Source organism: Aythya ferina (assembly GCF_964211825.1).
Source record: "Aythya ferina genome assembly, contig: HAP1_SCAFFOLD_376, whole genome shotgun sequence".
NCBI lineage: Eukaryota > Metazoa > Chordata > Aves > Anseriformes > Anatidae > Aythya > Aythya ferina.
Window position 1 is genome coordinate 1 of NW_028181191.1, and position 67,276 is coordinate 67,276.

The window sequence follows — 67,276 nt, forward strand, 5'->3', positions numbered from 1 at the left end:
CCAGCCTACACCTCCACTGGTGCAACTTTAGCCCATTCCCCCTCGTCCGATCACCAGGCACATGTGAGAACAGACCAACCCCCACCTCGCTACAGCCTCCTTTAAGGTATCTGTAGAGTGCGATAAGGTCGCCCCTGAGCCTCCCCTTCTCCAGAGCGAACAATCCCAGCTCCCTCAGCCGCTCCTCATAAGACTTGTTCTCCAGATCCCTCACCAGCTTTGTTGCCCTTCCCTGGACTCACTGGAGCCTCTCAATATCCTTCTTGTAGCGAGGGGCCCAAAACTGAACATAGTACTTGGGGTGCGGCCTCACCAGAGCCAAGTACAGGGGCACAATGGCTTCCTTAGTCCTGCTGGCCACGCCGTTTCTTGTACGAGCCAGGATGCTGTTGGCCTTCTTGGCCACCTGAGCACGCTGCTGGCTCATATTCAGTCGACTATCCACCATCACTCCCAGGTCCTTCTCTGCCAGGCAGCTTTCTAACCACTCGGATGGCTTTTCCAACCATCTTCAAACTTCCAGATCTAGAGGAACGCTTTGGCTGCAGCCTAAAAGCCACGTGCACGTAAGCTGCCGCAAGCCAGCCGACCTTCTTCCCATGACCTGCCAGGAAACAGCAATGTAGGCACGTAACCAAATTAAAGCCAAAACTTGCAGCCCAGTCCTTGACCTGAATAGTGAGTGAGGATCCGGAGCCTGGCATTTATGCGTGATAGCTTCTACGCAGCCGAAGTAAATACACCCCGGGTGCCCTGAGCTGGAGGACCACGATGGTGGGAATGATCAACTCCCAACCGACCCTGAACGTGTGCGCGATTTGCTGCTCCACCTGGACCTATACAAGTCCGTGGGACCAGGTGGGATTCATCCCAGGGTGCTTAAGGAGCTGGCTGACGCCATCGCGGGACCTCTCTCAATTATTTTTCAATGATCTTGTGAATCTGGAGAGGTCCCAGTGGACTGGAAGCTGGCAAATGTCGTACCAATTTTCAAGAAGGGCAAGAAAGTGGACCGTGGCAACTACAGGCCTGTCAGGCTCACATCAGCGCCTGGTAAAATTCTGGAGAAGATGATCCTTGAAGTTCTTGAAGCGCACCTGGGGGACAACGCAGTCATTGGTCCCAGCCAACATGGGTTCATGAGGGGTAGGTCCTGCCTAACAAATCTGAATTCCTTTTATGATAAGATCACCCATCTAGTTGATCAAGGGAAACCAGCTGACGTGATCTTTTTGGACTTGAGCAAAGCTTTTGACACGGTTTCCCGTGCGATCCTACTGGACAAAATGTCCAGCATACAACTCAACAAACACGTCATACGGTGGGTGAGCAATTGGCTGACAGGCAGGGCTCAAGGGCTTGTGGTAAACGGGGCCACATCAGGCTGGCGCATGGTCACTAGTGGGGTCCCTCAAGGCTCCACTTTAGGGCCGGTCCTCTTCACGGATTTTATAAACAATTTAGATGTAGGACTAGAAGGTGTTTTGAGCAAATTTGCTGATGGCACCAAACTTGGAGGCGTTGTAGACTCAGATGAGGGTGGAAAGGCCTCGCAGAGAGATCTGGGCAGATTGGAGAGCTGGGTGATCACCAACCGCATGACGATTAACAAGAGCATGTGCCGGGTCCTGCACCTGGGACAGGGCAACCCTGGCTATACGTACCGAGTGCGAGGCGCAGAGTGCGAGGCGCAGAGTGCGAGGCGCAGAGTGCGAGGCGCAGAGTGCGAGGCGCAGAGTGCGAGGCGCTTCCTAGCAAGATGTCTTCTGCAGAGGTTTGCAAAGGAGTTTCTGTGCTTGCAGGGGTACGTTACTTTAGTTTTGTGGCAATGCAATTGAGTTTTGGAAGTTGTCTTGCCCTTTTCTACATCCTTCCTGCATCCAGAGGAGGAGCTGTGAAGCTTAACGTCACAAATCTCTAATGCAGATCATAAACCCCACAAAGTTAAGGTAGTTGTTCATCTTGGACAGGGTACGTTTGAATCCAAAACTCATCTTTAGGATGGAAGCAAGCTCTTTATTAAGCTCTTTCTGTTAATAGGAACGTGAGTCTTTCTGCCTGGAGCACAATTCAACAGAGCAGTCAACCAGTTCTTTAGCTTTGAAGGTGCTGAAGTGGACCCTGGGTTAAAAAGAACCGGTTCCCAGCCTGCCTCGAAAGGCTTACGCTTAGTGCTAAAATGTGAGTTTCCTTTCTGGTACGTGAACATCCTAGCCTTAAGATTTTCAGTACTCAGTCGCGGTCCCCAGACTCTCGTGTTTTGAGAGGGATCGTACTCCCCTTACCTAATGTGGGAATCCCGTTTTTGTGCCTCAAGGGTCAATGGTGTAAGGCACTTAGAAATCATTGCGGATTGTGGTTGTTGTCAATTGCCACGGAAATTAAGGCCGTGCAAGTACCTTCTACCCCTTCTTCTTCCCTTTCATTTGTTGTCCGGTTACTACACAATATTACCCATTTGGTGAGGTGTCCTAAAAAAAAAAAAAAAAAGCATTACGTCCTAATGTTAACAACTCTTCTTTTTTCTTTCTCTAGGTCTGCCAGTAGCTGACAAGGTAGAAAGATGACCTCTTCTCTTTCATTCTTGTGAAGTTAGAGGCAGTGCCCATTTAAACTGTGGCTGAGGCTCTGCGATGGTGCAAGTCTATCTTACTCCTTCAAATTCAGTGATGCTGCCGGAGTTTTCAGTAATGAACTTTGAAGGATTCAACCACTCTAAAGCTTTTGGACAGTGGCAATTATCTGAAAACATTGCTACAGGTTTATCTTCTTCGTCTACGTTTGTTTGCTCTCTCCATCTCATTCAAAGCAGTCAGGACTGGTTTGCTTCCCCCTTCTCTGGAAATTTGCACTAGGAACCATTGTTAGAATCAGAATCCTGATCTGAGAGCACGATGAAAAATGTTGCACTCCAACTTGGACATTGGAGAGGAAAATGTTCATGTATACGTCAGTATGGTACTCAGACAGCTGCTTACACCTTTTAGCTTTTAAACCTGAGAAGCAACAGGTAGTTTCTACGTTGCCCTCGGGGATAGTGTACTCTTTTGTACTTTGCTTCTATACAAACAGCTCAGAATTTTAAAGTCATGTTGTCGCTCATACCACCAAACAACCTTGCACGGCATTACGCGTTCCCCCCCAGATAGATCTTGCCCTGAATGCGTGACCAGACAAGGAAATAATGCCGGCACGTGAAACGAACTCGTAAATACATCTCTTTTTGGCTCGTTTTGTTTTGTTTTGATGCTTTGTGGGGCTTAGCTGTACTTCAGTGAGAAGAATGTCTTCTGGTGTGAACTGAAATTATACCTCTATGCCACAATGTCCCTCTCTTTTTTTTTTATTTTTTTTTTTGGGGGGGGGTTGGGGGGGGGGTGGGGAGGGGAGAGGAGGGTGTTGATAATTCCTTGTGGCCACCTGAAGGAGTTGCAAAATAATAAAATTTAGGTGAAGGAAAAGTTCCTTCTCTTAATTTTTGTCGTCGTTGTTTTTCTTTTCCATCTGGTCATAAAATGAAGGTCCCATTCTCTGGCTTGTGGCAGAGTGCAAGCGTGCTGAAACCGTTCACGTTACGTAGACTGTATTTGTCTGAAATGATAATATCATACCTATAGTCTGCTGCAGGCTCAAAAGCAGCCTATGCCTCCTGGACCGTTTTATGCCTTTGCTTTTGTTACTACGCCCTTGTAAGTCTTCAACAGGGAAATGAAATTACCCTATAGAGAAGAAACACCATCCAGAAGAAACTTCAGGTGCTAGGGCCTGAATCTTCACTGAAACCAAAGGCAGGTATCTTACTGACGTGAAGAAAGGGGCTTCAATCTATCCTGGTTTGTTTACTAATGAAGGAGCGTGAAAAAGATGCATGTCCTTGTCTCTGCAGAGGAGGTGAAGGAACAGCTAGTGCAAGGAACACAAAATTCAGTTATGCCGAACTAACAGGCGGTTGTATCCCAGCTTGGAGACTGCAACACAGAATCACCTAGGTTGGAAGAGACCTCCAAGATCATGTAGTCCAAGCTCTGACATAACACTAACCAGTCCTCCACTAAGCCGTATCCCTAAGCTCCACACCTAAACATCTTTTAAAGACCTCCAGGGATGGTGACTCGACCACTCCCCTGGGCAGCCCGGTCCAATGCCTAACGACCCGTTTGGTGAAGAAGTTTTTCCTAACATCCAGCCTACACCTCCACTGGTGCAACTTTAGCCCATTCCCCCTCGTCCGATCACCAGGCACATGTGAGAACAGACCAACCCCCACCTCGCTACAGCCTCCTTTAAGGTATCTGTAGAGTGCGATAAGGTCGCCCCTGAGCCTCCCCTTCTCCAGAGCGAACAATCCCAGCTCCCTCAGCCGCTCCTCATAAGACTTGTTCTCCAGATCCCTCACCAGCTTTGTTGCCCTTCCCTGGACTCACTGGAGCCTCTCAATATCCTTCTTGTAGCGAGGGGCCCAAAACTGAACATAGTACTTGGGGTGCGGCCTCACCAGAGCCAAGTACAGGGGCACAATGGCTTCCTTAGTCCTGCTGGCCACGCCGTTTCTTGTACGAGCCAGGATGCTGTTGGCCTTCTTGGCCACCTGAGCACGCTGCTGGCTCATATTCAGTCGACTATCCACCATCACTCCCAGGTCCTTCTCTGCCAGGCAGCTTTCTAACCACTCGGATGGCTTTTCCAACCATCTTCAAACTTCCAGATCTAGAGGAACGCTTTGGCTGCAGCCTAAAAGCCACGTGCACGTAAGCTGCCGCAAGCCAGCCGACCTTCTTCCCATGACCTGCCAGGAAACAGCAATGTAGGCACGTAACCAAATTAAAGCCAAAACTTGCAGCCCAGTCCTTGACCTGAATAGTGAGTGAGGATCCGGAGCCTGGCATTTATGCGTGATAGCTTCTACGCAGCCGAAGTAAATACACCCCGGGTGCCCTGAGCTGGAGGACCACGATGGTGGGAATGATCAACTCCCAACCGACCCTGAACGTGTGCGCGATTTGCTGCTCCACCTGGACCTATACAAGTCCGTGGGACCAGGTGGGATTCATCCCAGGGTGCTTAAGGAGCTGGCTGACGCCATCGCGGGACCTCTCTCAATTATTTTTCAATGATCTTGTGAATCTGGAGAGGTCCCAGTGGACTGGAAGCTGGCAAATGTCGTACCAATTTTCAAGAAGGGCAAGAAAGTGGACCGTGGCAACTACAGGCCTGTCAGGCTCACATCAGCGCCTGGTAAAATTCTGGAGAAGATGATCCTTGAAGTTCTTGAAGCGCACCTGGGGGACAACGCAGTCATTGGTCCCAGCCAACATGGGTTCATGAGGGGTAGGTCCTGCCTAACAAATCTGAATTCCTTTTATGATAAGATCACCCATCTAGTTGATCAAGGGAAACCAGCTGACGTGATCTTTTTGGACTTGAGCAAAGCTTTTGACACGGTTTCCCGTGCGATCCTACTGGACAAAATGTCCAGCATACAACTCAACAAACACGTCATACGGTGGGTGAGCAATTGGCTGACAGGCAGGGCTCAAGGGCTTGTGGTAAACGGGGCCACATCAGGCTGGCGCATGGTCACTAGTGGGGTCCCTCAAGGCTCCACTTTAGGGCCGGTCCTCTTCACGGATTTTATAAACAATTTAGATGTAGGACTAGAAGGTGTTTTGAGCAAATTTGCTGATGGCACCAAACTTGGAGGCGTTGTAGACTCAGATGAGGGTGGAAAGGCCTCGCAGAGAGATCTGGGCAGATTGGAGAGCTGGGTGATCACCAACCGCATGACGATTAACAAGAGCATGTGCCGGGTCCTGCACCTGGGACAGGGCAACCCTGGCTATACGTACCGACTGGGTGACGAGATGCTGGAGAGCAGCCCCGCAGAGAGGGATCCGGGGGCGGTGGTTGACAGCAAGTTGAACATGAGCCAGCAGTGTGCCCTGGCAGCCAGGGGGGCCAACCATATCCTGGGGTGCATCAAGCACGGCATTGCTGGTCGATCGAGGGAAGTGATTGTCCCGCTCTACTCTGCGCTGGTGCGGCCTCACTTCGAGTACTGCATGAAGTTCTGGGCAGCACAGTACAAGAAGGACATTAAACTGCTGGAGAGTGTCGAGAGGAGGGCGACGAAGATGGTGAAGGGCCTAGAGGGGAAGCCGGATGAGGAGCGGCTGAGGTCACTGGGCCTCTTCAGCCTGGGGAAGGGGAGGCTGAGGGGGGACCTCATTGCAGCGTACAACTTCCTCGCGTGGGGGAGTGCAGAGGCAGGTGCTGACCTATTCTCCGTAATCACCAGTGATAGGACCCACGGGAACGGTGTTAAGCTGAGGCAGGGAAGGTTTAGGCTGGACGTCAGCAAGAGGTTCTTCACCGAGAGGAGGGTGGTCGCACACCGGAACAGGCTCCCCAGGGAACTAGTCACTGCACCAAGCCTGTCTGAATTTAAGAAGCAATTGGACCGTGCACTTAGTCACGTGGTCTAAACTTTTGGGTAGACCTGTGCGGTGCCAGGAGTTGGACTTGATGATCCTTATGGGTCCCTTCCAGCTCAGGATATTCTATGATTCTATAAATAGTGTAGTCAGAGGTCACGGGGCTAGATTTAGAAAAGTCCTGCATAAAGAAGGGATCTCAGAGAAGAAAATGTAAATAACATTAATATCAAGAAAAGGAATTCTGATTGCTAAATTCTTTATCTGTCATGACTAGACAGACGAAAATCTACGATGGCAAGTTTGCCTTTAAGGTCATTTTCTTTTTTTATTCATTTCTTTTATTTATTTGTATTGATTTTTTTAACAGGCTCTGTACTAATTTTGCTCACAGAATGACTAACAGAAATATGACCCTTGTGCACCTTTTGTAGTTAATTCATTAGGTCAGCTGTAACCACTAAGCCCCTTGTCAGGTTATTTCTACTAGCAATAAGGAGCAATAGACCTTAAAACTTTGAAGCCAGGTAGACGAGCTTATTCCACAAGGTCTCTTGGCTCCACCCTTGTTAAGTGAAACCTGCCAGGTGTGGGTCATTTGACCTTTGCTATATTAGGAAGCCTGAGGACTTGTGGGGGAATTGCCTCCCCAGGGGAGACTGAGGCTTGGGTAGCCTGGGGTGTTTTTCTCTCGTGGTGAATTGGTCTCCGTGTTCCCTACTAGGCTGCTTTTCCTTCATGTTTTCTGCCCTCTCTGTGAAATAGTTTTAGAGACTCTATGAGCTAGTTACGTTGGTGGTGCCTTCTTCAGAAAAGCCCTGGTGGCACTCTTTCACTGCGAAGCAACTTTGGAAGTGACTGGAGTTCAGGAGACAGCAGGTAAGTGTTCCTGGGTTCTGTGGTTGTTACTGCTGAGGAGTTTGAGTACTTCCTTCACCTTGTCTGTTTTCTGTGAAATTACTTAGGTGGATTCTAAGCTCCCTTCCGAGCACTGGAAGAAAAAAACAAACAAAAAAAAGGCCTCACAAGCCCAAGTGCACACAGGTCAGCCTGACGTTGAAGAAGGTTCTTAAGTATTTGGAAGATTGACAAACGGGCTGTGTGAACAAGGTGCCTTAATGTGAATGCAGATTGTGGTAAGTAGAAAGAGGTTGGCCTTGTGGTAAGTAGAAAGAGGTTGGGATGGATACTGGTGGAAAGATTGCTACTTTGACTAAGTGGAAATCGTGAGAATGTGCTGTTGTTCATAAAAAAAAAATACAGTTTTCAAAAGATGCAGGCCAAAAGCAGCATGAGGAAAGTCTGTCATCTTCTCTTCAGGCCTGGGTCTCAGCTGGGGACTGCTTCCTGAACAGGTCCAGCACCTTAAAGAGAACTGCACTTCGTCCCAAGCCCTATGAACCCGAGTCTCAGCTATCACGGGTAAGTGTCTGGCGCAGAGTGCGAGGCGCAGAGTGCGAGGCGCAGAGTGCGAGGCGCAGAGTGCGAGGCGCAGAGTGCGAGGCGCAGAGTGCGAGGCGCAGAGTGCGAGGCGCAGAGTGCGAGGCGCAGAGTGCGAGGCGCAGAGTGCGAGGCGCAGAGTGCGAGGCGCAGAGTGCGAGGCGCAGAGTGCGAGGCGCAGAGTGCGAGGCGCAGAGTGCGAGGCGCAGAGTGCGAGGCGCAGAGTGCGAGGCGCAGAGTGCGAGGCGCAGAGTGCGAGGCGCAGAGTGCGAGGCGCAGAGTGCGAGGCGCAGAGTGCGAGGCGCAGAGTGCGAGGCGCAGAGTGCGAGGCGCAGAGTGCGAGGCGCAGAGTGCGAGGCGCAGAGTGCGAGGCGCAGAGTGCGAGGCGCAGAGTGCGAGGCGCAGAGTGCGAGGCGCAGAGTGCGAGGCGCAGAGTGCGAGGCGCAGAGTGCGAGGCGCAGAGTGCGAGGCGCAGAGTGCGAGGCGCAGAGTGCGAGGCGCAGAGTGCGAGGCGCAGAGTGCGAGGCGCAGAGTGCGAGGCGCAGAGTGCGAGGCGCAGAGTGCGAGGCGCAGAGTGCGAGGCGCAGAGTGCGAGGCGCAGAGTGCGAGGCGCAGAGTGCGAGGCGCAGAGTGCGAGGCGCAGAGTGCGAGGCGCAGAGTGCGAGGCGCAGAGTGCGAGGCGCAGAGTGCGAGGCGCAGAGTGCGAGGCGCAGAGTGCGAGGCGCAGAGTGCGAGGCGCAGAGTGCGAGGCGCAGAGTGCGAGGCGCAGAGTGCGAGGCGCAGAGTGCGAGGCGCAGAGTGCGAGGCGCAGAGTGCGAGGCGCAGAGTGCGAGGCGCAGAGTGCGAGGCGCAGAGTGCGAGGCGCAGAGTGCGAGGCGCAGAGTGCGAGGCGCAGAGTGCGAGGCGCAGAGTGCGAGGCGCAGAGTGCGAGGCGCAGAGTGCGAGGCGCAGAGTGCGAGGCGCAGAGTGCGAGGCGCAGAGTGCGAGGCGCAGAGTGCGAGGCGCAGAGTGCGAGGCGCAGAGTGCGAGGCGCAGAGTGCGAGGCGCAGAGTGCGAGGCGCAGAGTGCGAGGCGCAGAGTGCGAGGCGCAGAGTGCGAGGCGCAGAGTGCGAGGCGCAGAGTGCGAGGCGCAGAGTGCGAGGCGCAGAGTGCGAGGCGCAGAGTGCGAGGCGCAGAGTGCGAGGCGCAGAGTGCGAGGCGCAGAGTGCGAGGCGCAGAGTGCGAGGCGCAGAGTGCGAGGCGCAGAGTGCGAGGCGCAGAGTGCGAGGCGCAGAGTGCGAGGCGCAGAGTGCGAGGCGCAGAGTGCGAGGCGCAGAGTGCGAGGCGCAGAGTGCGAGGCGCAGAGTGCGAGGCGCAGAGTGCGAGGCGCAGAGTGCGAGGCGCAGAGTGCGAGGCGCAGAGTGCGAGGCGCAGAGTGCGAGGCGCAGAGTGCGAGGCGCAGAGTGCGAGGCGCAGAGTGCGAGGCGCAGAGTGCGAGGCGCAGAGTGCGAGGCGCAGAGTGCGAGGCGCAGAGTGCGAGGCGCAGAGTGCGAGGCGCAGAGTGCGAGGCGCAGAGTGCGAGGCGCAGAGTGCGAGGCGCAGAGTGCGAGGCGCAGAGTGCGAGGCGCAGAGTGCGAGGCGCAGAGTGCGAGGCGCAGAGTGCGAGGCGCAGAGTGCGAGGCGCAGAGTGCGAGGCGCAGAGTGCGAGGCGCAGAGTGCGAGGCGCAGAGTGCGAGGCGCAGAGTGCGAGGCGCAGAGTGCGAGGCGCAGAGTGCGAGGCGCAGAGTGCGAGGCGCAGAGTGCGAGGCGCAGAGTGCGAGGCGCAGAGTGCGAGGCGCAGAGTGCGAGGCGCAGAGTGCGAGGCGCAGAGTGCGAGGCGCAGAGTGCGAGGCGCAGAGTGCGAGGCGCAGAGTGCGAGGCGCAGAGTGCGAGGCGCAGAGTGCGAGGCGCAGAGTGCGAGGCGCAGAGTGCGAGGCGCAGAGTGCGAGGCGCAGAGTGCGAGGCGCAGAGTGCGAGGCGCAGAGTGCGAGGCGCAGAGTGCGAGGCGCAGAGTGCGAGGCGCAGAGTGCGAGGCGCAGAGTGCGAGGCGCAGAGTGCGAGGCGCAGAGTGCGAGGCGCAGAGTGCGAGGCGCAGAGTGCGAGGCGCAGAGTGCGAGGCGCAGAGTGCGAGGCGCAGAGTGCGAGGCGCAGAGTGCGAGGCGCAGAGTGCGAGGCGCAGAGTGCGAGGCGCAGAGTGCGAGGCGCAGAGTGCGAGGCGCAGAGTGCGAGGCGCAGAGTGCGAGGCGCAGAGTGCGAGGCGCAGAGTGCGAGGCGCAGAGTGCGAGGCGCAGAGTGCGAGGCGCAGAGTGCGAGGCGCAGAGTGCGAGGCGCAGAGTGCGAGGCGCAGAGTGCGAGGCGCAGAGTGCGAGGCGCAGAGTGCGAGGCGCAGAGTGCGAGGCGCAGAGTGCGAGGCGCAGAGTGCGAGGCGCAGAGTGCGAGGCGCAGAGTGCGAGGCGCAGAGTGCGAGGCGCAGAGTGCGAGGCGCAGAGTGCGAGGCGCAGAGTGCGAGGCGCAGAGTGCGAGGCGCAGAGTGCGAGGCGCAGAGTGCGAGGCGCAGAGTGCGAGGCGCAGAGTGCGAGGCGCAGAGTGCGAGGCGCAGAGTGCGAGGCGCAGAGTGCGAGGCGCAGAGTGCGAGGCGCAGAGTGCGAGGCGCAGAGTGCGAGGCGCAGAGTGCGAGGCGCAGAGTGCGAGGCGCAGAGTGCGAGGCGCAGAGTGCGAGGCGCAGAGTGCGAGGCGCAGAGTGCGAGGCGCAGAGTGCGAGGCGCAGAGTGCGAGGCGCAGAGTGCGAGGCGCAGAGTGCGAGGCGCAGAGTGCGAGGCGCAGAGTGCGAGGCGCAGAGTGCGAGGCGCAGAGTGCGAGGCGCAGAGTGCGAGGCGCAGAGTGCGAGGCGCAGAGTGCGAGGCGCAGAGTGCGAGGCGCAGAGTGCGAGGCGCAGAGTGCGAGGCGCAGAGTGCGAGGCGCAGAGTGCGAGGCGCAGAGTGCGAGGCGCAGAGTGCGAGGCGCAGAGTGCGAGGCGCAGAGTGCGAGGCGCAGAGTGCGAGGCGCAGAGTGCGAGGCGCAGAGTGCGAGGCGCAGAGTGCGAGGCGCAGAGTGCGAGGCGCAGAGTGCGAGGCGCAGAGTGCGAGGCGCAGAGTGCGAGGCGCAGAGTGCGAGGCGCAGAGTGCGAGGCGCAGAGTGCGAGGCGCAGAGTGCGAGGCGCAGAGTGCGAGGCGCAGAGTGCGAGGCGCAGAGTGCGAGGCGCAGAGTGCGAGGCGCAGAGTGCGAGGCGCAGAGTGCGAGGCGCAGAGTGCGAGGCGCAGAGTGCGAGGCGCAGAGTGCGAGGCGCAGAGTGCGAGGCGCAGAGTGCGAGGCGCAGAGTGCGAGGCGCAGAGTGCGAGGCGCAGAGTGCGAGGCGCAGAGTGCGAGGCGCAGAGTGCGAGGCGCAGAGTGCGAGGCGCAGAGTGCGAGGCGCAGAGTGCGAGGCGCAGAGTGCGAGGCGCAGAGTGCGAGGCGCAGAGTGCGAGGCGCAGAGTGCGAGGCGCAGAGTGCGAGGCGCAGAGTGCGAGGCGCAGAGTGCGAGGCGCAGAGTGCGAGGCGCAGAGTGCGAGGCGCAGAGTGCGAGGCGCAGAGTGCGAGGCGCAGAGTGCGAGGCGCAGAGTGCGAGGCGCAGAGTGCGAGGCGCAGAGTGCGAGGCGCAGAGTGCGAGGCGCAGAGTGCGAGGCGCAGAGTGCGAGGCGCAGAGTGCGAGGCGCAGAGTGCGAGGCGCAGAGTGCGAGGCGCAGAGTGCGAGGCGCAGAGTGCGAGGCGCAGAGTGCGAGGCGCAGAGTGCGAGGCGCAGAGTGCGAGGCGCAGAGTGCGAGGCGCAGAGTGCGAGGCGCAGAGTGCGAGGCGCAGAGTGCGAGGCGCAGAGTGCGAGGCGCAGAGTGCGAGGCGCAGAGTGCGAGGCGCAGAGTGCGAGGCGCAGAGTGCGAGGCGCAGAGTGCGAGGCGCAGAGTGCGAGGCGCAGAGTGCGAGGCGCAGAGTGCGAGGCGCAGAGTGCGAGGCGCAGAGTGCGAGGCGCAGAGTGCGAGGCGCAGAGTGCGAGGCGCAGAGTGCGAGGCGCAGAGTGCGAGGCGCAGAGTGCGAGGCGCAGAGTGCGAGGCGCAGAGTGCGAGGCGCAGAGTGCGAGGCGCAGAGTGCGAGGCGCAGAGTGCGAGGCGCAGAGTGCGAGGCGCAGAGTGCGAGGCGCAGAGTGCGAGGCGCAGAGTGCGAGGCGCAGAGTGCGAGGCGCAGAGTGCGAGGCGCAGAGTGCGAGGCGCAGAGTGCGAGGCGCAGAGTGCGAGGCGCAGAGTGCGAGGCGCAGAGTGCGAGGCGCAGAGTGCGAGGCGCAGAGTGCGAGGCGCAGAGTGCGAGGCGCAGAGTGCGAGGCGCAGAGTGCGAGGCGCAGAGTGCGAGGCGCAGAGTGCGAGGCGCAGAGTGCGAGGCGCAGAGTGCGAGGCGCAGAGTGCGAGGCGCAGAGTGCGAGGCGCAGAGTGCGAGGCGCAGAGTGCGAGGCGCAGAGTGCGAGGCGCAGAGTGCGAGGCGCAGAGTGCGAGGCGCAGAGTGCGAGGCGCAGAGTGCGAGGCGCAGAGTGCGAGGCGCAGAGTGCGAGGCGCAGAGTGCGAGGCGCAGAGTGCGAGGCGCAGAGTGCGAGGCGCAGAGTGCGAGGCGCAGAGTGCGAGGCGCAGAGTGCGAGGCGCAGAGTGCGAGGCGCAGAGTGCGAGGCGCAGAGTGCGAGGCGCAGAGTGCGAGGCGCAGAGTGCGAGGCGCAGAGTGCGAGGCGCAGAGTGCGAGGCGCAGAGTGCGAGGCGCAGAGTGCGAGGCGCAGAGTGCGAGGCGCAGAGTGCGAGGCGCAGAGTGCGAGGCGCAGAGTGCGAGGCGCAGAGTGCGAGGCGCAGAGTGCGAGGCGCAGAGTGCGAGGCGCAGAGTGCGAGGCGCAGAGTGCGAGGCGCAGAGTGCGAGGCGCAGAGTGCGAGGCGCAGAGTGCGAGGCGCAGAGTGCGAGGCGCAGAGTGCGAGGCGCAGAGTGCGAGGCGCAGAGTGCGAGGCGCAGAGTGCGAGGCGCAGAGTGCGAGGCGCAGAGTGCGAGGCGCAGAGTGCGAGGCGCAGAGTGCGAGGCGCAGAGTGCGAGGCGCAGAGTGCGAGGCGCAGAGTGCGAGGCGCAGAGTGCGAGGCGCAGAGTGCGAGGCGCAGAGTGCGAGGCGCAGAGTGCGAGGCGCAGAGTGCGAGGCGCAGAGTGCGAGGCGCAGAGTGCGAGGCGCAGAGTGCGAGGCGCAGAGTGCGAGGCGCAGAGTGCGAGGCGCAGAGTGCGAGGCGCAGAGTGCGAGGCGCAGAGTGCGAGGCGCAGAGTGCGAGGCGCAGAGTGCGAGGCGCAGAGTGCGAGGCGCAGAGTGCGAGGCGCAGAGTGCGAGGCGCAGAGTGCGAGGCGCAGAGTGCGAGGCGCAGAGTGCGAGGCGCAGAGTGCGAGGCGCAGAGTGCGAGGCGCAGAGTGCGAGGCGCAGAGTGCGAGGCGCAGAGTGCGAGGCGCAGAGTGCGAGGCGCAGAGTGCGAGGCGCAGAGTGCGAGGCGCAGAGTGCGAGGCGCAGAGTGCGAGGCGCAGAGTGCGAGGCGCAGAGTGCGAGGCGCAGAGTGCGAGGCGCAGAGTGCGAGGCGCAGAGTGCGAGGCGCAGAGTGCGAGGCGCAGAGTGCGAGGCGCAGAGTGCGAGGCGCAGAGTGCGAGGCGCAGAGTGCGAGGCGCAGAGTGCGAGGCGCAGAGTGCGAGGCGCAGAGTGCGAGGCGCAGAGTGCGAGGCGCAGAGTGCGAGGCGCAGAGTGCGAGGCGCAGAGTGCGAGGCGCAGAGTGCGAGGCGCAGAGTGCGAGGCGCAGAGTGCGAGGCGCAGAGTGCGAGGCGCAGAGTGCGAGGCGCAGAGTGCGAGGCGCAGAGTGCGAGGCGCAGAGTGCGAGGCGCAGAGTGCGAGGCGCAGAGTGCGAGGCGCAGAGTGCGAGGCGCAGAGTGCGAGGCGCAGAGTGCGAGGCGCAGAGTGCGAGGCGCAGAGTGCGAGGCGCAGAGTGCGAGGCGCAGAGTGCGAGGCGCAGAGTGCGAGGCGCAGAGTGCGAGGCGCAGAGTGCGAGGCGCAGAGTGCGAGGCGCAGAGTGCGAGGCGCAGAGTGCGAGGCGCAGAGTGCGAGGCGCAGAGTGCGAGGCGCAGAGTGCGAGGCGCAGAGTGCGAGGCGCAGAGTGCGAGGCGCAGAGTGCGAGGCGCAGAGTGCGAGGCGCAGAGTGCGAGGCGCAGAGTGCGAGGCGCAGAGTGCGAGGCGCAGAGTGCGAGGCGCAGAGTGCGAGGCGCAGAGTGCGAGGCGCAGAGTGCGAGGCGCAGAGTGCGAGGCGCAGAGTGCGAGGCGCAGAGTGCGAGGCGCAGAGTGCGAGGCGCAGAGTGCGAGGCGCAGAGTGCGAGGCGCAGAGTGCGAGGCGCAGAGTGCGAGGCGCAGAGTGCGAGGCGCAGAGTGCGAGGCGCAGAGTGCGAGGCGCAGAGTGCGAGGCGCAGAGTGCGAGGCGCAGAGTGCGAGGCGCAGAGTGCGAGGCGCAGAGTGCGAGGCGCAGAGTGCGAGGCGCAGAGTGCGAGGCGCAGAGTGCGAGGCGCAGAGTGCGAGGCGCAGAGTGCGAGGCGCAGAGTGCGAGGCGCAGAGTGCGAGGCGCAGAGTGCGAGGCGCAGAGTGCGAGGCGCAGAGTGCGAGGCGCAGAGTGCGAGGCGCAGAGTGCGAGGCGCAGAGTGCGAGGCGCAGAGTGCGAGGCGCAGAGTGCGAGGCGCAGAGTGCGAGGCGCAGAGTGCGAGGCGCAGAGTGCGAGGCGCAGAGTGCGAGGCGCAGAGTGCGAGGCGCAGAGTGCGAGGCGCAGAGTGCGAGGCGCAGAGTGCGAGGCGCAGAGTGCGAGGCGCAGAGTGCGAGGCGCAGAGTGCGAGGCGCAGAGTGCGAGGCGCAGAGTGCGAGGCGCAGAGTGCGAGGCGCAGAGTGCGAGGCGCAGAGTGCGAGGCGCAGAGTGCGAGGCGCAGAGTGCGAGGCGCAGAGTGCGAGGCGCAGAGTGCGAGGCGCAGAGTGCGAGGCGCAGAGTGCGAGGCGCAGAGTGCGAGGCGCAGAGTGCGAGGCGCAGAGTGCGAGGCGCAGAGTGCGAGGCGCAGAGTGCGAGGCGCAGAGTGCGAGGCGCAGAGTGCGAGGCGCAGAGTGCGAGGCGCAGAGTGCGAGGCGCAGAGTGCGAGGCGCAGAGTGCGAGGCGCAGAGTGCGAGGCGCAGAGTGCGAGGCGCAGAGTGCGAGGCGCAGAGTGCGAGGCGCAGAGTGCGAGGCGCAGAGTGCGAGGCGCAGAGTGCGAGGCGCAGAGTGCGAGGCGCAGAGTGCGAGGCGCAGAGTGCGAGGCGCAGAGTGCGAGGCGCAGAGTGCGAGGCGCAGAGTGCGAGGCGCAGAGTGCGAGGCGCAGAGTGCGAGGCGCAGAGTGCGAGGCGCAGAGTGCGAGGCGCAGAGTGCGAGGCGCAGAGTGCGAGGCGCAGAGTGCGAGGCGCAGAGTGCGAGGCGCAGAGTGCGAGGCGCAGAGTGCGAGGCGCAGAGTGCGAGGCGCAGAGTGCGAGGCGCAGAGTGCGAGGCGCAGAGTGCGAGGCGCAGAGTGCGAGGCGCAGAGTGCGAGGCGCAGAGTGCGAGGCGCAGAGTGCGAGGCGCAGAGTGCGAGGCGCAGAGTGCGAGGCGCAGAGTGCGAGGCGCAGAGTGCGAGGCGCAGAGTGCGAGGCGCAGAGTGCGAGGCGCAGAGTGCGAGGCGCAGAGTGCGAGGCGCAGAGTGCGAGGCGCAGAGTGCGAGGCGCAGAGTGCGAGGCGCAGAGTGCGAGGCGCAGAGTGCGAGGCGCAGAGTGCGAGGCGCAGAGTGCGAGGCGCAGAGTGCGAGGCGCAGAGTGCGAGGCGCAGAGTGCGAGGCGCAGAGTGCGAGGCGCAGAGTGCGAGGCGCAGAGTGCGAGGCGCAGAGTGCGAGGCGCAGAGTGCGAGGCGCAGAGTGCGAGGCGCAGAGTGCGAGGCGCAGAGTGCGAGGCGCAGAGTGCGAGGCGCAGAGTGCGAGGCGCAGAGTGCGAGGCGCAGAGTGCGAGGCGCAGAGTGCGAGGCGCAGAGTGCGAGGCGCAGAGTGCGAGGCGCAGAGTGCGAGGCGCAGAGTGCGAGGCGCAGAGTGCGAGGCGCAGAGTGCGAGGCGCAGAGTGCGAGGCGCAGAGTGCGAGGCGCAGAGTGCGAGGCGCAGAGTGCGAGGCGCAGAGTGCGAGGCGCAGAGTGCGAGGCGCAGAGTGCGAGGCGCAGAGTGCGAGGCGCAGAGTGCGAGGCGCAGAGTGCGAGGCGCAGAGTGCGAGGCGCAGAGTGCGAGGCGCAGAGTGCGAGGCGCAGAGTGCGAGGCGCAGAGTGCGAGGCGCAGAGTGCGAGGCGCAGAGTGCGAGGCGCAGAGTGCGAGGCGCAGAGTGCGAGGCGCAGAGTGCGAGGCGCAGAGTGCGAGGCGCAGAGTGCGAGGCGCAGAGTGCGAGGCGCAGAGTGCGAGGCGCAGAGTGCGAGGCGCAGAGTGCGAGGCGCAGAGTGCGAGGCGCAGAGTGCGAGGCGCAGAGTGCGAGGCGCAGAGTGCGAGGCGCAGAGTGCGAGGCGCAGAGTGCGAGGCGCAGAGTGCGAGGCGCAGAGTGCGAGGCGCAGAGTGCGAGGCGCAGAGTGCGAGGCGCAGAGTGCGAGGCGCAGAGTGCGAGGCGCAGAGTGCGAGGCGCAGAGTGCGAGGCGCAGAGTGCGAGGCGCAGAGTGCGAGGCGCAGAGTGCGAGGCGCAGAGTGCGAGGCGCAGAGTGCGAGGCGCAGAGTGCGAGGCGCAGAGTGCGAGGCGCAGAGTGCGAGGCGCAGAGTGCGAGGCGCAGAGTGCGAGGCGCAGAGTGCGAGGCGCAGAGTGCGAGGCGCAGAGTGCGAGGCGCAGAGTGCGAGGCGCAGAGTGCGAGGCGCAGAGTGCGAGGCGCAGAGTGCGAGGCGCAGAGTGCGAGGCGCAGAGTGCGAGGCGCAGAGTGCGAGGCGCAGAGTGCGAGGCGCAGAGTGCGAGGCGCAGAGTGCGAGGCGCAGAGTGCGAGGCGCAGAGTGCGAGGCGCAGAGTGCGAGGCGCAGAGTGCGAGGCGCAGAGTGCGAGGCGCAGAGTGCGAGGCGCAGAGTGCGAGGCGCAGAGTGCGAGGCGCAGAGTGCGAGGCGCAGAGTGCGAGGCGCAGAGTGCGAGGCGCAGAGTGCGAGGCGCAGAGTGCGAGGCGCAGAGTGCGAGGCGCAGAGTGCGAGGCGCAGAGTGCGAGGCGCAGAGTGCGAGGCGCAGAGTGCGAGGCGCAGAGTGCGAGGCGCAGAGTGCGAGGCGCAGAGTGCGAGGCGCAGAGTGCGAGGCGCAGAGTGCGAGGCGCAGAGTGCGAGGCGCAGAGTGCGAGGCGCAGAGTGCGAGGCGCAGAGTGCGAGGCGCAGAGTGCGAGGCGCAGAGTGCGAGGCGCAGAGTGCGAGGCGCAGAGTGCGAGGCGCAGAGTGCGAGGCGCAGAGTGCGAGGCGCAGAGTGCGAGGCGCAGAGTGCGAGGCGCAGAGTGCGAGGCGCAGAGTGCGAGGCGCAGAGTGCGAGGCGCAGAGTGCGAGGCGCAGAGTGCGAGGCGCAGAGTGCGAGGCGCAGAGTGCGAGGCGCAGAGTGCGAGGCGCAGAGTGCGAGGCGCAGAGTGCGAGGCGCAGAGTGCGAGGCGCAGAGTGCGAGGCGCAGAGTGCGAGGCGCAGAGTGCGAGGCGCAGAGTGCGAGGCGCAGAGTGCGAGGCGCAGAGTGCGAGGCGCAGAGTGCGAGGCGCAGAGTGCGAGGCGCAGAGTGCGAGGCGCAGAGTGCGAGGCGCAGAGTGCGAGGCGCAGAGTGCGAGGCGCAGAGTGCGAGGCGCAGAGTGCGAGGCGCAGAGTGCGAGGCGCAGAGTGCGAGGCGCAGAGTGCGAGGCGCAGAGTGCGAGGCGCAGAGTGCGAGGCGCAGAGTGCGAGGCGCAGAGTGCGAGGCGCAGAGTGCGAGGCGCAGAGTGCGAGGCGCAGAGTGCGAGGCGCAGAGTGCGAGGCGCAGAGTGCGAGGCGCAGAGTGCGAGGCGCAGAGTGCGAGGCGCAGAGTGCGAGGCGCAGAGTGCGAGGCGCAGAGTGCGAGGCGCAGAGTGCGAGGCGCAGAGTGCGAGGCGCAGAGTGCGAGGCGCAGAGTGCGAGGCGCAGAGTGCGAGGCGCAGAGTGCGAGGCGCAGAGTGCGAGGCGCAGAGTGCGAGGCGCAGAGTGCGAGGCGCAGAGTGCGAGGCGCAGAGTGCGAGGCGCAGAGTGCGAGGCGCAGAGTGCGAGGCGCAGAGTGCGAGGCGCAGAGTGCGAGGCGCAGAGTGCGAGGCGCAGAGTGCGAGGCGCAGAGTGCGAGGCGCAGAGTGCGAGGCGCAGAGTGCGAGGCGCTTCCTAGCAAGATGTCTTCTGCAGAGGTTTGCAAAGGAGTTTCTGTGCTTGCAGGGGTACGTTACTTTAGTTTTGTGGCAATGCAATTGAGTTTTGGAAGTTGTCTTGCCCTTTTCTACATCCTTCCTGCATCCAGAGGAGGAGCTGTGAAGCTTAACGTCACAAATCTCTAATGCAGATCATAAACCCCACAAAGTTAAGGTAGTTGTTCATCTTGGACAGGGTACGTTTGAATCCAAAACTCATCTTTAGGATGGAAGCAAGCTCTTTATTAAGCTCTTTCTGTTAATAGGAACGTGAGTCTTTCTGCCTGGAGCACAATTCAACAGAGCAGTCAACCAGTTCTTTAGCTTTGAAGGTGCTGAAGTGGACCCTGGGTTAAAAAGAACCGGTTCCCAGCCTGCCTCGAAAGGCTTACGCTTAGTGCTAAAATGTGAGTTTCCTTTCTGGTACGTGAACATCCTAGCCTTAAGATTTTCAGTACTCAGTCGCGGTCCCCAGACTCTCGTGTTTTGAGAGGGATCGTACTCCCCTTACCTAATGTGGGAATCCCGTTTTTGTGCCTCAAGGGTCAATGGTGTAAGGCACTTAGAAATCATTGCGGATTGTGGTTGTTGTCAATTGCCACGGAAATTAAGGCCGTGCAAGTACCTTCTACCCCTTCTTCTTCCCTTTCATTTGTTGTCCGGTTACTACACAATATTACCCATTTGGTGAGGTGTCCTAAAAAAAAAAAAAAAAAGCATTACGTCCTAATGTTAACAACTCTTCTTTTTTCTTTCTCTAGGTCTGCCAGTAGCTGACAAGGTAGAAAGATGACCTCTTCTCTTTCATTCTTGTGAAGTTAGAGGCAGTGCCCATTTAAACTGTGGCTGAGGCTCTGCGATGGTGCAAGTCTATCTTACTCCTTCAAATTCAGTGATGCTGCCGGAGTTTTCAGTAATGAACTTTGAAGGATTCAACCACTCTAAAGCTTTTGGACAGTGGCAATTATCTGAAAACATTGCTACAGGTTTATCTTCTTCGTCTACGTTTGTTTGCTCTCTCCATCTCATTCAAAGCAGTCAGGACTGGTTTGCTTCCCCCTTCTCTGGAAATTTGCACTAGGAACCATTGTTAGAATCAGAATCCTGATCTGAGAGCACGATGAAAAATGTTGCACTCCAACTTGGACATTGGAGAGGAAAATGTTCATGTATACGTCAGTATGGTACTCAGACAGCTGCTTACACCTTTTAGCTTTTAAACCTGAGAAGCAACAGGTAGTTTCTACGTTGCCCTCGGGGATAGTGTACTCTTTTGTACTTTGCTTCTATACAAACAGCTCAGAATTTTAAAGTCATGTTGTCGCTCATACCACCAAACAACCTTGCACGGCATTACGCGTTCCCCCCCAGATAGATCTTGCCCTGAATGCGTGACCAGACAAGGAAATAATGCCGGCACGTGAAACGAACTCGTAAATACATCTCTTTTTGGCTCGTTTTGTTTTGTTTTGATGCTTTGTGGGGCTTAGCTGTACTTCAGTGAGAAGAATGTCTTCTGGTGTGAACTGAAATTATACCTCTATGCCACAATGTCCCTCTCTTTTTTTTTTATTTTTTTTTTGGGGGGGGGTTGGGGGGGGGGTGGGGAGGGGAGAGGAGGGTGTTGATAATTCCTTGTGGCCACCTGAAGGAGTTGCAAAATAATAAAATTTAGGTGAAGGAAAAGTTCCTTCTCTTAATTTTTGTCGTCGTTGTTTTTCTTTTCCATCTGGTCATAAAATGAAGGTCCCATTCTCTGGCTTGTGGCAGAGTGCAAGCGTGCTGAAACCGTTCACGTTACGTAGACTGTATTTGTCTGAAATGATAATATCATACCTATAGTCTGCTGCAGGCTCAAAAGCAGCCTATGCCTCCTGGACCGTTTTATGCCTTTGCTTTTGTTACTACGCCCTTGTAAGTCTTCAACAGGGAAATGAAATTACCCTATAGAGAAGAAACACCATCCAGAAGAAACTTCAGGTGCTAGGGCCTGAATCTTCACTGAAACCAAAGGCAGGTATCTTACTGACGTGAAGAAAGGGGCTTCAATCTATCCTGGTTTGTTTACTAATGAAGGAGCGTGAAAAAGATGCATGTCCTTGTCTCTGCAGAGGAGGTGAAGGAACAGCTAGTGCAAGGAACACAAAATTCAGTTATGCCGAACTAACAGGTGGTTGTATCCCAGCTTGGAGACTGCAACACAGAATCACCTAGGTTGGAAGAGACCTCCAAGATCATGTAGTCCAAGCTCTGACATAACACTAACCAGTCCTCCACTAAGCCGTATCCCTAAGCTCCACACCTAAACATCTTTTAAAGACCTCCAGGGATGGTGACTCGACCACTCCCCTGGGCAGCCCGGTCCAATGCCTAACGACCCGTTTGGTGAAGAAGTTTTTCCTAACATCCAGCCTACACCTCCACTGGTGCAACTTTAGCCCATTCCCCCTCGTCCGATCACCAGGCACATGTGAGAACAGACCAACCCCCACCTCGCTACAGCCTCCTTTAAGGTATCTGTAGAGTGCGATAAGGTCGCCCCTGAGCCTCCCCTTCTCCAGAGCGAACAATCCCAGCTCCCTCAGCCGCTCCTCATAAGACTTGTTCTCCAGATCCCTCACCAGCTTTGTTGCCCTTCCCTGGACTCACTGGAGCCTCTCAATATCCTTCTTGTAGCGAGGGGCCCAAAACTGAACATAGTACTTGGGGTGCGGCCTCACCAGAGCCAAGTACAGGGGCACAATGGCTTCCTTAGTCCTGCTGGCCACGCCGTTTCTTGTACGAGCCAGGATGCTGTTGGCCTTCTTGGCCACCTGAGCACGCTGCTGGCTCATATTCAGTCGACTATCCACCATCACTCCCAGGTCCTTCTCTGCCAGGCAGCTTTCTAACCACTCGGATGGCTTTTCCAACCATCTTCAAACTTCCAGATCTAGAGGAACGCTTTGGCTGCAGCCTAAAAGCCACGTGCACGTAAGCTGCCGCAAGCCAGCCGACCTTCTTCCCATGACCTGCCAGGAAACAGCAATGTAGGCACGTAACCAAATTAAAGCCAAAACTTGCAGCCCAGTCCTTGACCTGAATAGTGAGTGAGGATCCGGAGCCTGGCATTTATGCGTGATAGCTTCTACGCAGCCGAAGTAAATACACCCCGGGTGCCCTGAGCTGGAGGACCACGATGGTGGGAATGATCAACTCCCAACCGACCCTGAACGTGTGCGCGATTTGCTGCTCCACCTGGACCTATACAAGTCCGTGGGACCAGGTGGGATTCATCCCAGGGTGCTTAAGGAGCTGGCTGACGCCATCGCGGGACCTCTCTCAATTATTTTTCAATGATCTTGTGAATCTGGAGAGGTCCCAGTGGACTGGAAGCTGGCAAATGTCGTACCAATTTTCAAGAAGGGCAAGAAAGTGGACCGTGGCAACTACAGGCCTGTCAGGCTCACATCAGCGCCTGGTAAAATTCTGGAGAAGATGATCCTTGAAGTTCTTGAAGCGCACCTGGGGGACAACGCAGTCATTGGTCCCAGCCAACATGGGTTCATGAGGGGTAGGTCCTGCCTAACAAATCTGAATTCCTTTTATGATAAGATCACCCATCTAGTTGATCAAGGGAAACCAGCTGACGTGATCTTTTTGGACTTGAGCAAAGCTTTTGACACGGTTTCCCGTGCGATCCTACTGGACAAAATGTCCAGCATACAACTCAACAAACACGTCATACGGTGGGTGAGCAATTGGCTGACAGGCAGGGCTCAAGGGCTTGTGGTAAACGGGGCCACATCAGGCTGGCGCATGGTCACTAGTGGGGTCCCTCAAGGCTCCACTTTAGGGCCGGTCCTCTTCACGGATTTTATAAACAATTTAGATGTAGGACTAGAAGGTGTTTTGAGCAAATTTGCTGATGGCACCAAACTTGGAGGCGTTGTAGACTCAGATGAGGGTGGAAAGGCCTCGCAGAGAGATCTGGGCAGATTGGAGAGCTGGGTGATCACCAACCGCATGACGATTAACAAGAGCATGTGCCGGGTCCTGCACCTGGGACAGGGCAACCCTGGCTATACGTACCGAGTGCGAGGCGCAGAGTGCGAGGCGCAGAGTGCGAGGCGCAGAGTGCGAGGCGCAGAGTGCGAGGCGCAGAGTGCGAGGCGCTTCCTAGCAAGATGTCTTCTGCAGAGGTTTGCAAAGGAGTTTCTGTGCTTGCAGGGGTACGTTACTTTAGTTTTGTGGCAATGCAATTGAGTTTTGGAAGTTGTCTTGCCCTTTTCTACATCCTTCCTGCATCCAGAGGAGGAGCTGTGAAGCTTAACGTCACAAATCTCTAATGCAGATCATAAACCCCACAAAGTTAAGGTAGTTGTTCATCTTGGACAGGGTACGTTTGAATCCAAAACTCATCTTTAGGATGGAAGCAAGCTCTTTATTAAGCTCTTTCTGTTAATAGGAACGTGAGTCTTTCTGCCTGGAGCACAATTCAACAGAGCAGTCAACCAGTTCTTTAGCTTTGAAGGTGCTGAAGTGGACCCTGGGTTAAAAAGAACCGGTTCCCAGCCTGCCTCGAAAGGCTTACGCTTAGTGCTAAAATGTGAGTTTCCTTTCTGGTACGTGAACATCCTAGCCTTAAGATTTTCAGTACTCAGTCGCGGTCCCCAGACTCTCGTGTTTTGAGAGGGATCGTACTCCCCTTACCTAATGTGGGAATCCCGTTTTTGTGCCTCAAGGGTCAATGGTGTAAGGCACTTAGAAATCATTGCGGATTGTGGTTGTTGTCAATTGCCACGGAAATTAAGGCCGTGCAAGTACCTTCTACCCCTTCTTCTTCCCTTTCATTTGTTGTCCGGTTACTACACAATATTACCCATTTGGTGAGGTGTCCTAAAAAAAAAAAAAAAAAGCATTACGTCCTAATGTTAACAACTCTTCTTTTTTCTTTCTCTAGGTCTGCCAGTAGCTGACAAGGTAGAAAGATGACCTCTTCTCTTTCATTCTTGTGAAGTTAGAGGCAGTGCCCATTTAAACTGTGGCTGAGGCTCTGCGATGGTGCAAGTCTATCTTACTCCTTCAAATTCAGTGATGCTGCCGGAGTTTTCAGTAATGAACTTTGAAGGATTCAACCACTCTAAAGCTTTTGGACAGTGGCAATTATCTGAAAACATTGCTACAGGTTTATCTTCTTCGTCTACGTTTGTTTGCTCTCTCCATCTCATTCAAAGCAGTCAGGACTGGTTTGCTTCCCCCTTCTCTGGAAATTTGCACTAGGAACCATTGTTAGAATCAGAATCCTGATCTGAGAGCACGATGAAAAATGTTGCACTCCAACTTGGACATTGGAGAGGAAAATGTTCATGTATACGTCAGTATGGTACTCAGACAGCTGCTTACACCTTTTAGCTTTTAAACCTGAGAAGCAACAGGTAGTTTCTACGTTGCCCTCGGGGATAGTGTACTCTTTTGTACTTTGCTTCTATACAAACAGCTCAGAATTTTAAAGTCATGTTGTCGCTCATACCACCAAACAACCTTGCACGGCATTACGCGTTCCCCCCCAGATAGATCTTGCCCTGAATGCGTGACCAGACAAGGAAATAATGCCGGCACGTGAAACGAACTCGTAAATACATCTCTTTTTGGCTCGTTTTGTTTTGTTTTGATGCTTTGTGGGGCTTAGCTGTACTTCAGTGAGAAGAATGTCTTCTGGTGTGAACTGAAATTATACCTCTATGCCACAATGTCCCTCTCTTTTTTTTTTATTTTTTTTTTTGGGGGGGGGTTGGGGGGGGGGTGGGGAGGGGAGAGGAGGGTGTTGATAATTCCTTGTGGCCACCTGAAGGAGTTGCAAAATAATAAAATTTAGGTGAAGGAAAAGTTCCTTCTCTTAATTTTTGTCGTCGTTGTTTTTCTTTTCCATCTGGTCATAAAATGAAGGTCCCATTCTCTGGCTTGTGGCAGAGTGCAAGCGTGCTGAAACCGTTCACGTTACGTAGACTGTATTTGTCTGAAATGATAATATCATACCTATAGTCTGCTGCAGGCTCAAAAGCAGCCTATGCCTCCTGGACCGTTTTATGCCTTTGCTTTTGTTACTACGCCCTTGTAAGTCTTCAACAGGGAAATGAAATTACCCTATAGAGAAGAAACACCATCCAGAAGAAACTTCAGGTGCTAGGGCCTGAATCTTCACTGAAACCAAAGGCAGGTATCTTACTGACGTGAAGAAAGGGGCTTCAATCTATCCTGGTTTGTTTACTAATGAAGGAGCGTGAAAAAGATGCATGTCCTTGTCTCTGCAGAGGAGGTGAAGGAACAGCTAGTGCAAGGAACACAAAATTCAGTTATGCCGAACTAACAGGCGGTTGTATCCCAGCTTGGAGACTGCAACACAGAATCACCTAGGTTGGAAGAGACCTCCAAGATCATGTAGTCCAAGCTCTGACATAACACTAACCAGTCCTCCACTAAGCCGTATCCCTAAGCTCCACACCTAAACATCTTTTAAAGACCTCCAGGGATGGTGACTCGACCACTCCCCTGGGCAGCCCGGTCCAATGCCTAACGACCCGTTTGGTGAAGAAGTTTTTCCTAACATCCAGCCTACACCTCCACTGGTGCAACTTTAGCCCATTCCCCCTCGTCCGATCACCAGGCACATGTGAGAACAGACCAACCCCCACCTCGCTACAGCCTCCTTTAAGGTATCTGTAGAGTGCGATAAGGTCGCCCCTGAGCCTCCCCTTCTCCAGAGCGAACAATCCCAGCTCCCTCAGCCGCTCCTCATAAGACTTGTTCTCCAGATCCCTCACCAGCTTTGTTGCCCTTCCCTGGACTCACTGGAGCCTCTCAATATCCTTCTTGTAGCGAGGGGCCCAAAACTGAACATAGTACTTGGGGTGCGGCCTCACCAGAGCCAAGTACAGGGGCACAATGGCTTCCTTAGTCCTGCTGGCCACGCCGTTTCTTGTACGAGCCAGGATGCTGTTGGCCTTCTTGGCCACCTGAGCACGCTGCTGGCTCATATTCAGTCGACTATCCACCATCACTCCCAGGTCCTTCTCTGCCAGGCAGCTTTCTAACCACTCGGATGGCTTTTCCAACCATCTTCAAACTTCCAGATCTAGAGGAACGCTTTGGCTGCAGCCTAAAAGCCACGTGCACGTAAGCTGCCGCAAGCCAGCCGACCTTCTTCCCATGACCTGCCAGGAAACAGCAATGTAGGCACGTAACCAAATTAAAGCCAAAACTTGCAGCCCAGTCCTTGACCTGAATAGTGAGTGAGGATCCGGAGCCTGGCATTTATGCGTGATAGCTTCTACGCAGCCGAAGTAAATACACCCCGGGTGCCCTGAGCTGGAGGACCACGATGGTGGGAATGATCAACTCCCAACCGACCCTGAACGTGTGCGCGATTTGCTGCTCCACCTGGACCTATACAAGTCCGTGGGACCAGGTGGGATTCATCCCAGGGTGCTTAAGGAGCTGGCTGACGCCATCGCGGGACCTCTCTCAATTATTTTTCAATGATCTTGTGAATCTGGAGAGGTCCCAGTGGACTGGAAGCTGGCAAATGTCGTACCAATTTTCAAGAAGGGCAAGAAAGTGGACCGTGGCAACTACAGGCCTGTCAGGCTCACATCAGCGCCTGGTAAAATTCTGGAGAAGATGATCCTTGAAGTTCTTGAAGCGCACCTGGGGGACAACGCAGTCATTGGTCCCAGCCAACATGGGTTCATGAGGGGTAGGTCCTGCCTAACAAATCTGAATTCCTTTTATGATAAGATCACCCATCTAGTTGATCAAGGGAAACCAGCTGACGTGATCTTTTTGGACTTGAGCAAAGCTTTTGACACGGTTTCCCGTGCGATCCTACTGGACAAAATGTCCAGCATACAACTCAACAAACACGTCATACGGTGGGTGAGCAATTGGCTGACAGGCAGGGCTCAAGGGCTTGTGGTAAACGGGGCCACATCAGGCTGGCGCATGGTCACTAGTGGGGTCCCTCAAGGCTCCACTTTAGGGCCGGTCCTCTTCACGGATTTTATAAACAATTTAGATGTAGGACTAGAAGGTGTTTTGAGCAAATTTGCTGATGGCACCAAACTTGGAGGCGTTGTAGACTCAGATGAGGGTGGAAAGGCCTCGCAGAGAGATCTGGGCAGATTGGAGAGCTGGGTGATCACCAACCGCATGACGATTAACAAGAGCATGTGCCGGGTCCTGCACCTGGGACAGGGCAACCCTGGCTATACGTACCGAGTGCGAGGCGCAGAGTGCGAGGCGCAGAGTGCGAGGCGCAGAGTGCGAGGCGCAGAGTGCGAGGCGCAGAGTGCGAGGCGCTTCCTAGCAAGATGTCTTCTGCAGAGGTTTGCAAAGGAGTTTCTGTGCTTGCAGGGGTACGTTACTTTAGTTTTGTGGCAATGCAATTGAGTTTTGGAAGTTGTCTTGCCCTTTTCTACATCCTTCCTGCATCCAGAGGAGGAGCTGTGAAGCTTAACGTCACAAATCTCTAATGCAGATCATAAACCCCACAAAGTTAAGGTAGTTGTTCATCTTGGACAGGGTACGTTTGAATCCAAAACTCATCTTTAGGATGGAAGCAAGCTCTTTATTAAGCTCTTTCTGTTAATAGGAACGTGAGTCTTTCTGCCTGGAGCACAATTCAACAGAGCAGTCAACCAGTTCTTTAGCTTTGAAGGTGCTGAAGTGGACCCTGGGTTAAAAAGAACCGGTTCCCAGCCTGCCTCGAAAGGCTTACGCTTAGTGCTAAAATGTGAGTTTCCTTTCTGGTACGTGAACATCCTAGCCTTAAGATTTTCAGTACTCAGTCGCGGTCCCCAGACTCTCGTGTTTTGAGAGGGATCGTACTCCCCTTACCTAATGTGGGAATCCCGTTTTTGTGCCTCAAGGGTCAATGGTGTAAGGCACTTAGAAATCATTGCGGATTGTGGTTGTTGTCAATTGCCACGGAAATTAAGGCCGTGCAAGTACCTTCTACCCCTTCTTCTTCCCTTTCATTTGTTGTCCGGTTACTACACAATATTACCCATTTGGTGAGGTGTCCTAAAAAAAAAAAAAAAAAGCATTACGTCCTAATGTTAACAACTCTTCTTTTTTCTTTCTCTAGGTCTGCCAGTAGCTGACAAGGTAGAAAGATGACCTCTTCTCTTTCATTCTTGTGAAGTTAGAGGCAGTGCCCATTTAAACTGTGGCTGAGGCTCTGCGATGGTGCAAGTCTATCTTACTCCTTCAAATTCAGTGATGCTGCCGGAGTTTTCAGTAATGAACTTTGAAGGATTCAACCACTCTAAAGCTTTTGGACAGTGGCAATTATCTGAAAACATTGCTACAGGTTTATCTTCTTCGTCTACGTTTGTTTGCTCTCTCCATCTCATTCAAAGCAGTCAGGACTGGTTTGCTTCCCCCTTCTCTGGAAATTTGCACTAGGAACCATTGTTAGAATCAGAATCCTGATCTGAGAGCACGATGAAAAATGTTGCACTCCAACTTGGACATTGGAGAGGAAAATGTTCATGTATACGTCAGTATGGTACTCAGACAGCTGCTTACACCTTTTAGCTTTTAAACCTGAGAAGCAACAGGTAGTTTCTACGTTGCCCTCGGGGATAGTGTACTCTTTTGTACTTTGCTTCTATACAAACAGCTCAGAATTTTAAAGTCATGTTGTCGCTCATACCACCAAACAACCTTGCACGGCATTACGCGTTCCCCCCCAGATAGATCTTGCCCTGAATGCGTGACCAGACAAGGAAATAATGCCGGCACGTGAAACGAACTCGTAAATACATCTCTTTTTGGCTCGTTTTGTTTTGTTTTGATGCTTTGTGGGGCTTAGCTGTACTTCAGTGAGAAGAATGTCTTCTGGTGTGAACTGAAATTATACCTCTATGCCACAATGTCCCTCTCTTTTTTTTTTATTTTTTTTTTTGGGGGGGGGTTGGGGGGGGGGTGGGGAGGGGAGAGGAGGGTGTTGATAATTCCTTGTGGCCACCTGAAGGAGTTGCAAAATAATAAAATTTAGGTGAAGGAAAAGTTCCTTCTCTTAATTTTTGTCGTCGTTGTTTTTCTTTTCCATCTGGTCATAAAATGAAGGTCCCATTCTCTGGCTTGTGGCAGAGTGCAAGCGTGCTGAAACCGTTCACGTTACGTAGACTGTATTTGTCTGAAATGATAATATCATACCTATAGTCTGCTGCAGGCTCAAAAGCAGCCTATGCCTCCTGGACCGTTTTATGCCTTTGCTTTTGTTACTACGCCCTTGTAAGTCTTCAACAGGGAAATGAAATTACCCTATAGAGAAGAAACACCATCCAGAAGAAACTTCAGGTGCTAGGGCCTGAATCTTCACTGAAACCAAAGGCAGGTATCTTACTGACGTGAAGAAAGGGGCTTCAATCTATCCTGGTTTGTTTACTAATGAAGGAGCGTGAAAAAGATGCATGTCCTTGTCTCTGCAGAGGAGGTGAAGGAACAGCTAGTGCAAGGAACACAAAATTCAGTTATGCCGAACTAACAGGCGGTTGTATCCCAGCTTGGAGACTGCAACACAGAATCACCTAGGTTGGAAGAGACCTCCAAGATCATGTAGTCCAAGCTCTGACATAACACTAACCAGTCCTCCACTAAGCCGTATCCCTAAGCTCCACACCTAAACATCTTTTAAAGACCTCCAGGGATGGTGACTCGACCACTCCCCTGGGCAGCCCGGTCCAATGCCTAACGACCCGTTTGGTGAAGAAGTTTTTCCTAACATCCAGCCTACACCTCCACTGGTGCAACTTTAGCCCATTCCCCCTCGTCCGATCACCAGGCACATGTGAGAACAGACCAACCCCCACCTCGCTACAGCCTCCTTTAAGGTATCTGTAGAGTGCGATAAGGTCGCCCCTGAGCCTCCCCTTCTCCAGAGCGAACAATCCCAGCTCCCTCAGCCGCTCCTCATAAGACTTGTTCTCCAGATCCCTCACCAGCTTTGTTGCCCTTCCCTGGACTCACTGGAGCCTCTCAATATCCTTCTTGTAGCGAGGGGCCCAAAACTGAACATAGTACTTGGGGTGCGGCCTCACCAGAGCCAAGTACAGGGGCACAATGGCTTCCTTAGTCCTGCTGGCCACGCCGTTTCTTGTACGAGCCAGGATGCTGTTGGCCTTCTTGGCCACCTGAGCACGCTGCTGGCTCATATTCAGTCGACTATCCACCATCACTCCCAGGTCCTTCTCTGCCAGGCAGCTTTCTAACCACTCGGATGGCTTTTCCAACCATCTTCAAACTTCCAGATCTAGAGGAACGCTTTGGCTGCAGCCTAAAAGCCACGTGCACGTAAGCTGCCGCAAGCCAGCCGACCTTCTTCCCATGACCTGCCAGGAAACAGCAATGTAGGCACGTAACCAAATTAAAGCCAAAACTTGCAGCCCAGTCCTTGACCTGAATAGTGAGTGAGGATCCGGAGCCTGGCATTTATGCGTGATAGCTTCTACGCAGCCGAAGTAAATACACCCCGGGTGCCCTGAGCTGGAGGACCACGATGGTGGGAATGATCAACTCCCAACCGACCCTGAACGTGTGCGCGATTTGCTGCTCCACCTGGACCTATACAAGTCCGTGGGACCAGGTGGGATTCATCCCAGGGTGCTTAAGGAGCTGGCTGACGCCATCGCGGGACCTCTCTCAATTATTTTTCAATGATCTTGTGAATCTGGAGAGGTCCCAGTGGACTGGAAGCTGGCAAATGTCGTACCAATTTTCAAGAAGGGCAAGAAAGTGGACCGTGGCAACTACAGGCCTGTCAGGCTCACATCAGCGCCTGGTAAAATTCTGGAGAAGATGATCCTTGAAGTTCTTGAAGCGCACCTGGGGGACAACGCAGTCATTGGTCCCAGCCAACATGGGTTCATGAGGGGTAGGTCCTGCCTAACAAATCTGAATTCCTTTTATGATAAGATCACCCATCTAGTTGATCAAGGGAAACCAGCTGACGTGATCTTTTTGGACTTGAGCAAAGCTTTTGACACGGTTTCCCGTGCGATCCTACTGGACAAAATGTCCAGCATACAACTCAACAAACACGTCATACGGTGGGTGAGCAATTGGCTGACAGGCAGGGCTCAAGGGCTTGTGGTAAACGGGGCCACATCAGGCTGGCGCATGGTCACTAGTGGGGTCCCTCAAGGCTCCACTTTAGGGCCGGTCCTCTTCACGGATTTTATAAACAATTTAGATGTAGGACTAGAAGGTGTTTTGAGCAAATTTGCTGATGGCACCAAACTTGGAGGCGTTGTAGACTCAGATGAGGGTGGAAAGGCCTCGCAGAGAGATCTGGGCAGATTGGAGAGCTGGGTGATCACCAACCGCATGACGATTAACAAGAGCATGTGCCGGGTCCTGCACCTGGGACAGGGCAACCCTGGCTATACGTACCGAGTGCGAGGCGCAGAGTGCGAGGCGCAGAGTGCGAGGCGCAGAGTGCGAGGCGCAGAGTGCGAGGCGCAGAGTGCGAGGCGCTTCCTAGCAAGATGTCTTCTGCAGAGGTTTGCAAAGGAGTTTCTGTGCTTGCAGGGGTACGTTACTTTAGTTTTGTGGCAATGCAATTGAGTTTTGGAAGTTGTCTTGCCCTTTTCTACATCCTTCCTGCATCCAGAGGAGGAGCTGTGAAGCTTAACGTCACAAATCTCTAATGCAGATCATAAACCCCACAAAGTTAAGGTAGTTGTTCATCTTGGACAGGGTACGTTTGAATCCAAAACTCATCTTTAGGATGGAAGCAAGCTCTTTATTAAGCTCTTTCTGTTAATAGGAACGTGAGTCTTTCTGCCTGGAGCACAATTCAACAGAGCAGTCAACCAGTTCTTTAGCTTTGAAGGTGCTGAAGTGGACCCTGGGTTAAAAAGAACCGGTTCCCAGCCTGCCTCGAAAGGCTTACGCTTAGTGCTAAAATGTGAGTTTCCTTTCTGGTACGTGAACATCCTAGCCTTAAGATTTTCAGTACTCAGTCGCGGTCCCCAGACTCTCGTGTTTTGAGAGGGATCGTACTCCCCTTACCTAATGTGGGAATCCCGTTTTTGTGCCTCAAGGGTCAATGGTGTAAGGCACTTAGAAATCATTGCGGATTGTGGTTGTTGTCAATTGCCACGGAAATTAAGGCCGTGCAAGTACCTTCTACCCCTTCTTCTTCCCTTTCATTTGTTGTCCGGTTACTACACAATATTACCCATTTGGTGAGGTGTCCTAAAAAAAAAAAAAAAAAGCATTACGTCCTAATGTTAACAACTCTTCTTTTTTCTTTCTCTAGGTCTGCCAGTAGCTGACAAGGTAGAAAGATGACCTCTTCTCTTTCATTCTTGTGAAGTTAGAGGCAGTGCCCATTTAAACTGTGGCTGAGGCTCTGCGATGGTGCAAGTCTATCTTACTCCTTCAAATTCAGTGATGCTGCCGGAGTTTTCAGTAATGAACTTTGAAGGATTCAACCACTCTAAAGCTTTTGGACAGTGGCAATTATCTGAAAACATTGCTACAGGTTTATCTTCTTCGTCTACGTTTGTTTGCTCTCTCCATCTCATTCAAAGCAGTCAGGACTGGTTTGCTTCCCCCTTCTCTGGAAATTTGCACTAGGAACCATTGTTAGAATCAGAATCCTGATCTGAGAGCACGATGAAAAATGTTGCACTCCAACTTGGACATTGGAGAGGAAAATGTTCATGTATACGTCAGTATGGTACTCAGACAGCTGCTTACACCTTTTAGCTTTTAAACCTGAGAAGCAACAGGTAGTTTCTACGTTGCCCTCGGGGATAGTGTACTCTTTTGTACTTTGCTTCTATACAAACAGCTCAGAATTTTAAAGTCATGTTGTCGCTCATACCACCAAACAACCTTGCACGGCATTACGCGTTCCCCCCCAGATAGATCTTGCCCTGAATGCGTGACCAGACAAGGAAATAATGCCGGCACGTGAAACGAACTCGTAAATACATCTCTTTTTGGCTCGTTTTGTTTTGTTTTGATGCTTTGTGGGGCTTAGCTGTACTTCAGTGAGAAGAATGTCTTCTGGTGTGAACTGAAATTATACCTCTATGCCACAATGTCCCTCTCTTTTTTTTTTATTTTTTTTTTTGGGGGGGGGTTGGGGGGGGGGTGGGGAGGGGAGAGGAGGGTGTTGATAATTCCTTGTGGCCACCTGAAGGAGTTGCAAAATAATAAAATTTAGGTGAAGGAAAAGTTCCTTCTCTTAATTTTTGTCGTCGTTGTTTTTCTTTTCCATCTGGTCATAAAATGAAGGTCCCATTCTCTGGCTTGTGGCAGAGTGCAAGCGTGCTGAAACCGTTCACGTTACGTAGACTGTATTTGTCTGAAATGATAATATCATACCTATAGTCTGCTGCAGGCTCAAAAGCAGCCTATGCCTCCTGGACCGTTTTATGCCTTTGCTTTTGTTACTACGCCCTTGTAAGTCTTCAACAGGGAAATGAAATTACCCTATAGAGAAGAAACACCATCCAGAAGAAACTTCAGGTGCTAGGGCCTGAATCTTCACTGAAACCAAAGGCAGGTATCTTACTGACGTGAAGAAAGGGGCTTCAATCTATCCTGGTTTGTTTACTAATGAAGGAGCGTGAAAAAGATGCATGTCCTTGTCTCTGCAGAGGAGGTGAAGGAACAGCTAGTGCAAGGAACACAAAATTCAGTTATGCCGAACTAACAGGCGGTTGTATCCCAGCTTGGAGACTGCAACACAGAATCACCTAGGTTGGAAGAGACCTCCAAGATCATGTAGTCCAAGCTCTGACATAACACTAACCAGTCCTCCACTAAGCCGTATCCCTAAGCTCCACACCTAAACATCTTTTAAAGACCTCCAGGGATGGTGACTCGACCACTCCCCTGGGCAGCCCGGTCCAATGCCTAACGACCCGTTTGGTGAAGAAGTTTTTCCTAACATCCAGCCTACACCTCCACTGGTGCAACTTTAGCCCATTCCCCCTCGTCCGATCACCAGGCACATGTGAGAACAGACCAACCCCCACCTCGCTACAGCCTCCTTTAAGGTATCTGTAGAGTGCGATAAGGTCGCCCCTGAGCCTCCCCTTCTCCAGAGCGAACAATCCCAGCTCCCTCAGCCGCTCCTCATAAGACTTGTTCTCCAGATCCCTCACCAGCTTTGTTGCCCTTCCCTGGACTCACTGGAGCCTCTCAATATCCTTCTTGTAGCGAGGGGCCCAAAACTGAACATAGTACTTGGGGTGCGGCCTCACCAGAGCCAAGTACAGGGGCACAATGGCTTCCTTAGTCCTGCTGGCCACGCCGTTTCTTGTACGAGCCAGGATGCTGTTGGCCTTCTTGGCCACCTGAGCACGCTGCTGGCTCATATTCAGTCGACTATCCACCATCACTCCCAGGTCCTTCTCTGCCAGGCAGCTTTCTAACCACTCGGATGGCTTTTCCAACCATCTTCAAACTTCCAGATCTAGAGGAACGCTTTGGCTGCAGCCTAAAAGCCACGTGCACGTAAGCTGCCGCAAGCCAGCCGACCTTCTTCCCATGACCTGCCAGGAAACAGCAATGTAGGCACGTAACCAAATTAAAGCCAAAACTTGCAGCCCAGTCCTTGACCTGAATAGTGAGTGAGGATCCGGAGCCTGGCATTTATGCGTGATAGCTTCTACGCAGCCGAAGTAAATACACCCCGGGTGCCCTGAGCTGGAGGACCACGATGGTGGGAATGATCAACTCCCAACCGACCCTGAACGTGTGCGCGATTTGCTGCTCCACCTGGACCTATACAAGTCCGTGGGACCAGGTGGGATTCATCCCAGGGTGCTTAAGGAGCTGGCTGACGCCATCGCGGGACCTCTCTCAATTATTTTTCAATGATCTTGTGAATCTGGAGAGGTCCCAGTGGACTGGAAGCTGGCAAATGTCGTACCAATTTTCAAGAAGGGCAAGAAAGTGGACCGTGGCAACTACAGGCCTGTCAGGCTCACATCAGCGCCTGGTAAAATTCTGGAGAAGATGATCCTTGAAGTTCTTGAAGCGCACCTGGGGGACAACGCAGTCATTGGTCCCAGCCAACATGGGTTCATGAGGGGTAGGTCCTGCCTAACAAATCTGAATTCCTTTTATGATAAGATCACCCATCTAGTTGATCAAGGGAAACCAGCTGACGTGATCTTTTTGGACTTGAGCAAAGCTTTTGACACGGTTTCCCGTGCGATCCTACTGGACAAAATGTCCAGCATACAACTCAACAAACACGTCATACGGTGGGTGAGCAATTGGCTGACAGGCAGGGCTCAAGGGCTTGTGGTAAACGGGGCCACATCAGGCTGGCGCATGGTCACTAGTGGGGTCCCTCAAGGCTCCACTTTAGGGCCGGTCCTCTTCACGGATTTTATAAACAATTTAGATGTAGGACTAGAAGGTGTTTTGAGCAAATTTGCTGATGGCACCAAACTTGGAGGCGTTGTAGACTCAGATGAGGGTGGAAAGGCCTCGCAGAGAGATCTGGGCAGATTGGAGAGCTGGGTGATCACCAACCGCATGACGATTAACAAGAGCATGTGCCGGGTCCTGCACCTGGGACAGGGCAACCCTGGCTATACGTACCGACTGGGTGACGAGATGCTGGAGAGCAGCCCCGCAGAGAGGGATCCGGGGGCGGTGGTTGACAGCAAGTTGAACATGAGCCAGCAGTGTGCCCTGGCAGCCAGGGGGGCCAACCATATCCTGGGGTGCATCAAGCACGGCATTGCTGGTCGATCGAGGGAAGTGATTGTCCCGCTCTACTCTGCGCTGGTGCGGCCTCACTTCGAGTACTGCATGAAGTTCTGGGCAGCACAGTACAAGAAGGACATTAAACTGCTGGAGAGTGTCGAGAGGAGGGCGACGAAGATGGTGAAGGGCCTAGAGGGGAAGCCGGATGAGGAGCGGCTGAGGTCACTGGGCCTCTTCAGCCTGGGGAAGGGGAGGCTGAGGGGGGACCTCATTGCAGCGTACAACTTCCTCGCGTGGGGGAGTGCAGAGGCAGGTGCTGACCTATTCTCCGTAATCACCAGTGATAGGACCCACGGGAACGGTGTTAAGCTGAGGCAGGGAAGGTTTAGGCTGGACGTCAGCAAGAGGTTCTTCACCGAGAGGAGGGTGGTCGCACACCGGAACAGGCTCCCCAGGGAACTAGTCACTGCACCAAGCCTGTCTGAATTTAAGAAGCAATTGGACCGTGCACTTAGTCACGTGGTCTAAACTTTTGGGTAGACCTGTGCGGTGCCAGGAGTTGGACTTGATGATCCTTATGGGTCCCTTCCAGCTCAGGATATTCTATGATTCTATAAATAGTGTAGTCAGAGGTCACGGGGCTAGATTTAGAAAAGTCCTGCATAAAGAAGGGATCTCAGAGAAGAAAATGTAAATAACATTAATATCAAGAAAAGGAATTCTGATTGCTAAATTCTTTATCTGTCATGACTAGACAGACGAAAATCTACGATGGCAAGTTTGCCTTTAAGGTCATTTTCTTTTTTTATTCATTTCTTTTATTTATTTGTATTGATTTTTTTAACAGGCTCTGTACTAATTTTGCTCACAGAATGACTAACAGAAATATGACCCTTGTGCACCTTTTGTAGTTAATTCATTAGGTCAGCTGTAACCACTAAGCCCCTTGTCAGGTTATTTCTACTAGCAATAAGGAGCAATAGACCTTAAAACTTTGAAGCCAGGTAGACGAGCTTATTCCACAAGGTCTCTTGGCTCCACCCTTGTTAAGTGAAACCTGCCAGGTGTGGGTCATTTGACCTTTGCTATATTAGGAAGCCTGAGGACTTGTGGGGGAATTGCCTCCCCAGGGGAGACTGAGGCTTGGGTAGCCTGGGGTGTTTTTCTCTCGTGGTGAATTGGTCTCCGTGTTCCCTACTAGGCTGCTTTTCCTTCATGTTTTCTGCCCTCTCTGTGAAATAGTTTTAGAGACTCTATGAGCTAGTTACGTTGGTGGTGCCTTCTTCAGAAAAGCCCTGGTGGCACTCTTTCACTGCGAAGCAACTTTGGAAGTGACTGGAGTTCAGGAGACAGCAGGTAAGTGTTCCTGGGTTCTGTGGTTGTTACTGCTGAGGAGTTTGAGTACTTCCTTCACCTTGTCTGTTTTCTGTGAAATTACTTAGGTGGATTCTAAGCTCCCTTCCGAGCACTGGAAGAAAAAAACAAACAAAAAAAAGGCCTCACAAGCCCAAGTGCACACAGGTCAGCCTGACGTTGAAGAAGGTTCTTAAGTATTTGGAAGATTGACAAACGGGCTGTGTGAACAAGGTGCCTTAATGTGAATGCAGATTGTGGTAAGTAGAAAGAGGTTGGCCTTGTGGTAAGTAGAAAGAGGTTGGGATGGATACTGGTGGAAAGATTGCTACTTTGACTAAGTGGAAATCGTGAGAATGTGCTGTTGTTCATAAAAAAAAAATACAGTTTTCAAAAGATGCAGGCCAAAAGCAGCATGAGGAAAGTCTGTCATCTTCTCTTCAGGCCTGGGTCTCAGCTGGGGACTGCTTCCTGAACAGGTCCAGCACCTTAAAGAGAACTGCACTTCGTCCCAAGCCCTATGAACCCGAGTCTCAGCTATCACGGGTAAGTGTCTGGCGCAGAGTGCGAGGCGCAGAGTGCGAGGCGCAGAGTGCGAGGCGCAGAGTGCGAGGCGCAGAGTGCGAGGCGCAGAGTGCGAGGCGCAGAGTGCGAGGCGCAGAGTGCGAGGCGCAGAGTGCGAGGCGCAGAGTGCGAGGCGCAGAGTGCGAGGCGCAGAGTGCGAGGCGCAGAGTGCGAGGCGCAGAGTGCGAGGCGCAGAGTGCGAGGCGCAGAGTGCGAGGCGCAGAGTGCGAGGCGCAGAGTGCGAGGCGCAGAGTGCGAGGCGCAGAGTGCGAGGCGCAGAGTGCGAGGCGCAGAGTGCGAGGCGCAGAGTGCGAGGCGCAGAGTGCGAGGCGCAGAGTGCGAGGCGCAGAGTGCGAGGCGCAGAGTGCGAGGCGCAGAGTGCGAGGCGCAGAGTGCGAGGCGCAGAGTGCGAGGCGCAGAGTGCGAGGCGCAGAGTGCGAGGCGCAGAGTGCGAGGCGCAGAGTGCGAGGCGCAGAGTGCGAGGCGCAGAGTGCGAGGCGCAGAGTGCGAGGCGCAGAGTGCGAGGCGCAGAGTGCGAGGCGCAGAGTGCGAGGCGCAGAGTGCGAGGCGCAGAGTGCGAGGCGCAGAGTGCGAGGCGCAGAGTGCGAGGCGCAGAGTGCGAGGCGCAGAGTGCGAGGCGCAGAGTGCGAGGCGCAGAGTGCGAGGCGCAGAGTGCGAGGCGCAGAGTGCGAGGCGCAGAGTGCGAGGCGCAGAGTGCGAGGCGCAGAGTGCGAGGCGCAGAGTGCGAGGCGCAGAGTGCGAGGCGCAGAGTGCGAGGCGCAGAGTGCGAGGCGCAGAGTGCGAGGCGCAGAGTGCGAGGCGCAGAGTGCGAGGCGCAGAGTGCGAGGCGCAGAGTGCGAGGCGCAGAGTGCGAGGCGCAGAGTGCGAGGCGCAGAGTGCGAGGCGCAGAGTGCGAGGCGCAGAGTGCGAGGCGCAGAGTGCGAGGCGCAGAGTGCGAGGCGCAGAGTGCGAGGCGCAGAGTGCGAGGCGCAGAGTGCGAGGCGCAGAGTGCGAGGCGCAGAGTGCGAGGCGCAGAGTGCGAGGCGCAGAGTGCGAGGCGCAGAGTGCGAGGCGCAGAGTGCGAGGCGCAGAGTGCGAGGCGCAGAGTGCGAGGCGCAGAGTGCGAGGCGCAGAGTGCGAGGCGCAGAGTGCGAGGCGCAGAGTGCGAGGCGCAGAGTGCGAGGCGCAGAGTGCGAGGCGCAGAGTGCGAGGCGCAGAGTGCGAGGCGCAGAGTGCGAGGCGCAGAGTGCGAGGCGCAGAGTGCGAGGCGCAGAGTGCGAGGCGCAGAGTGCGAGGCGCAGAGTGCGAGGCGCAGAGTGCGAGGCGCAGAGTGCGAGGCGCAGAGTGCGAGGCGCAGAGTGCGAGGCGCAGAGTGCGAGGCGCAGAGTGCGAGGCGCAGAGTGCGAGGCGCAGAGTGCGAGGCGCAGAGTGCGAGGCGCAGAGTGCGAGGCGCAGAGTGCGAGGCGCAGAGTGCGAGGCGCAGAGTGCGAGGCGCAGAGTGCGAGGCGCAGAGTGCGAGGCGCAGAGTGCGAGGCGCAGAGTGCGAGGCGCAGAGTGCGAGGCGCAGAGTGCGAGGCGCAGAGTGCGAGGCGCAGAGTGCGAGGCGCAGAGTGCGAGGCGCAGAGTGCGAGGCGCAGAGTGCGAGGCGCAGAGTGCGAGGCGCAGAGTGCGAGGCGCAGAGTGCGAGGCGCAGAGTGCGAGGCGCAGAGTGCGAGGCGCAGAGTGCGAGGCGCAGAGTGCGAGGCGCAGAGTGCGAGGCGCAGAGTGCGAGGCGCAGAGTGCGAGGCGCAGAGTGCGAGGCGCAGAGTGCGAGGCGCAGAGTGCGAGGCGCAGAGTGCGAGGCGCAGAGTGCGAGGCGCAGAGTGCGAGGCGCAGAGTGCGAGGCGCAGAGTGCGAGGCGCAGAGTGCGAGGCGCAGAGTGCGAGGCGCAGAGTGCGAGGCGCAGAGTGCGAGGCGCAGAGTGCGAGGCGCAGAGTGCGAGGCGCAGAGTGCGAGGCGCAGAGTGCGAGGCGCAGAGTGCGAGGCGCAGAGTGCGAGGCGCAGAGTGCGAGGCGCAGAGTGCGAGGCGCAGAGTGCGAGGCGCAGAGTGCGAGGCGCAGAGTGCGAGGCGCAGAGTGCGAGGCGCAGAGTGCGAGGCGCAGAGTGCGAGGCGCAGAGTGCGAGGCGCAGAGTGCGAGGCGCAGAGTGCGAGGCGCAGAGTGCGAGGCGCAGAGTGCGAGGCGCAGAGTGCGAGGCGCAGAGTGCGAGGCGCAGAGTGCGAGGCGCAGAGTGCGAGGCGCAGAGTGCGAGGCGCAGAGTGCGAGGCGCAGAGTGCGAGGCGCAGAGTGCGAGGCGCAGAGTGCGAGGCGCAGAGTGCGAGGCGCAGAGTGCGAGGCGCAGAGTGCGAGGCGCAGAGTGCGAGGCGCAGAGTGCGAGGCGCAGAGTGCGAGGCGCAGAGTGCGAGGCGCAGAGTGCGAGGCGCAGAGTGCGAGGCGCAGAGTGCGAGGCGCAGAGTGCGAGGCGCAGAGTGCGAGGCGCAGAGTGCGAGGCGCAGAGTGCGAGGCGCAGAGTGCGAGGCGCAGAGTGCGAGGCGCAGAGTGCGAGGCGCAGAGTGCGAGGCGCAGAGTGCGAGGCGCAGAGTGCGAGGCGCAGAGTGCGAGGCGCAGAGTGCGAGGCGCAGAGTGCGAGGCGCAGAGTGCGAGGCGCAGAGTGCGAGGCGCAGAGTGCGAGGCGCAGAGTGCGAGGCGCAGAGTGCGAGGCGCAGAGTGCGAGGCGCAGAGTGCGAGGCGCAGAGTGCGAGGCGCAGAGTGCGAGGCGCAGAGTGCGAGGCGCAGAGTGCGAGGCGCAGAGTGCGAGGCGCAGAGTGCGAGGCGCAGAGTGCGAGGCGCAGAGTGCGAGGCGCAGAGTGCGAGGCGCAGAGTGCGAGGCGCAGAGTGCGAGGCGCAGAGTGCGAGGCGCAGAGTGCGAGGCGCAGAGTGCGAGGCGCAGAGTGCGAGGCGCAGAGTGCGAGGCGCAGAGTGCGAGGCGCAGAGTGCGAGGCGCAGAGTGCGAGGCGCAGAGTGCGAGGCGCAGAGTGCGAGGCGCAGAGTGCGAGGCGCAGAGTGCGAGGCGCAGAGTGCGAGGCGCAGAGTGCGAGGCGCAGAGTGCGAGGCGCAGAGTGCGAGGCGCAGAGTGCGAGGCGCAGAGTGCGAGGCGCAGAGTGCGAGGCGCAGAGTGCGAGGCGCAGAGTGCGAGGCGCAGAGTGCGAGGCGCAGAGTGCGAGGCGCAGAGTGCGAGGCGCAGAGTGCGAGGCGCAGAGTGCGAGGCGCAGAGTGCGAGGCGCAGAGTGCGAGGCGCAGAGTGCGAGGCGCAGAGTGCGAGGCGCAGAGTGCGAGGCGCAGAGTGCGAGGCGCAGAGTGCGAGGCGCAGAGTGCGAGGCGCAGAGTGCGAGGCGCAGAGTGCGAGGCGCAGAGTGCGAGGCGCAGAGTGCGAGGCGCAGAGTGCGAGGCGCAGAGTGCGAGGCGCAGAGTGCGAGGCGCAGAGTGCGAGGCGCAGAGTGCGAGGCGCAGAGTGCGAGGCGCAGAGTGCGAGGCGCAGAGTGCGAGGCGCAGAGTGCGAGGCGCAGAGTGCGAGGCGCAGAGTGCGAGGCGCAGAGTGCGAGGCGCAGAGTGCGAGGCGCAGAGTGCGAGGCGCAGAGTGCGAGGCGCAGAGTGCGAGGCGCAGAGTGCGAGGCGCAGAGTGCGAGGCGCAGAGTGCGAGGCGCAGAGTGCGAGGCGCAGAGTGCGAGGCGCAGAGTGCGAGGCGCAGAGTGCGAGGCGCAGAGTGCGAGGCGCAGAGTGCGAGGCGCAGAGTGCGAGGCGCAGAGTGCGAGGCGCAGAGTGCGAGGCGCAGAGTGCGAGGCGCAGAGTGCGAGGCGCAGAGTGCGAGGCGCAGAGTGCGAGGCGCAGAGTGCGAGGCGCAGAGTGCGAGGCGCAGAGTGCGAGGCGCAGAGTGCGAGGCGCAGAGTGCGAGGCGCAGAGTGCGAGGCGCAGAGTGCGAGGCGCAGAGTGCGAGGCGCAGAGTGCGAGGCGCAGAGTGCGAGGCGCAGAGTGCGAGGCGCAGAGTGCGAGGCGCAGAGTGCGAGGCGCAGAGTGCGAGGCGCAGAGTGCGAGGCGCAGAGTGCGAGGCGCAGAGTGCGAGGCGCAGAGTGCGAGGCGCAGAGTGCGAGGCGCAGAGTGCGAGGCGCAGAGTGCGAGGCGCAGAGTGCGAGGCGCAGAGTGCGAGGCGCAGAGTGCGAGGCGCAGAGTGCGAGGCGCAGAGTGCGAGGCGCAGAGTGCGAGGCGCAGAGTGCGAGGCGCAGAGTGCGAGGCGCAGAGTGCGAGGCGCAGAGTGCGAGGCGCAGAGTGCGAGGCGCAGAGTGCGAGGCGCAGAGTGCGAGGCGCAGAGTGCGAGGCGCAGAGTGCGAGGCGCAGAGTGCGAGGCGCAGAGTGCGAGGCGCAGAGTGCGAGGCGCAGAGTGCGAGGCGCAGAGTGCGAGGCGCAGAGTGCGAGGCGCAGAGTGCGAGGCGCAGAGTGCGAGGCGCAGAGTGCGAGGCGCAGAGTGCGAGGCGCAGAGTGCGAGGCGCAGAGTGCGAGGCGCAGAGTGCGAGGCGCAGAGTGCGAGGCGCAGAGTGCGAGGCGCAGAGTGCGAGGCGCAGAGTGCGAGGCGCAGAGTGCGAGGCGCAGAGTGCGAGGCGCAGAGTGCGAGGCGCAGAGTGCGAGGCGCAGAGTGCGAGGCGCAGAGTGCGAGGCGCAGAGTGCGAGGCGCAGAGTGCGAGGCGCAGAGTGCGAGGCGCAGAGTGCGAGGCGCAGAGTGCGAGGCGCAGAGTGCGAGGCGCAGAGTGCGAGGCGCAGAGTGCGAGGCGCAGAGTGCGAGGCGCAGAGTGCGAGGCGCAGAGTGCGAGGCGCAGAGTGCGAGGCGCAGAGTGCGAGGCGCAGAGTGCGAGGCGCAGAGTGCGAGGCGCAGAGTGCGAGGCGCAGAGTGCGAGGCGCAGAGTGCGAGGCGCAGAGTGCGAGGCGCAGAGTGCGAGGCGCAGAGTGCGAGGCGCAGAGTGCGAGGCGCAGAGTGCGAGGCGCAGAGTGCGAGGCGCAGAGTGCGAGGCGCAGAGTGCGAGGCGCAGAGTGCGAGGCGCAGAGTGCGAGGCGCAGAGTGCGAGGCGCAGAGTGCGAGGCGCAGAGTGCGAGGCGCAGAGTGCGAGGCGCAGAGTGCGAGGCGCAGAGTGCGAGGCGCAGAGTGCGAGGCGCAGAGTGCGAGGCGCAGAGTGCGAGGCGCAGAGTGCGAGGCGCAGAGTGCGAGGCGCAGAGTGCGAGGCGCAGAGTGCGAGGCGCAGAGTGCGAGGCGCAGAGTGCGAGGCGCAGAGTGCGAGGCGCAGAGTGCGAGGCGCAGAGTGCGAGGCGCAGAGTGCGAGGCGCAGAGTGCGAGGCGCAGAGTGCGAGGCGCAGAGTGCGAGGCGCAGAGTGCGAGGCGCAGAGTGCGAGGCGCAGAGTGCGAGGCGCAGAGTGCGAGGCGCAGAGTGCGAGGCGCAGAGTGCGAGGCGCAGAGTGCGAGGCGCAGAGTGCGAGGCGCAGAGTGCGAGGCGCAGAGTGCGAGGCGCAGAGTGCGAGGCGCAGAGTGCGAGGCGCAGAGTGCGAGGCGCAGAGTGCGAGGCGCAGAGTGCGAGGCGCAGAGTGCGAGGCGCAGAGTGCGAGGCGCAGAGTGCGAGGCGCAGAGTGCGAGGCGCAGAGTGCGAGGCGCAGAGTGCGAGGCGCAGAGTGCGAGGCGCAGAGTGCGAGGCGCAGAGTGCGAGGCGCAGAGTGCGAGGCGCAGAGTGCGAGGCGCAGAGTGCGAGGCGCAGAGTGCGAGGCGCAGAGTGCGAGGCGCAGAGTGCGAGGCGCAGAGTGCGAGGCGCAGAGTGCGAGGCGCAGAGTGCGAGGCGCAGAGTGCGAGGCGCAGAGTGCGAGGCGCAGAGTGCGAGGCGCAGAGTGCGAGGCGCAGAGTGCGAGGCGCAGAGTGCGAGGCGCAGAGTGCGAGGCGCAGAGTGCGAGGCGCAGAGTGCGAGGCGCAGAGTGCGAGGCGCAGAGTGCGAGGCGCAGAGTGCGAGGCGCAGAGTGCGAGGCGCAGAGTGCGAGGCGCAGAGTGCGAGGCGCAGAGTGCGAGGCGCAGAGTGCGAGGCGCAGAGTGCGAGGCGCAGAGTGCGAGGCGCAGAGTGCGAGGCGCAGAGTGCGAGGCGCAGAGTGCGAGGCGCAGAGTGCGAGGCGCAGAGTGCGAGGCGCAGAGTGCGAGGCGCAGAGTGCGAGGCGCAGAGTGCGAGGCGCAGAGTGCGAGGCGCAGAGTGCGAGGCGCAGAGTGCGAGGCGCAGAGTGCGAGGCGCAGAGTGCGAGGCGCAGAGTGCGAGGCGCAGAGTGCGAGGCGCAGAGTGCGAGGCGCAGAGTGCGAGGCGCAGAGTGCGAGGCGCAGAGTGCGAGGCGCAGAGTGCGAGGCGCAGAGTGCGAGGCGCAGAGTGCGAGGCGCAGAGTGCGAGGCGCAGAGTGCGAGGCGCAGAGTGCGAGGCGCAGAGTGCGAGGCGCAGAGTGCGAGGCGCAGAGTGCGAGGCGCAGAGTGCGAGGCGCAGAGTGCGAGGCGCAGAGTGCGAGGCGCAGAGTGCGAGGCGCAGAGTGCGAGGCGCAGAGTGCGAGGCGCAGAGTGCGAGGCGCAGAGTGCGAGGCGCAGAGTGCGAGGCGCAGAGTGCGAGGCGCAGAGTGCGAGGCGCAGAGTGCGAGGCGCAGAGTGCGAGGCGCAGAGTGCGAGGCGCAGAGTGCGAGGCGCAGAGTGCGAGGCGCAGAGTGCGAGGCGCAGAGTGCGAGGCGCAGAGTGCGAGGCGCAGAGTGCGAGGCGCAGAGTGCGAGGCGCAGAGTGCGAGGCGCAGAGTGCGAGGCGCAGAGTGCGAGGCGCAGAGTGCGAGGCGCAGAGTGCGAGGCGCAGAGTGCGAGGCGCAGAGTGCGAGGCGCAGAGTGCGAGGCGCAGAGTGCGAGGCGCAGAGTGCGAGGCGCAGAGTGCGAGGCGCAGAGTGCGAGGCGCAGAGTGCGAGGCGCAGAGTGCGAGGCGCAGAGTGCGAGGCGCAGAGTGCGAGGCGCAGAGTGCGAGGCGCAGAGTGCGAGGCGCAGAGTGCGAGGCGCAGAGTGCGAGGCGCAGAGTGCGAGGCGCAGAGTGCGAGGCGCAGAGTGCGAGGCGCAGAGTGCGAGGCGCAGAGTGCGAGGCGCAGAGTGCGAGGCGCAGAGTGCGAGGCGCAGAGTGCGAGGCGCAGAGTGCGAGGCGCAGAGTGCGAGGCGCAGAGTGCGAGGCGCAGAGTGCGAGGCGCAGAGTGCGAGGCGCAGAGTGCGAGGCGCAGAGTGCGAGGCGCAGAGTGCGAGGCGCAGAGTGCGAGGCGCAGAGTGCGAGGCGCAGAGTGCGAGGCGCAGAGTGCGAGGCGCAGAGTGCGAGGCGCAGAGTGCGAGGCGCAGAGTGCGAGGCGCAGAGTGCGAGGCGCAGAGTGCGAGGCGCAGAGTGCGAGGCGCAGAGTGCGAGGCGCAGAGTGCGAGGCGCAGAGTGCGAGGCGCAGAGTGCGAGGCGCAGAGTGCGAGGCGCAGAGTGCGAGGCGCAGAGTGCGAGGCGCAGAGTGCGAGGCGCAGAGTGCGAGGCGCAGAGTGCGAGGCGCAGAGTGCGAGGCGCAGAGTGCGAGGCGCAGAGTGCGAGGCGCAGAGTGCGAGGCGCAGAGTGCGAGGCGCAGAGTGCGAGGCGCAGAGTGCGAGGCGCAGAGTGCGAGGCGCAGAGTGCGAGGCGCAGAGTGCGAGGCGCAGAGTGCGAGGCGCAGAGTGCGAGGCGCAGAGTGCGAGGCGCAGAGTGCGAGGCGCAGAGTGCGAGGCGCAGAGTGCGAGGCGCAGAGTGCGAGGCGCAGAGTGCGAGGCGCAGAGTGCGAGGCGCAGAGTGCGAGGCGCAGAGTGCGAGGCGCAGAGTGCGAGGCGCAGAGTGCGAGGCGCAGAGTGCGAGGCGCAGAGTGCGAGGCGCAGAGTGCGAGGCGCAGAGTGCGAGGCGCAGAGTGCGAGGCGCAGAGTGCGAGGCGCAGAGTGCGAGGCGCAGAGTGCGAGGCGCAGAGTGCGAGGCGCAGAGTGCGAGGCGCAGAGTGCGAGGCGCAGAGTGCGAGGCGCAGAGTGCGAGGCGCAGAGTGCGAGGCGCAGAGTGCGAGGCGCAGAGTGCGAGGCGCAGAGTGCGAGGCGCAGAGTGCGAGGCGCAGAGTGCGAGGCGCAGAGTGCGAGGCGCAGAGTGCGAGGCGCAGAGTGCGAGGCGCAGAGTGCGAGGCGCAGAGTGCGAGGCGCAGAGTGCGAGGCGCAGAGTGCGAGGCGCAGAGTGCGAGGCGCAGAGTGCGAGGCGCAGAGTGCGAGGCGCAGAGTGCGAGGCGCAGAGTGCGAGGCGCAGAGTGCGAGGCGCAGAGTGCGAGGCGCAGAGTGCGAGGCGCAGAGTGCGAGGCGCAGAGTGCGAGGCGCAGAGTGCGAGGCGCAGAGTGCGAGGCGCAGAGTGCGAGGCGCAGAGTGCGAGGCGCAGAGTGCGAGGCGCAGAGTGCGAGGCGCAGAGTGCGAGGCGCAGAGTGCGAGGCGCAGAGTGCGAGGCGCAGAGTGCGAGGCGCAGAGTGCGAGGCGCAGAGTGCGAGGCGCAGAGTGCGAGGCGCAGAGTGCGAGGCGCAGAGTGCGAGGCGCAGAGTGCGAGGCGCAGAGTGCGAGGCGCAGAGTGCGAGGCGCAGAGTGCGAGGCGCAGAGTGCGAGGCGCAGAGTGCGAGGCGCAGAGTGCGAGGCGCAGAGTGCGAGGCGCAGAGTGCGAGGCGCAGAGTGCGAGGCGCAGAGTGCGAGGCGCAGAGTGCGAGGCGCAGAGTGCGAGGCGCAGAGTGCGAGGCGCAGAGTGCGAGGCGCAGAGTGCGAGGCGCAGAGTGCGAGGCGCAGAGTGCGAGGCGCAGAGTGCGAGGCGCAGAGTGCGAGGCGCAGAGTGCGAGGCGCAGAGTGCGAGGCGCAGAGTGCGAGGCGCAGAGTGCGAGGCGCAGAGTGCGAGGCGCAGAGTGCGAGGCGCAGAGTGCGAGGCGCAGAGTGCGAGGCGCAGAGTGCGAGGCGCAGAGTGCGAGGCGCAGAGTGCGAGGCGCAGAGTGCGAGGCGCAGAGTGCGAGGCGCAGAGTGCGAGGCGCAGAGTGCGAGGCGCAGAGTGCGAGGCGCAGAGTGCGAGGCGCAGAGTGCGAGGCGCAGAGTGCGAGGCGCAGAGTGCGAGGCGCAGAGTGCGAGGCGCAGAGTGCGAGGCGCAGAGTGCGAGGCGCAGAGTGCGAGGCGCAGAGTGCGAGGCGCAGAGTGCGAGGCGCAGAGTGCGAGGCGCAGAGTGCGAGGCGCAGAGTGCGAGGCGCAGAGTGCGAGGCGCAGAGTGCGAGGCGCAGAGTGCGAGGCGCAGAGTGCGAGGCGCAGAGTGCGAGGCGCAGAGTGCGAGGCGCAGAGTGCGAGGCGCAGAGTGCGAGGCGCAGAGTGCGAGGCGCAGAGTGCGAGGCGCAGAGTGCGAGGCGCAGAGTGCGAGGCGCAGAGTGCGAGGCGCAGAGTGCGAGGCGCAGAGTGCGAGGCGCAGAGTGCGAGGCGCAGAGTGCGAGGCGCAGAGTGCGAGGCGCAGAGTGCGAGGCGCAGAGTGCGAGGCGCAGAGTGCGAGGCGCAGAGTGCGAGGCGCAGAGTGCGAGGCGCAGAGTGCGAGGCGCAGAGTGCGAGGCGCAGAGTGCGAGGCGCAGAGTGCGAGGCGCAGAGTGCGAGGCGCAGAGTGCGAGGCGCAGAGTGCGAGGCGCAGAGTGCGAGGCGCAGAGTGCGAGGCGCAGAGTGCGAGGCGCAGAGTGCGAGGCGCAGAGTGCGAGGCGCAGAGTGCGAGGCGCAGAGTGCGAGGCGCAGAGTGCGAGGCGCAGAGTGCGAGGCGCAGAGTGCGAGGCGCAGAGTGCGAGGCGCAGAGTGCGAGGCGCAGAGTGCGAGGCGCAGAGTGCGAGGCGCAGAGTGCGAGGCGCAGAGTGCGAGGCGCAGAGTGCGAGGCGCAGAGTGCGAGGCGCAGAGTGCGAGGCGCAGAGTGCGAGGCGCAGAGTGCGAGGCGCAGAGTGCGAGGCGCAGAGTGCGAGGCGCAGAGTGCGAGGCGCAGAGTGCGAGGCGCAGAGTGCGAGGCGCAGAGTGCGAGGCGCAGAGTGCGAGGCGCAGAGTGCGAGGCGCAGAGTGCGAGGCGCAGAGTGCGAGGCGCAGAGTGCGAGGCGCAGAGTGCGAGGCGCAGAGTGCGAGGCGCAGAGTGCGAGGCGCAGAGTGCGAGGCGCAGAGTGCGAGGCGCAGAGTGCGAGGCGCAGAGTGCGAGGCGCAGAGTGCGAGGCGCAGAGTGCGAGGCGCAGAGTGCGAGGCGCAGAGTGCGAGGCGCAGAGTGCGAGGCGCAGAGTGCGAGGCGCAGAGTGCGAGGCGCAGAGTGCGAGGCGCAGAGTGCGAGGCGCAGAGTGCGAGGCGCAGAGTGCGAGGCGCAGAGTGCGAGGCGCAGAGTGCGAGGCGCAGAGTGCGAGGCGCAGAGTGCGAGGCGCAGAGTGCGAGGCGCAGAGTGCGAGGCGCAGAGTGCGAGGCGCAGAGTGCGAGGCGCAGAGTGCGAGGCGCAGAGTGCGAGGCGCAGAGTGCGAGGCGCAGAGTGCGAGGCGCAGAGTGCGAGGCGCAGAGTGCGAGGCGCAGAGTGCGAGGCGCAGAGTGCGAGGCGCAGAGTGCGAGGCGCAGAGTGCGAGGCGCAGAGTGCGAGGCGCAGAGTGCGAGGCGCAGAGTGCGAGGCGCAGAGTGCGAGGCGCAGAGTGCGAGGCGCAGAGTGCGAGGCGCAGAGTGCGAGGCGCAGAGTGCGAGGCGCAGAGTGCGAGGCGCAGAGTGCGAGGCGCAGAGTGCGAGGCGCAGAGTGCGAGGCGCAGAGTGCGAGGCGCAGAGTGCGAGGCGCAGAGTGCGAGGCGCAGAGTGCGAGGCGCAGAGTGCGAGGCGCAGAGTGCGAGGCGCAGAGTGCGAGGCGCAGAGTGCGAGGCGCAGAGTGCGAGGCGCAGAGTGCGAGGCGCAGAGTGCGAGGCGCAGAGTGCGAGGCGCAGAGTGCGAGGCGCAGAGTGCGAGGCGCAGAGTGCGAGGCGCAGAGTGCGAGGCGCAGAGTGCGAGGCGCAGAGTGCGAGGCGCAGAGTGCGAGGCGCAGAGTGCGAGGCGCAGAGTGCGAGGCGCAGAGTGCGAGGCGCAGAGTGCGAGGCGCAGAGTGCGAGGCGCAGAGTGCGAGGCGCAGAGTGCGAGGCGCAGAGTGCGAGGCGCAGAGTGCGAGGCGCAGAGTGCGAGGCGCAGAGTGCGAGGCGCAGAGTGCGAGGCGCAGAGTGCGAGGCGCAGAGTGCGAGGCGCAGAGTGCGAGGCGCAGAGTGCGAGGCGCAGAGTGCGAGGCGCAGAGTGCGAGGCGCAGAGTGCGAGGCGCAGAGTGCGAGGCGCAGAGTGCGAGGCGCAGAGTGCGAGGCGCAGAGTGCGAGGCGCAGAGTGCGAGGCGCAGAGTGCGAGGCGCAGAGTGCGAGGCGCAGAGTGCGAGGCGCAGAGTGCGAGGCGCAGAGTGCGAGGCGCAGAGTGCGAGGCGCAGAGTGCGAGGCGCAGAGTGCGAGGCGCAGAGTGCGAGGCGCAGAGTGCGAGGCGCAGAGTGCGAGGCGCAGAGTGCGAGGCGCAGAGTGCGAGGCGCAGAGTGCGAGGCGCAGAGTGCGAGGCGCAGAGTGCGAGGCGCAGAGTGCGAGGCGCAGAGTGCGAGGCGCAGAGTGCGAGGCGCAGAGTGCGAGGCGCAGAGTGCGAGGCGCAGAGTGCGAGGCGCAGAGTGCGAGGCGCAGAGTGCGAGGCGCAGAGTGCGAGGCGCAGAGTGCGAGGCGCAGAGTGCGAGGCGCAGAGTGCGAGGCGCAGAGTGCGAGGCGCAGAGTGCGAGGCGCAGAGTGCGAGGCGCAGAGTGCGAGGCGCAGAGTGCGAGGCGCAGAGTGCGAGGCGCAGAGTGCGAGGCGCAGAGTGCGAGGCGCAGAGTGCGAGGCGCAGAGTGCGAGGCGCAGAGTGCGAGGCGCAGAGTGCGAGGCGCAGAGTGCGAGGCGCAGAGTGCGAGGCGCAGAGTGCGAGGCGCAGAGTGCGAGGCGCAGAGTGCGAGGCGCAGAGTGCGAGGCGCAGAGTGCGAGGCGCAGAGTGCGAGGCGCAGAGTGCGAGGCGCAGAGTGCGAGGCGCAGAGTGCGAGGCGCAGAGTGCGAGGCGCAGAGTGCGAGGCGCAGAGTGCGAGGCGCAGAGTGCGAGGCGCAGAGTGCGAGGCGCAGAGTGCGAGGCGCAGAGTGCGAGGCGCAGAGTGCGAGGCGCAGAGTGCGAGGCGCAGAGTGCGAGGCGCAGAGTGCGAGGCGCAGAGTGCGAGGCGCAGAGTGCGAGGCGCAGAGTGCGAGGCGCAGAGTGCGAGGCGCAGAGTGCGAGGCGCAGAGTGCGAGGCGCAGAGTGCGAGGCGCAGAGTGCGAGGCGCAGAGTGCGAGGCGCAGAGTGCGAGGCGCAGAGTGCGAGGCGCAGAGTGCGAGGCGCAGAGTGCGAGGCGCAGAGTGCGAGGCGCAGAGTGCGAGGCGCAGAGTGCGAGGCGCAGAGTGCGAGGCGCAGAGTGCGAGGCGCAGAGTGCGAGGCGCAGAGTGCGAGGCGCAGAGTGCGAGGCGCAGAGTGCGAGGCGCAGAGTGCGAGGCGCAGAGTGCGAGGCGCAGAGTGCGAGGCGCAGAGTGCGAGGCGCAGAGTGCGAGGCGCAGAGTGCGAGGCGCAGAGTGCGAGGCGCAGAGTGCGAGGCGCAGAGTGCGAGGCGCAGAGTGCGAGGCGCAGAGTGCGAGGCGCAGAGTGCGAGGCGCAGAGTGCGAGGCGCAGAGTGCGAGGCGCAGAGTGCGAGGCGCAGAGTGCGAGGCGCAGAGTGCGAGGCGCAGAGTGCGAGGCGCAGAGTGCGAGGCGCAGAGTGCGAGGCGCAGAGTGCGAGGCGCAGAGTGCGAGGCGCAGAGTGCGAGGCGCAGAGTGCGAGGCGCAGAGTGCGAGGCGCAGAGTGCGAGGCGCAGAGTGCGAGGCGCAGAGTGCGAGGCGCAGAGTGCGAGGCGCAGAGTGCGAGGCGCAGAGTGCGAGGCGCAGAGTGCGAGGCGCAGAGTGCGAGGCGCAGAGTGCGAGGCGCAGAGTGCGAGGCGCAGAGTGCGAGGCGCAGAGTGCGAGGCGCAGAGTGCGAGGCGCAGAGTGCGAGGCGCAGAGTGCGAGGCGCAGAGTGCGAGGCGCAGAGTGCGAGGCGCAGAGTGCGAGGCGCAGAGTGCGAGGCGCAGAGTGCGAGGCGCAGAGTGCGAGGCGCAGAGTGCGAGGCGCAGAGTGCGAGGCGCAGAGTGCGAGGCGCAGAGTGCGAGGCGCAGAGTGCGAGGCGCAGAGTGCGAGGCGCAGAGTGCGAGGCGCAGAGTGCGAGGCGCAGAGTGCGAGGCGCAGAGTGCGAGGCGCAGAGTGCGAGGCGCAGAGTGCGAGGCGCAGAGTGCGAGGCGCAGAGTGCGAGGCGCAGAGTGCGAGGCGCAGAGTGCGAGGCGCAGAGTGCGAGGCGCAGAGTGCGAGGCGCAGAGTGCGAGGCGCAGAGTGCGAGGCGCAGAGTGCGAGGCGCAGAGTGCGAGGCGCAGAGTGCGAGGCGCAGAGTGCGAGGCGCAGAGTGCGAGGCGCAGAGTGCGAGGCGCAGAGTGCGAGGCGCAGAGTGCGAGGCGCAGAGTGCGAGGCGCAGAGTGCGAGGCGCAGAGTGCGAGGCGCAGAGTGCGAGGCGCAGAGTGCGAGGCGCAGAGTGCGAGGCGCAGAGTGCGAGGCGCAGAGTGCGAGGCGCAGAGTGCGAGGCGCAGAGTGCGAGGCGCAGAGTGCGAGGCGCAGAGTGCGAGGCGCAGAGTGCGAGGCGCAGAGTGCGAGGCGCAGAGTGCGAGGCGCAGAGTGCGAGGCGCAGAGTGCGAGGCGCAGAGTGCGAGGCGCAGAGTGCGAGGCGCAGAGTGCGAGGCGCAGAGTGCGAGGCGCAGAGTGCGAGGCGCAGAGTGCGAGGCGCAGAGTGCGAGGCGCAGAGTGCGAGGCGCAGAGTGCGAGGCGCAGAGTGCGAGGCGCAGAGTGCGAGGCGCAGAGTGCGAGGCGCAGAGTGCGAGGCGCAGAGTGCGAGGCGCAGAGTGCGAGGCGCAGAGTGCGAGGCGCAGAGTGCGAGGCGCAGAGTGCGAGGCGCAGAGTGCGAGGCGCAGAGTGCGAGGCGCAGAGTGCGAGGCGCAGAGTGCGAGGCGCAGAGTGCGAGGCGCAGAGTGCGAGGCGCAGAGTGCGAGGCGCAGAGTGCGAGGCGCAGAGTGCGAGGCGCAGAGTGCGAGGCGCAGAGTGCGAGGCGCAGAGTGCGAGGCGCAGAGTGCGAGGCGCAGAGTGCGAGGCGCAGAGTGCGAGGCGCAGAGTGCGAGGCGCAGAGTGCGAGGCGCAGAGTGCGAGGCGCAGAGTGCGAGGCGCAGAGTGCGAGGCGCAGAGTGCGAGGCGCAGAGTGCGAGGCGCAGAGTGCGAGGCGCAGAGTGCGAGGCGCAGAGTGCGAGGCGCAGAGTGCGAGGCGCAGAGTGCGAGGCGCAGAGTGCGAGGCGCAGAGTGCGAGGCGCAGAGTGCGAGGCGCAGAGTGCGAGGCGCAGAGTGCGAGGCGCAGAGTGCGAGGCGCAGAGTGCGAGGCGCAGAGTGCGAGGCGCAGAGTGCGAGGCGCAGAGTGCGAGGCGCAGAGTGCGAGGCGCAGAGTGCGAGGCGCAGAGTGCGAGGCGCAGAGTGCGAGGCGCAGAGTGCGAGGCGCAGAGTGCGAGGCGCAGAGTGCGAGGCGCAGAGTGCGAGGCGCAGAGTGCGAGGCGCAGAGTGCGAGGCGCAGAGTGCGAGGCGCAGAGTGCGAGGCGCAGAGTGCGAGGCGCAGAGTGCGAGGCGCAGAGTGCGAGGCGCAGAGTGCGAGGCGCAGAGTGCGAGGCGCAGAGTGCGAGGCGCAGAGTGCGAGGCGCAGAGTGCGAGGCGCAGAGTGCGAGGCGCAGAGTGCGAGGCGCAGAGTGCGAGGCGCAGAGTGCGAGGCGCAGAGTGCGAGGCGCAGAGTGCGAGGCGCAGAGTGCGAGGCGCAGAGTGCGAGGCGCAGAGTGCGAGGCGCAGAGTGCGAGGCGCAGAGTGCGAGGCGCAGAGTGCGAGGCGCAGAGTGCGAGGCGCAGAGTGCGAGGCGCAGAGTGCGAGGCGCAGAGTGCGAGGCGCAGAGTGCGAGGCGCAGAGTGCGAGGCGCAGAGTGCGAGGCGCAGAGTGCGAGGCGCAGAGTGCGAGGCGCAGAGTGCGAGGCGCAGAGTGCGAGGCGCAGAGTGCGAGGCGCAGAGTGCGAGGCGCAGAGTGCGAGGCGCAGAGTGCGAGGCGCAGAGTGCGAGGCGCAGAGTGCGAGGCGCAGAGTGCGAGGCGCAGAGTGCGAGGCGCAGAGTGCGAGGCGCAGAGTGCGAGGCGCAGAGTGCGAGGCGCAGAGTGCGAGGCGCAGAGTGCGAGGCGCAGAGTGCGAGGCGCAGAGTGCGAGGCGCAGAGTGCGAGGCGCAGAGTGCGAGGCGCAGAGTGCGAGGCGCAGAGTGCGAGGCGCAGAGTGCGAGGCGCAGAGTGCGAGGCGCAGAGTGCGAGGCGCAGAGTGCGAGGCGCAGAGTGCGAGGCGCAGAGTGCGAGGCGCAGAGTGCGAGGCGCAGAGTGCGAGGCGCAGAGTGCGAGGCGCAGAGTGCGAGGCGCAGAGTGCGAGGCGCAGAGTGCGAGGCGCAGAGTGCGAGGCGCAGAGTGCGAGGCGCAGAGTGCGAGGCGCAGAGTGCGAGGCGCAGAGTGCGAGGCGCAGAGTGCGAGGCGCAGAGTGCGAGGCGCAGAGTGCGAGGCGCAGAGTGCGAGGCGCAGAGTGCGAGGCGCAGAGTGCGAGGCGCAGAGTGCGAGGCGCAGAGTGCGAGGCGCAGAGTGCGAGGCGCAGAGTGCGAGGCGCAGAGTGCGAGGCGCAGAGTGCGAGGCGCAGAGTGCGAGGCGCAGAGTGCGAGGCGCAGAGTGCGAGGCGCAGAGTGCGAGGCGCAGAGTGCGAGGCGCAGAGTGCGAGGCGCAGAGTGCGAGGCGCAGAGTGCGAGGCGCAGAGTGCGAGGCGCAGAGTGCGAGGCGCAGAGTGCGAGGCGCAGAGTGCGAGGCGCAGAGTGCGAGGCGCAGAGTGCGAGGCGCAGAGTGCGAGGCGCAGAGTGCGAGGCGCAGAGTGCGAGGCGCAGAGTGCGAGGCGCAGAGTGCGAGGCGCAGAGTGCGAGGCGCAGAGTGCGAGGCGCAGAGTGCGAGGCGCAGAGTGCGAGGCGCAGAGTGCGAGGCGCAGAGTGCGAGGCGCAGAGTGCGAGGCGCAGAGTGCGAGGCGCAGAGTGCGAGGCGCAGAGTGCGAGGCGCAGAGTGCGAGGCGCAGAGTGCGAGGCGCAGAGTGCGAGGCGCAGAGTGCGAGGCGCAGAGTGCGAGGCGCAGAGTGCGAGGCGCAGAGTGCGAGGCGCAGAGTGCGAGGCGCAGAGTGCGAGGCGCAGAGTGCGAGGCGCAGAGTGCGAGGCGCAGAGTGCGAGGCGCAGAGTGCGAGGCGCAGAGTGCGAGGCGCAGAGTGCGAGGCGCAGAGTGCGAGGCGCAGAGTGCGAGGCGCAGAGTGCGAGGCGCAGAGTGCGAGGCGCAGAGTGCGAGGCGCAGAGTGCGAGGCGCAGAGTGCGAGGCGCAGAGTGCGAGGCGCAGAGTGCGAGGCGCAGAGTGCGAGGCGCAGAGTGCGAGGCGCAGAGTGCGAGGCGCAGAGTGCGAGGCGCAGAGTGCGAGGCGCAGAGTGCGAGGCGCAGAGTGCGAGGCGCAGAGTGCGAGGCGCAGAGTGCGAGGCGCAGAGTGCGAGGCGCAGAGTGCGAGGCGCAGAGTGCGAGGCGCAGAGTGCGAGGCGCAGAGTGCGAGGCGCAGAGTGCGAGGCGCAGAGTGCGAGGCGCAGAGTGCGAGGCGCAGAGTGCGAGGCGCAGAGTGCGAGGCGCAGAGTGCGAGGCGCAGAGTGCGAGGCGCAGAGTGCGAGGCGCAGAGTGCGAGGCGCAGAGTGCGAGGCGCAGAGTGCGAGGCGCAGAGTGCGAGGCGCAGAGTGCGAGGCGCAGAGTGCGAGGCGCAGAGTGCGAGGCGCAGAGTGCGAGGCGCAGAGTGCGAGGCGCAGAGTGCGAGGCGCAGAGTGCGAGGCGCAGAGTGCGAGGCGCAGAGTGCGAGGCGCAGAGTGCGAGGCGCAGAGTGCGAGGCGCAGAGTGCGAGGCGCAGAGTGCGAGGCGCAGAGTGCGAGGCGCAGAGTGCGAGGCGCAGAGTGCGAGGCGCAGAGTGCGAGGCGCAGAGTGCGAGGCGCAGAGTGCGAGGCGCAGAGTGCGAGGCGCAGAGTGCGAGGCGCAGAGTGCGAGGCGCAGAGTGCGAGGCGCAGAGTGCGAGGCGCAGAGTGCGAGGCGCAGAGTGCGAGGCGCAGAGTGCGAGGCGCAGAGTGCGAGGCGCAGAGTGCGAGGCGCAGAGTGCGAGGCGCAGAGTGCGAGGCGCAGAGTGCGAGGCGCAGAGTGCGAGGCGCAGAGTGCGAGGCGCAGAGTGCGAGGCGCAGAGTGCGAGGCGCAGAGTGCGAGGCGCAGAGTGCGAGGCGCAGAGTGCGAGGCGCAGAGTGCGAGGCGCAGAGTGCGAGGCGCAGAGTGCGAGGCGCAGAGTGCGAGGCGCAGAGTGCGAGGCGCAGAGTGCGAGGCGCAGAGTGCGAGGCGCAGAGTGCGAGGCGCAGAGTGCGAGGCGCAGAGTGCGAGGCGCAGAGTGCGAGGCGCAGAGTGCGAGGCGCAGAGTGCGAGGCGCAGAGTGCGAGGCGCAGAGTGCGAGGCGCAGAGTGCGAGGCGCAGAGTGCGAGGCGCAGAGTGCGAGGCGCAGAGTGCGAGGCGCAGAGTGCGAGGCGCAGAGTGCGAGGCGCAGAGTGCGAGGCGCAGAGTGCGAGGCGCAGAGTGCGAGGCGCTTCCTAGCAAGATGTCTTCTGCAGAGGTTTGCAAAGGAGTTTCTGTGCTTGCAGGGGTACGTTACTTTAGTTTTGTGGCAATGCAATTGAGTTTTGGAAGTTGTCTTGCCCTTTTCTACATCCTTCCTGCATCCAGAGGAGGAGCTGTGAAGCTTAACGTCACAAATCTCTAATGCAGATCATAAACCCCACAAAGTTAAGGTAGTCGTTCATCTTGGACAGGGTACGTTTGAATCCAAAACTCATCTTTAGGATGGAAGCAAGCTCTTTATTAAGCTCTTTCTGTTAATAGGAACGTGAGTCTTTCTGCCTGGAGCACAATTCAACAGAGCAGTCAACCAGTTCTTTAGCTTTGAAGGTGCTGAAGTGGACCCTGGGTTAAAAAGAACCGGTTCCCAGCCTGCCTCGAAAGGCTTACGCTTAGTGCTAAAATGTGAGTTTCCTTTCTGGTACGTGAACATCCTAGCCTTAAGATTTTCAGTACTCAGTCGCGGTCCCCAGACTCTCGTGTTTTGAGAGGGATCGTACTCCCCTTACCTAATGTGGGAATCCCGTTTTTGTGCCTCAAGGGTCAATGGTGTAAGGCACTTAGAAATCATTGCGGATTGTGGTTGTTGTCAATTGCCACGGAAATTAAGGCCGTGCAAGTACCTTCTACCCCTTCTTCTTCCCTTTCATTTGTTGTCCGGTTACTACACAATATTACCCATTTGGTGAGGTGTCCTAAAAAAAAAAAAAAAAAAGCATTACGTCCTAATGTTAACAACTCTTCTTTTTTCTTTCTCTAGGTCTGCCAGTAGCTGACAAGGTAGAAAGATGACCTCTTCTCTTTTATTCTTGTGAAGTTAGAGGCAGTGCCCATTTAAACTGTGGCTGAGGCTCTGCGATGGTGCAAGTCTATCTTACTCCTTCAAATTCAGTGATGCTGCCGGAGTTTTCAGTAATGAACTTTGAAGGATTCAACCACTCTAAAGCTTTTGGACAGTGGCAATTATCTGAAAACATTGCTACAGGTTTATCTTCTTCGTCTACGTTTGTTTGCTCTCTCCATCTCATTCAAAGCAGTCAGGACTGGTTTGCTTCCCCCTTCTCTGGAAATTTGCACTAGGAACCATTGTTAGAATCAGAATCCTGATCTGAGAGCACGATGAAAAATGTTGCACTCCAACTTGGACATTGGAGAGGAAAATGTTCATGTATACGTCAGTATGGTACTCAGACAGCTGCTTACACCTTTTAGCTTTTAAACCTGAGAAGCAACAGGTAGTTTCTACGTTGCCCTCGGGGATAGTGTACTCTTTTGTACTTTGCTTCTATACAAACAGCTCAGAATTTTAAAGTCATGTTGTCGCTCATACCACCAAACAACCTTGCACGGCATTACGCGTTCCCCCCCAGATAGATCTTGCCCTGAATGCGTAACCAGACAAGGAAATAATGCCGGCACGTGAAACGAACTCGTAAATACATCTCTTTTTGGCTCGTTTTGTTTTGTTTTGATGCTTTGTGGGGCTTAGCTGTACTTCAGTGAGAAGAATGTCTTCTGGTGTGAACTGAAATTATACCTCTATGCCACAATGTCCCTCTCTTTTTTTTTTATTTTTTTTTTGGGGGGGGGTTGGGGGGGGGTGGGGAGGGGAGAGGAGGGTGTTGATAATTCCTTGTGGCCACCTGAAGGAGTTGCAAAATAATAAAATTTAGGTGAAGGAAAAGTTCCTTCTCTTAATTGTTGTCGTCGTTGTTTTTCTTTTCCATCTGGTCATAAAATGAAGGTCCCATTCTCTGGCTTGTGGCAGAGTGCAAGCGTGCTGAAACCGTTCACGTTACGTAGACTGTATTTGTCTGAAATGATAATATCATACCTATAGTCTGCTGCAGGCTCAAAAGCAGCCTATGCCTCCTGGACCGTTTTATGCCTTTGCTTTTGTTACTACGCCCTTGTAAGTCTTCAACAGGGAAATGAAATTACCCTATAGAGAAGAAACACCATCCAGAAAAAACTTCAGGTGCTAGGGCCTGAATCTTCACTGAAACCAAAGGCAGGTATCTTACTGACGTGAAGAAAGGGGCTTCAATCTATCCTGGTTTGTTTACTAATGAAGGAGCGTGAAAAAGATGCATGTCCTTGTCTCTGCAGAGGAGGTGAAGGAACAGCTAGTGCAAGGAACACAAAATTCAGTTATGCCGAACTAACAGGTGGTTGTATCCCAGCTTGGAGACTGCAACACAGAATCACCTAGGTTGGAAGAGACCTCCAAGATCATGTAGTCCAAGCTCTGACATAACACTAACCAGTCCTCCACTAAGCCGTATCCCTAAGCTCCACACCTAAACATCTTTTAAAGACCTCCAGGGATGGTGACTCGACCACTCCCCTGGGCAGCCCGGTCCAATGCCTAACGACCCGTTTGGTGAAGAAGTTTTTCCTAACATCCAGCCTACACCTCCACTGGTGCAACTTTAGCCCATTCCCCCTCGTCCGATCACCAGGCACATGTGAGAACAGACCAACCCCCACCTCGCTACAGCCTCCTTTAAGGTATCTGTAGAGTGCGATAAGGTCGCCCCTGAGCCTCCCCTTCTCCAGAGCGAACAATCCCAGCTCCCTCAGCCGCTCCTCATAAGACTTGTTCTCCAGATCCCTCACCAGCTTTGTTGCCCTTCCCTGGACTCACTGGAGCCTCTCAATATCCTTCTTGTAGCGAGGGGCCCAAAACTGAACATAGTACTTGGGGTGCGGCCTCACCAGAGCCAAGTACAGGGGCACAATGGCTTCCTTAGTCCTGCTGGCCACGCCGTTTCTTGTACGAGCCAGGATGCTGTTGGCCTTCTTGGCCACCTGAGCACGCTGCTGGCTCATATTCAGTCGACTATCCACCATCACTCCCAGGTCCTTCTCTGCCAGGCAGCTTTCTAACCACTCGGATGGCTTTTCCAACCATCTTCAAACTTCCAGATCTAGAGGAACGCTTTGGCTGCAGCCTAAAAGCCACGTGCACGTAAGCTGCCGCAAGCCAGCCGACCTTCTTCCCATGACCTGCCAGGAAACAGCAATGTAGGCACGTAACCAAATTAAAGCCAAAACTTGCAGCCCAGTCCTTGACCTGAATAGTGAGTGAGGATCCGGAGCCTGGCATTTATGCGTGATAGCTTCTACGCAGCCGAAGTAAATACACCCCGGGTGCCCTGAGCTGGAGGACCACGATGGTGGGAATGATCAACTCCCAACCGACCCTGAACGTGTGCGCGATTTGCTGCTCCACCTGGACCTATACAAGTCCGTGGGACCAGGTGGGATTCATCCCAGGGTGCTTAAGGAGCTGGCTGACGCCATCGCGGGACCTCTCTCAATTATTTTTCAATGATCTTGTGAATCTGGAGAGGTCCCAGTGGACTGGAAGCTGGCAAATGTCGTACCAATTTTCAAGAAGGGCAAGAAAGTGGACCGTGGCAACTACAGGCCTGTCAGGCTCACATCAGCGCCTGGTAAAATTCTGGAGAAGATGATCCTTGAAGTTCTTGAAGCGCACCTGGGGGACAACGCAGTCATTGGTCCCAGCCAACATGGGTTCATGAGGGGTAGGTCCTGCCTAACAAATCTGAATTCCTTTTATGATAAGATCACCCATCTAGTTGATCAAGGGAAACCAGCTGACGTGATCTTTTTGGACTTGAGCAAAGCTTTTGACACGGTTTCCCGTGCGATCCTACTGGACAAAATGTCCAGCATACAACTCAACAAACACGTCATACGGTGGGTGAGCAATTGGCTGACAGGCAGGGCTCAAGGGCTTGTGGTAAACGGGGCCACATCAGGCTGGCGCATGGTCACTAGTGGGGTCCCTCAAGGCTCCACTTTAGGGCCGGTCCTCTTCACGGATTTTATAAACAATTTAGATGTAGGACTAGAAGGTGTTTTGAGCAAATTTGCTGATGGCACCAAACTTGGAGGCGTTGTAGACTCAGATGAGGGTGGAAAGGCCTCGCAGAGAGATCTGGGCAGATTGGAGAGCTGGGTGATCACCAACCGCATGACGATTAACAAGAGCATGTGCCGGGTCCTGCACCTGGGACAGGGCAACCCTGGCTATACGTACCGACTGGGTGACGAGATGCTGGAGAGCAGCCCCGCAGAGAGGGATCCGGGGGCGGTGGTTGACAGCAAGTTGAACATGAGCCAGCAGTGTGCCCTGGCAGCCAGGGGGGCCAACCATATCCTGGGGTGCATCAAGCACGGCATTGCTGGTCGATCGAGGGAAGTGATTGTCCCGCTCTACTCTGCGCTGGTGCGGCCTCACTTCGAGTACTGCATGAAGTTCTGGGCAGCACAGTACAAGAAGGACATTAAACTGCTGGAGAGTGTCGAGAGGAGGGCGACGAAGATGGTGAAGGGCCTAGAGGGGAAGCCGGATGAGGAGCGGCTGAGGTCACTGGGCCTCTTCAGCCTGGGGAAGGGGAGGCTGAGGGGGGACCTCATTGCAGCGTACAACTTCCTCGCGTGGGGGAGTGCAGAGGCAGGTGCTGACCTATTCTCCGTAATCACCAGTGATAGGACCCACGGGAACGGTGTTAAGCTGAGGCAGGGAAGGTTTAGGCTGGACGTCAGCAAGAGGTTCTTCACCGAGAGGAGGGTGGTCGCACACCGGAACAGGCTCCCCAGGGAACTAGTCACTGCACCAAGCCTGTCTGAATTTAAGAAGCAATTGGACCGTGCACTTAGTCACGTGGTCTAAACTTTTGGGTAGACCTGTGCGGTGCCAGGAGTTGGACTTGATGATCCTTATGGGTCCCTTCCAGCTCAGGATATTCTATGATTCTATAAATAGTGTAGTCAGAGGTCACGGGGCTAGATTTAGAAAAGTCCTGCATAAAGAAGGGATCTCAGAGAAGAAAATGTAAATAACATTAATATCAAGAAAAGGAATTCTGATTGCTAAATTCTTTATCTGTCATGACTAGACAGACGAAAATCTACGATGGCAAGTTTGCCTTTAAGGTCATTTTCTTTTTTTATTCATTTCTTTTATTTATTTGTATTGATTTTTTTAACAGGCTCTGTACTAATTTTGCTCACAGAATGACTAACAGAAATATGACCCTTGTGCACCTTTTGTAGTTAATTCATTAGGTCAGCTGTAACCACTAAGCCCCTTGTCAGGTTATTTCTACTAGCAATAAGGAGCAATAGACCTTAAAACTTTGAAGCCAGGTAGACGAGCTTATTCCACAAGGTCTCTTGGCTCCACCCTTGTTAAGTGAAACCTGCCAGGTGTGGGTCATTTGACCTTTGCTATATTAGGAAGCCTGAGGACTTGTGGGGGAATTGCCTCCCCAGGGGAGACTGAGGCTTGGGTAGCCTGGGGTGTTTTTCTCTCGTGGTGAATTGGTCTCCGTGTTCCCTACTAGGCTGCTTTTCCTTCATGTTTTCTGCCCTCTCTGTGAAATAGTTTTAGAGACTCTATGAGCTAGTTACGTTGGTGGTGCCTTCTTCAGAAAAGCCCTGGTGGCACTCTTTCACTGCGAAGCAACTTTGGAAGTGACTGGAGTTCAGGAGACAGCAGGTAAGTGTTCCTGGGTTCTGTGGTTGTTACTGCTGAGGAGTTTGAGTACTTCCTTCACCTTGTCTGTTTTCTGTGAAATTACTTAGGTGGATTCTAAGCTCCCTTCCGAGCACTGGAAGAAAAAAACAAACAAAAAAAAGGCCTCACAAGCCCAAGTGCACACAGGTCAGCCTGACGTTGAAGAAGGTTCTTAAGTATTTGGAAGATTGACAAACGGGCTGTGTGAACAAGGTGCCTTAATGTGAATGCAGATTGTGGTAAGTAGAAAGAGGTTGGCCTTGTGGTAAGTAGAAAGAGGTTGGGATGGATACTGGTGGAAAGATTGCTACTTTGACTAAGTGGAAATCGTGAGAATGTGCTGTTGTTCATAAAAAAAAAATACAGTTTTCAAAAGATGCAGGCCAAAAGCAGCATGAGGAAAGTCTGTCATCTTCTCTTCAGGCCTGGGTCTCAGCTGGGGACTGCTTCCTGAACAGGTCCAGCACCTTAAAGAGAACTGCACTTCGTCCCAAGCCCTATGAACCTGAGTCTCAGCTATCACGGGTAAGTGTCTGGCGCAGAGCGCGAGGCGCAGAGCGCGAGGCGCAGAGCGCGAGGCGCTTCCTAGCAAGATGTCTTCTGCGGAGGTTTGCAAAGGAGTTTCTGTGCTTGCAGGGGTACGTTACTTTAGTTTTGTGGCAATGCAATTGAGTTTTGGAAGTTGTCTTGCCCTTTTCTTCATCCTTCCTGCATCCAGAGGAGGAGCTGTGAAGCTTAACGTCACAAATCTCTAATGCAGATCATAAACCCCACAAAGTTAAGGTAGTCGTTCATCTTGGACAGGGTACGTTTGAATCCAAAACTCATCTTTAGGATGGAAGCAAGCTCTTTATTAAGCTCTTTCTGTTAATAGGAACGTGAGTCTTTCTGCCTGGAGCACAATTCAACAGAGCAGTCAACCAGTTCTTTAGCTTTGAAGGTGCTGAAGTGGACCCTGGGTTAAAAAGAACCGGTTCCCAGCCTGCCTCGAAAGGCTTACGCTTAGTGCTAAAATGTGAGTTTCCTTTCTGGTACGTGAACATCCTAGCCTTAAGATTTTCAGTACTCAGTCGCGGTCCCCAGACTCTCGTGTTTTGAGAGGGATCGTACTCCCCTTACCTAATGTGGGAATCCCGTTTTTGTGCCTCAAGGGTCAATGGTGTAAGGCACTTAGAAATCATTGCGGATTGTGGTTGTTGTCAATTGCCACGGAAATTAAGGCCGTGCAAGTACCTTCTACCCCTTCTTCTTCCCTTTCATTTGTTGTCCGGTTACTACACAATATTACCCATTTGGTGAGGTGTCCTAAAAAAAAAAAAAAAAAGCATTACGTCCTAATGTTAACAACTCTTCTTTTTTCTTTCTCTAGGTCTGCCAGTAGCTGACAAGGTAGAAAGATGACCTCTTCTCTTTTATTCTTGTGAAGTTAGAGGCAGTGCCCATTTAAACTGTGGCTGAGGCTCTGCGATGGTGCAAGTCTATCTTACTCCTTCAAATTCAGTGATGCTGCCGGAGTTTTCAGTAATGAACTTTGAAGGATTCAACCACTCTAAAGCTTTTGGACAGTGGCAATTATCTGAAAACATTGCTACAGGTTTATCTTCTTCGTCTACGTTTGTTTGCTCTCTCCATCTCATTCAAAGCAGTCAGGACTGGTTTGCTTCCCCCTTCTCTGGAAATTTGCACTAGGAACCATTGTTAGAATCAGAATCCTGATCTGAGAGCACGATGAAAAATGTTGCACTCCAACTTGGACATTGGAGAGGAAAATGTTCATGTATACGTCAGTATGGTACTCAGACAGCTGCTTACACCTTTTAGCTTTTAAACCTGAGAAGCAACAGGTAGTTTCTACGTTGCCCTCGGGGATAGTGTACTCTTTTGTACTTTGCTTCTATACAAACAGCTCAGAATTTTAAAGTCATGTTGTCGCTCATACCACCAAACAACCTTGCACGGCATTACGCGTTCCCCCCCAGATAGATCTTGCCCTGAATGCGTAACCAGACAAGGAAATAATGCCGGCACGTGAAACGAACTCGTAAATACATCTCTTTTTGGCTCGTTTTGTTTTGTTTTGATGCTTTGTGGGGCTTAGCTGTACTTCAGTGAGAAGAATGTCTTCTGGTGTGAACTGAAATTATACCTCTATGCCACAATGTCCCTCTCTTTTTTTTTTATTTTTTTTTTGGGGGGGGGTTGGGGGGGGGTGGGGAGGGGAGAGGAGGGTGTTGATAATTCCTTGTGGCCACCTGAAGGAGTTGCAAAATAATAAAATTTAGGTGAAGGAAAAGTTCCTTCTCTTAATTGTTGTCGTCGTTGTTTTTCTTTTCCATCTGGTCATAAAATGAAGGTCCCATTCTCTGGCTTGTGGCAGAGTGCAAGCGTGCTGAAACCGTTCACGTTACGTAGACTGTATTTGTCTGAAATGATAATATCATACCTATAGTCTGCTGCAGGCTCAAAAGCAGCCTATGCCTCCTGGACCGTTTTATGCCTTTGCTTTTGTTACTACGCCCTTGTAAGTCTTCAACAGGGAAATGAAATTACCCTATAGAGAAGAAACACCATCCAGAAGAAACTTCAGGTGCTAGGGCCTGAATCTTCACTGAAACCAAAGGCAGGTATCTTACTGACGTGAAGAAAGGGGCTTCAATCTATCCTGGTTTGTTTACTAATGAAGGAGCGTGAAAAAGATGCATGTCCTTGTCTCTGCAGAGGAGGTGAAGGAACAGCTAGTGCAAGGAACACAAAATTCAGTTATGCCGAACTAACAGGTGGTTGTATCCCAGCTTGGAGACTGCAACACAGAATCACCTAGGTTGGAAGAGACCTCCAAGATCATGTAGTCCAAGCTCTGACATAACACTAACCAGTCCTCCACTAAGCCGTATCCCTAAGCTCCACACCTAAACATCTTTTAAAGACCTCCAGGGATGGTGACTCGACCACTCCCCTGGGCAGCCCGGTCCAATGCCTAACGACCCGTTTGGTGAAGAAGTTTTTCCTAACATCCAGCCTACACCTCCACTGGTGCAACTTTAGCCCATTCCCCCTCGTCCGATCACCAGGCACATGTGAGAACAGACCAACCCCCACCTCGCTACAGCCTCCTTTAAGGTATCTGTAGAGTGCGATAAGGTCGCCCCTGAGCCTCCCCTTCTCCAGAGCGAACAATCCCAGCTCCCTCAGCCGCTCCTCATAAGACTTGTTCTCCAGATCCCTCACCAGCTTTGTTGCCCTTCCCTGGACTCACTGGAGCCTCTCAATATCCTTCTTGTAGCGAGGGGCCCAAAACTGAACATAGTACTTGGGGTGCGGCCTCACCAGAGCCAAGTACAGGGGCACAATGGCTTCCTTAGTCCTGCTGGCCACGCCGTTTCTTGTACGAGCCAGGATGCTGTTGGCCTTCTTGGCCACCTGAGCACGCTGCTGGCTCATATTCAGTCGACTATCCACCATCACTCCCAGGTCCTTCTCTGCCAGGCAGCTTTCTAACCACTCGGATGGCTTTTCCAACCATCTTCAAACTTCCAGATCTAGAGGAACGCTTTGGCTGCAGCCTAAAAGCCACGTGCACGTAAGCTGCCGCAAGCCAGCCGACCTTCTTCCCATGACCTGCCAGGAAACAGCAATGTAGGCACGTAACCAAATTAAAGCCAAAACTTGCAGCCCAGTCCTTGACCTGAATAGTGAGTGAGGATCCGGAGCCTGGCATTTATGCGTGATAGCTTCTACGCAGCCGAAGTAAATACACCCCGGGTGCCCTGAGCTGGAGGACCACGATGGTGGGAATGATCAACTCCCAACCGACCCTGAACGTGTGCGCGATTTGCTGCTCCACCTGGACCTATACAAGTCCGTGGGACCAGGTGGGATTCATCCCAGGGTGCTTAAGGAGCTGGCTGACGCCATCGCGGGACCTCTCTCAATTATTTTTCAATGATCTTGTGAATCTGGAGAGGTCCCAGTGGACTGGAAGCTGGCAAATGTCGTACCAATTTTCAAGAAGGGCAAGAAAGTGGACCGTGGCAACTACAGGCCTGTCAGGCTCACATCAGCGCCTGGTAAAATTCTGGAGAAGATGATCCTTGAAGTTCTTGAAGCGCACCTGGGGGACAACGCAGTCATTGGTCCCAGCCAACATGGGTTCATGAGGGGTAGGTCCTGCCTAACAAATCTGAATTCCTTTTATGATAAGATCACCCATCTAGTTGATCAAGGGAAACCAGCTGACGTGATCTTTTTGGACTTGAGCAAAGCTTTTGACACGGTTTCCCGTGCGATCCTACTGGACAAAATGTCCAGCATACAACTCAACAAACACGTCATACGGTGGGTGAGCAATTGGCTGACAGGCAGGGCTCAAGGGCTTGTGGTAAACGGGGCCACATCAGGCTGGCGCATGGTCACTAGTGGGGTCCCTCAAGGCTCCACTTTAGGGCCGGTCCTCTTCACGGATTTTATAAACAATTTAGATGTAGGACTAGAAGGTGTTTTGAGCAAATTTGCTGATGGCACCAAACTTGGAGGCGTTGTAGACTCAGATGAGGGTGGAAAGGCCTCGCAGAGAGATCTGGGCAGATTGGAGAGCTGGGTGATCACCAACCGCATGACGATTAACAAGAGCATGTGCCGGGTCCTGCACCTGGGACAGGGCAACCCTGGCTATACGTACCGACTGGGTGACGAGATGCTGGAGAGCAGCCCCGCAGAGAGGGATCCGGGGGCGGTGGTTGACAGCAAGTTGAACATGAGCCAGCAGTGTGCCCTGGCAGCCAGGGGGGCCAACCATATCCTGGGGTGCATCAAGCACGGCATTGCTGGTCGATCGAGGGAAGTGATTGTCCCGCTCTACTCTGCGCTGGTGCGGCCTCACTTCGAGTACTACATGAAGTTCTGGGCAGCACAGTACAAGAAGGACATTAAACTGCTGGAGAGTGTCGAGAGGAGGGCGACGAAGATGGTGAAGGGCCTAGAGGGGAAGCCGGATGAGGAGCGGCTGAGGTCACTGGGCCTCTTCAGCCTGGGGAAGGGGAGGCTGAGGGGGGACCTCATTGCAGCGTACAACTTCCTCGCGTGGGGGAGTGCAGAGGCAGGTGCTGACCTATTCTCCGTAATCACCAGTGATAGGACCCACGGGAACAGTGTTAGGCTGAGGCAGGGAAGGTTTAGGCTGGACGTCAGCAAGAGGTTCTTCACCGAGAGGAGGGTGGTCGCACACCGGAACAGGCTCCCCAGGGAACTAGTCACTGCACCAAGCCTGTCTGAATTTAAGAAGCAATTGGACCGTGCACTTAGTCACGTGGTCTAAACTTTTGGGTAGACCTGTGCGGTGCCAGGAGTTGGACTTGATGATCCTTATGGGTCCCTTCCAGCTCAGGATATTCTATGATTCTATAAATAGTGTAGTCAGAGGTCACGGGGCTAGATTTAGAAAAGTCCTGCATAAAGAAGGGATCTCAGAGAAGAAAATGTAAATAACATTAATATCAAGAAAAGGAATTCTGATTGCTAAATTCTTTATCTGTCATGACTAGACAGACGAAAATCTACGATGGCAAGTTTGCCTTTAAGGTCATTTTCTTTTTTTATTCATTTCTTTTATTTATTTGTATTGATTTTTTTAACAGGCTCTGTACTAATTTTGCTCACAGAATGACTAACAGAAATATGACCCTTGTGCACCTTTTGTAGTTAATTCATTAGGTCAGCTGTAACCACTAAGCCCCTTGTCAGGTTATTTCTACTAGCAATAAGGAGCAATAGACCTTAAAACTTTGAAGCCAGGTAGACGAGCTTATTCCACAAGGTCTCTTGGCTCCACCCTTGTTAAGTGAAACCTGCCAGGTGTGGGTCATTTGACCTTTGCTATATTAGGAAGCCTGAGGACTTGTGGGGGAATTGCCTCCCCAGGGGAGACTGAGGCTTGGGTAGCCTGGGGTGTTTTTCTCTCGTGGTGAATTGGTCTCCGTGTTCCCTACTAGGCTGCTTTTCCTTCATGTTTTCTGCCCTCTCTGTGAAATAGTTTTAGAGACTCTATGAGCTAGTTACGTTGGTGGTGCCTTCTTCAGAAAAGCCCTGGTGGCACTCTTTCACTGCGAAGCAACTTTGGAAGTGACTGGAGTTCAGGAGACAGCAGGTAAGTGTTCCTGGGTTCTGTGGTTGTTACTGCTGAGGAGTTTGAGTACTTCCTTCACCTTGTCTGTTTTCTGTGAAATTACTTAGGTGGATTCTAAGCTCCCTTCCGAGCACTGGAAGAAAAAAACAAACAAAAAAAAGGCCTCACAAGCCCAAGTGCACACAGGTCAGCCTGACGTTGAAGAAGGTTCTTAAGTATTTGGAAGATTGACAAACGGGCTGTGTGAACAAGGTGCCTTAATGTGAATGCAGATTGTGGTAAGTAGAAAGAGGTTGGCCTTGTGGTAAGTAGAAAGAGGTTGGGATGGATACTGGTGGAAAGATTGCTACTTTGACTAAGTGGAAATCGTGAGAATGTGCTGTTGTTCATAAAAAAAAATACAGTTTTCAAAAGATGCAGGCCAAAAGCAGCATGAGGAAAGTCTGTCATCTTCTCTTCAGGCCTGGGTCTCAGCTGGGGACTGCTTCCTGAACAGGTCCAGCACCTTAAAGAGAACTGCACTTCGTCCCAAGCCCTATGAACCTGAGTCTCAGCTATCACGGATAAGTGTCTGGCGCAGAGTGCGAGGCGCAGAGTGCGAGGCGCAGA

The 67,276-nt window shown here is 58.0% G+C and overlaps 4 long non-coding RNA genes across 6 annotated transcripts; all 4 read left to right on the plus strand.

The window, feature by feature from the left end:
• The first annotated feature begins 7,079 nt into the window (after window positions 1-7,079).
• Window positions 7,080-19,903, plus strand: LOC311429162. Of its 2 annotated transcripts, XR_014688118.1 has the most exons (5): window positions 7,080-7,310; window positions 7,397-7,564; window positions 7,695-7,853; window positions 18,619-18,759; window positions 19,114-19,903. It is a non-coding gene; the product is annotated as an uncharacterized lncRNA (long non-coding RNA). The 2 variants fall into 2 exon arrangements; XR_014688119.1 differs by lacking the exon at window positions 18,619-18,759.
• A 16,278-nt stretch (window positions 19,904-36,181) lies between these two features.
• LOC311429164 lies at window positions 36,182-36,971 on the plus strand. The gene is made up of 3 exons (XR_014688122.1): window positions 36,182-36,433; window positions 36,520-36,687; window positions 36,818-36,971. It is a non-coding gene; the product is annotated as an uncharacterized lncRNA (long non-coding RNA).
• A 23,305-nt stretch (window positions 36,972-60,276) lies between these two features.
• On the plus strand, window positions 60,277-61,959 carry LOC311429163. Of its 2 annotated transcripts, none has more exons than XR_014688120.1 (4): window positions 60,277-60,528; window positions 60,615-60,782; window positions 60,913-61,071; window positions 61,916-61,959. It is a non-coding gene; the product is annotated as an uncharacterized lncRNA (long non-coding RNA). The 2 variants fall into 2 exon arrangements; XR_014688121.1 differs by lacking the exon at window positions 61,916-61,959 and adding an exon at window positions 61,421-61,560.
• A 4,497-nt stretch (window positions 61,960-66,456) lies between these two features.
• On the plus strand, window positions 66,457-67,208 carry LOC311429161. The gene is made up of 3 exons (XR_014688117.1): window positions 66,457-66,688; window positions 66,775-66,942; window positions 67,072-67,208. It is a non-coding gene; the product is annotated as an uncharacterized lncRNA (long non-coding RNA).
• The last annotated feature ends 68 nt before the right edge of the window (window positions 67,209-67,276 follow it).